This window comes from Mauremys reevesii, linkage group 11 (assembly GCF_016161935.1).
Source record: "Mauremys reevesii isolate NIE-2019 linkage group 11, ASM1616193v1, whole genome shotgun sequence".
Taxonomy (NCBI): domain Eukaryota; kingdom Metazoa; phylum Chordata; order Testudines; family Geoemydidae; genus Mauremys; species Mauremys reevesii.
Window position 1 is genome coordinate 48097236 of NC_052633.1, and position 71530 is coordinate 48168765.

The window sequence follows — 71530 nt, forward strand, 5'->3', positions numbered from 1 at the left end:
GCCTGTGTTTTCCTCCTGGTCATCAACTGCTCTGCCCAGCCTCCAACACTTTCGCCGATGAGGTGACACAGCCCTGCATGCTAGGCCACATAACAGCTCCACTCCTTCCATAAGTCCAAAATATACATGGAGTCTACCCAAAAAAGTCCAGTACAAAAATTCCACCCGCTGAAATCCACAATATACATGAAAAAATAAAAATGCATCCCTTACCTGGACGGAGTCCTGTTAAGAGCAGGCTTCCCAGTTCTTAGCCCCAGCCAACCTTCTCTGCTCATAGTAAGAGCTCAAAGTCTGCTCTCCCTCCCATTAAGGCAGCAGCTGAGCTGGGCTCTCCCTTTTTAACTCCTCCCTCAAAGAATGACACCAGCTTCAGATGTCACTGCCTGGGGCTGATTTGGCCTCTATTAGCCTAATATGACATTTGTACACACCATCATCACATGTTGTCATACAAATGAATATGTAGCACTGTGGGTACTGTACCTACTGTTTTAGGATTTATCTAGAATTGGGAAATGTATCTAGTTATACCAAATCATGTAGATAAATTCCATGAGTGCAAGCCCCATCTTACACTGGTGCTGTGTAGCTACATTGGTGCAAAAAAAAAAAAAAAAAAAAAATCCCTGCATAGAAAGAGCCTGTGATGGAGTGTTCACCCACGCCAGTCTTGAAGGGGTTAAGGAAGGCTAGATGGGCCAATTAACCGCATAGGTTGCCCCTGGAGGGGAGCCAAGGATCAATAATGCTTAATTAAGGATGAAGCTTACCTGGGCAGGAACAGGCAGGGATTGAATAAAGCTAAGAAGCAGAGAACAGAAGGGGTTTGCAGGGGGAAATAATCAGCAGGAGGGATGTTGGTTAGAGATTACAGGGTTGGAGAAGTAGCCACAGAGCAGAGGAATCTCGGACAGGTAGTAAACCCAGAGGTGCTAGAGGACAGGGAGAGGAAGTAGAACAGAGCTCAGAGAAGTAGCAGCTAAGTCTAGAAGTAGATCATAGTTGCAGAGCATAGGGTCTCTGGGCTAGAACCTGGAACAGAGGGAAGGTCTGAGGCCTGGTCTACATGGGGGAAAATCAATCTAAGTTATGCAACTTCAGCTATGTGAATAACGTAGCTAAAGTCGACGTACTTAGACCTACTCACCTCGGTGTCTTCACTGCAGTGAGTTGACTGCTGCCACTCCCCCATCGACTCTGCCTGCGCCTTTCGCGGTGGTGGAGTACAGGAGAGTGCTCGGGGGTGGATTTATTGTGTCTAGTCTAGACTTTAGCTTTCCCCTTGGTCATCTTCCATCCATGATCCCTGCAAGAGTCATCCTACCAATATAACTCCCGGCTCTCCACTATATGTGCCCATACCAACATAGCCTCACCTCTCTCAATTTGTCTTCAGTTGAGACAACCCACATTAGGTCCCCCACAACCTCATTTTGTTTCGTATCACAGAGTGTACAACCATTTGACCATCTCAATATTTCCATTTCCATGTTGGAGAGCATACTAATTTCTCTTCTTGTGGCTGGCCAAGTCTCTGTTCTATACATATAGGATGGGTCAAGTTACAGTTTTATACACTCTACCTTTTAACTTTATTGGCATCTTTTTATCACAGAGACATTTCCTGCCATTTGTACGAACCAGACTGGTACAACTCGGAAGGGTACCATATTCCGCAACCATTGATCCTAGGTATTTAAATTCACTTATCTGATAAGTGCTATCTATAATACTACCAATCAGTACTCAGAAGATGGGCCTAACTAGCTAAGATGACAAACCATACAGCCCGAGTAACAATCAGCTAAGTGGAATCTATACATATTCACACACAGGATCATGAAATGAAAGACTTAGCGAAATGCACAGAGCCCATGAAAGTAAGTTACAATTCCAGTGGAAAGTCAAAGTCTGAATTTCCTGACCTCAGACAATTTAAATCTCAAATCTGTTGCATTCATTATTTTTACATATACAAAATTAATATATAGCATCAATGATACCTCTTACATGTTCTCAAGAATTTTCCTAGGATGGATCATATCTAAATAGAGAGCCTATCTCATGGACAAACTCTCCTGCCATTTGCAATCAAACACCTCCCCTTTCATTCATAATCAAGTAACTGTCTTGTAGCAACTACAGTGATCATTACATGGGAAAGTAATATTAGGAAAGTATTTAATATATTTTAGCTTTTTTTTTTTTAAAGTGACATAGCAGCTGGAAGGAAATAAGGAAAGCTAGCACAATATGGCCGGCCAGCTTTCTGCAGACTGCCAGCAAATATTCTCAAACTTTGATCCAGAGAGTGTGTGTATGGGTATATATGTGTTGAGGGGAGAGAGAGAGGGGGAGAATATAAGAATAGCATCTGTGATAAGTATGGGTAAGAATCACAAAGTAGAATTATTTGAGACCAGTGTCACTCCTGCAATAATACCTGTACAAGTGATATCCAGGGCTTGACAATTTCAGCCACCGGAGACAAGGAAACTCTCCCTCATAAATTAGGAACCATAAGAATTAAGATTTTATATAAAAATAATCTGCCCCTTACGGTCATGAAGACGAATTTCCAAATGTGAACAGTGTTGTCTGAGTCTACAAACAGAACTCCAGTGCCCTGCTACTTATTCAGTGCTTTTTCAAACAGCAGTAGTGTGAAATTGGTATGAGGCTATTGAGTAGAAGCAGTTCAAGTGCCTAGTCTTGTCAATTTCATTCTGTTGCTGCTTGAGAAAGCTCTAAGCAGCAGGAGTAGGCACTGGGGTTGAGAGGAAAGCAAGTTCCCCTACAACAAAAAACAAGACAGAGAATGGAGAAAATGCAGCTGCTAGGGAAAAAGAGAGAACTATTTTGCCCCAACAGTGGAGAAAAGTGAGAGTTCCAAGACAGAGAAAGCTCCTACTTTCTTACCAGCAGCCGGGGTACAGGGCTAGCTTCAAGTTTATCTTTGGTATCAGCCTCTATATAGGTTTAGTCCTATGGAAGGTAGATATGATAAAATTTTCAAGCCTTGGGAAATAACTCATATAATTGAGAGTGTATACTAATGGCCTTCACACCAGACACTTCCCTAGCAGTTAGTGGCTGGCTAGAAGAGAGAAAAGCTCACGGAAATCCACATGGTCATTAACTATACAGCAATACCCAACTCAAAATATTTTATTCCATGAAAATCTTTTTTAAAATTCAAATTAAAAATAATTCCCTTTATTTTCAAAAGTTCAGCAATGTTACCATGGAAATGGTATTCTGTGGCCAGTATCCATCTTCCTAGCAGTTAGATTTGTATGGTATCCAATAGGAAAGCAAGACTCAATCAATGTTCCACTCTGTTTACTAGTTTGTTATAGAACATTTACTTTTTTGGTCAATTAGAATTTTCAAAAAAAAGGTGCAATATATAACAGACATTTTTTAGTAGAGACAACACCTTAACTATAGTGGAATGCTTCATTAGCAGAAAAGTTAACCAGATTCCACAATGTTAGGGAATTGTCTGATATGCCACTATATAAAACAAGAGCTTCAGAATACTAAGAAATACTAAGTGTACTTAACTACTGAAAAGGATAAAGCAAAAAGAGGTAGCTACAAGGGACCTTATACAAGTTTGTTATATATCATCAATTTTAAAAACTCTTAAGAAGTAACAACTGAAGTTTTTGTTACAGAACACATTCCACTGTGAAATTCCTGTTTAATCGTTTGATCTGAATGGATGAGTATCCCCAAGGAATTTATAATAATCGATTAGGGTTGTAAAAATGAGAACTTTTGCAAGTATGGGTTAATGCGTAAGGATGATAAATCACACTTAATTTCATAACAAGTATATTATCCTGTTCTTGGTTTGTTTTTAAAGCCACTGAGCAACACTTTGCAGTGCTTTTTTTTTTTTTTTTTTGCCATCACTGTATCCATGACTGCAAATAAAAACTTACATCAGAATTAAATGCTGAAGCAAAAAAAGTCACTTGCCGCCTACAAAAGTGTTGACAAGTCCATTACAGTTTTATCTAGGAAGTAAGAGGCAATGCAATCCATCTGAGTTATGACACCACAAAATTTAGTATCTGAGTCCTGAAGAAGTGGCCTGGCCGTAGTTTGCACAAGTTATACCCTTCCTGCCCCTCATGCATAAAAATGCCTTTTGATGATAACTCAGAGAAGAAATGTTTTCACCCCACCTGTGCTCTTATTTGATTCTGCCAAATTACAAGATGGTGATGTGGAGTAATTCTTGCAGCCCAAGAATTACTAGCAGCTGCTTGGCAATATACACTGTGCTGCCAAGCCTTGTTTTATTATTTTACATGTACACATAATATTAAATTATCTATCAGATTACTTACTAGTGTTCCCATGAGTGCCCTCTCAAAAAAGCTCTGCCGGGCCACTGAATTTAAAAGGAGTTGGGTGGTATGCTTCGATTTTTCTCCCCCAGTAACCTTCTTTATTTTATTACTAACAATGCAGGAAACTTAAAGCAAAGCAGCTTTAAAAGCAAATAGCACAGACACTTACAAAGCAGGAATTTCCTGGCAAAGAGCCTAGTCAGGCTGTTGCTCCCTGAAACACTAGGAACTGCTCAGTAATACTAGCCGATGCTTCCAGCAAGGTCTTTACCGCCTAGGATGGAAGAGAAGGTGGATGCAGCAGCAGTGGGACTAACGCAGCTTCCAGCCAGCAGCCTCGGTACCTGCGCCCTCAGCAACACTCAGCAGCGGCTCGTGGGCTTCCTAGGTACCAGGAAACGCGGAAGTCCACTAGGGTTGGGCCGGGGCCGCCGGATTAACTGGCGTCTCCTTCGCCCAATGGAAGGGCAAAGCGCGAGCAGGAGCAGGAGGAGGAGGCGAGCTTTGGCGCTGGGCCCAGGCTCGCAAGGAGCACGGCCCAGGCCGTGCTAACAGGCTGCTGCTGCCCTGCACCGTGCCCGGGAGCAGCTAACGCCACTGAGTGCAGATTCGAGCGCCAGCAGGCTCTAGCCGTTACACCTTGCACCGGGGCCTGGGCACTAGTGAAGCCCCCTGAACAGCCCCCACTAGGCCCAGATGCAACCTGATTCTGTGACTATTTATACCTCCCCCCTCGGCCTGTCTTTGTCCGCGCACTGCTTGGAGCTGTTGCCTAAAGGAAGCGACTCTTCCCCGAGAGCAGGGAGGGTAGGCTCCCCACTAGGCCCTGTGCAGCTCTGTCCCCCGCTGCGCCGGGAGGCAGGAATCCGTGCATCTCCCTTACCGTGCTTCTTGCTGCTTTTCCTGCTGTACTTGCCCCTCCAGCAGCACCTAGTTCAACACGCTTCCAGGCAGCACGAGGCGTGTCTTCTTGTAACCAGACACTGAAAAGTAACCTCCTCCTGCTGCTGCTGCTGCTGCTGCTGCTGGAAGGAGCGGTGAGGGGAACAGTAAAGAGCTGTCCCTGCTCTGGCACTGGCGGCAGCGCTCTGATTCCCCCCGACCTCCTACCCCGGACCCGGGTCTCTGGCCACAGTGGCCAGTCCTGCTCCTCCACCCCGCACCCGGCCCTGTTTTGTTGGCTTGTTGCTGGTTTTGTCCCCTTGCTGCAATTTGGATTTGCTGCCTCTCCTCTTGTGAGGGAGGGCGCATGCCTTGGCGCCCCATCTCTCCCCTCTCTCTGCTCCCATATGCCCAAGAATACCCGCCCCCCTTCTTGGGAACACAGGGCCTCCTCTCGCCCTTTGCTCCCCCTCTGCCCACCCGTGTCTGTCCCTTCCTGAACCCCTCCCCCCCGTGTTTGCCCTTCCCCCCTAGCCATCCCCACGCAGCCAGGAGGGGCAAGTCACTAATACTCCTCTGGTTCTTTTGTTTGTCCCCTCCCCCCTCGCTCTGCTCTGTCTAGGAAGGAGGGAGTGCTATCGTTTTGGTTAACTGCCCCCATTTTTCTTCCACCACCGTGGTAAGCCCCCACCCTCCCCTATAGGGTGACCAGATGTCCCGATTTTATAGGGACAGTACCGATATTCAGGGCTTTTTCATATATAGGCACCTATTACGCCCCACCTCCTGTCCTGATTTTTCACACTAGCTATTTGGTCACCCTACTCCCCTATAAAGCTTCTGCCTCAGTGGCCCAGATGAGTCAGAGGCTGAGGGGGGAAGGGGATTCCTGGTCAACATTGTTGTCCTCACTCCATGACATCAACCTTCCCTTCGAAGGCAGTGTACGACAAAGTGGCTTTTGAAGGGCAATTGCAGTGTAATTCACTTGCATCCCCATCAAGCCTTTGGAGGGAATGGGAATGAGGGTGCTGCTGTCCTCAGTGCCACCCTTCCTCTTTAATGTGGCCCTCCTATCCCCCCTCTCTGCCCTGGGGAAATCAAGCTCCTCTATTATCACTCTCCTGATGGAATTCAAGGACCCAAGCCTCTGCCATTCACAGTCTTACTGCCATCAGGGGAGGTGCAATGCCTCCTGGGCAAGGCACTGGGCACATCTAAAGGGACTCCCCTATGGGCCAGCAATGGGGGAGCATGACCCTCCAGGTCAAGAGAGGGCACTGACACCAGTGCCACCATTGCCCCATGCTTGCAGCCAGTCCCTCACCCACCTTCACCTCAGGCACAGGGTGAACCCCTGCCTGACTCTACTCTGATGCTGGAGATGGTACCTTGTTGAACTCAGTTGAGCAGGCAGCCAGCACTAGGCACCCTACAGGTTCTTAGCAGGGTACACAATAGTGGGAGAGGCAGACTAACCCCAAAAGGAGAATATCCATGTCCCTGCCAGCCCCTGTTCTGTCTCCCTTACTTGTAAGCTATCTGTGCTGATTCTAATACCACCGCCTGGAAGATTACTACAGGGAGTAGGTGGAAGGCAAAGCCCAAGCATGAGTCTCCGACAAGTGACTCCCTACAGTTTGCAGCAACGCTCCCACTCACCATTCAGAGACGACGTTGTAGCTGCCTCTGAAATGCTGCCCCCTAGGACAGTCCAGCAGGTGGAGATGGCTGAGGAAGAAGAAGGGGACAGAGTTGCCATCCTCCTTTCTTTGGAGTCCTTGGTGGAAGAGGCCTTGGGTGAGATCCCCACCTTTAACACCACTCTTACCAGTTGGTGCCAAGGTCAAATTCTCCTCAGTGATTTATAGGGGGAACTCTGTGGACTTAGAGGCCATTTTTAAGGATATTGAAGACCTGAGCTGACCCTAGTCATTCCATTGTAGTGCTTCCTCCTCTCACAGTCCTTGACCCTGATTCTGCCCCTGGCCTAGACTCTGGCCCAGTGCTTGACTGTAGTAGCCTCTTGGCTGTCGTGCCCAGTTTGGTGGGTAACAGAGCTTGGTGGCCATATCTTGGGCCTCCTGGGATGCCATTGGATGGAGCAACCTGTCCCTGAGCTCCTTTGAAACTGCTCAGGGACTCTGAGCCTGCCAAGGGAAATGTCAACACCAAGTCAGTGGGTGCTGAGTCCATTGTGTCCTTGGTGTTAAACTCACAGACTCCAGCCAAAAAGATAGGGTGGAGTTTCTTGTTGATACCTTTACCAAGATTGCTGTGGTATAGTTGATCCCACTGTTGAACAGTCTAGGGGTGTTGACTAACCTCCCATATTCAACAGCTCTGAGGTAGCCCCCTCATTCTGTCAGGGGACAGTCACCAGGAGGCTGTATTTGTTTTTCCCCTTCTCCCAATCCCACTGGGGCTGCTTTGCTCTCTCTGCCTCTAACACCTATGTTGAGGGACAGGTTGGCCTATGTGGTATAGGTAGTGCCAGGCCAACCTTTTGTCACTGTGGAGAGGGGAGTTGTTCCCATAGGCAGAGCAAATGTGATGAAAGACTGACAGAGGATGACTGTGAGTCAGTGAGCTTAATTGAGCCCACAGACTTCTTTGCCTGTGCCATTCCACAGGAGGAATTGTACCCCACTTCCTGTAGCAGGTAAAAAGCTCCAGGAAGAGGGTGAAGCTTGCTTTCCAGGAATTTTGGAGTTTCCACAGATTCCTCAGTTCTGTGAGGGCCTTATTGTAGGAAGCAAGGGAATGGGAGTGGTACTCAACATAGTACCAGCTGACCCATTGCTTCCATGATTCCATGTTCACCTATGAAGCAGAGCACAGTGCAGCGCCCCCTTCCCCCTCACCCCTATTGCAGGAGGTGCTAGATACTCTCCTACTTTTGGAGGGGGGAATTTTCTATGATAATCATGCAGAAGACTCGCAGCACTCTGCCTGCCCAGGCCACTTGGCAGTTGGAATGTGGGGAGGAGGGAGAATAGTGTGCACTTCAGTCACCTCACCAGGTTATCTGGTGGGGTGGCTACCCTGTTTCTCTTGGACCTACGGTCCAAAGAGCTGAGGGTCACCAGGATTGTGCTGAGTCATCTGCTGCACTTCCAGGAGCACATAGGCTGGATTTGAGGACATCTATGCCCCCATAGGCCAAAATTGGTGTATTTGTATCAGCAAGCATCTATTGTGTTTAGCTGTCTTTGATCCTTTTGAGCGTCTAGTCCTAGACAAGAATTTTAACACTAACTTTGAATTGTGGGGCTATATGAAGAGTGAGAGGTACTAGGTCACCACTGACATTTTCATTTTGGCCCATGCAGGAGCATTTACAAAGACCACAGTGTGATGAGCCAGCTCTAGGATACTCTCATTCTGTCATAGTGGGCTTTGTAGAACCCTTCCAGGAGTTCTGGCTGGTCTGGTAAGGACAGAAGGGTGCTTTCACCATGGTGAGGAGGAGATGGTGGGATGCATGCACAGTTCTCTTGCTGCCACTACAGTAAGGGGACCAGTTGGTGGAGGGATGCAGCACTAGGGTAGGAAGTGTTAGAGTTGGAGAGGTGCCTGGTCACCAACACCAATGATCCATCCCTCTGCAGACTGGAGAAACGCAGGAAGTTTATGGCCCTTGGTGACCTCCATGCCTGTGATTCATTCATTCATATGGTCATGTTTCAAAGTGCTTCAGAGAATAGATCATGTGGCTCTTCTATGCCTTACAGAAGAGGAGGGTTTCCAAAAACTTTCTCTGCCTCCTGGCAGAGGATGGCACTCCCTTTTATGGATCCAGAGATGACTGGGAAAGAGAAAGGGCTTTCTACACTGACCTGTTCTCTCTGGATCTGACAAATTATGAAACTTGCGAAGTCCTTTGGGATGAACTCCCAAGCGTCAGCACAGGTGACTAGGTCCAACTGGAGCTTCCTCTCACTCAATCTGAGCTGTTGAAAGCTCTCCATCTGATACTCTCTAATAAATGTCCAAGTATTGATGGACTGATCCATTAGTCTTCTGAGATGTCCTCATTCCAGACCTTCTCCATGTCTTGCCCCAAATCCATAGGGAGTGGAGCACTCCCCTTTCATGCAGATGGGCACTGTTAGCTCTTCTGCCAAAGAAAGAGGATCTCAGTGACGTGAGGAATTGGTGCCCAGTATCACTGTGCTGCACCACCTGAGCAGGCTACATACCATACAGGCTGATGCAGCTGGTCTGTCTCTGAGCTTTGTCCAGAGAATATCTGCACACATTCCTGCTCCACAAGGTCATAATTAAGACCATCTTACTGTGGCTGAAGTCTGTGCTGGCAGTATTGATCCACCCCAACCAGACCAATGGCATCTCAGTTCAGAGTGTTTTTGACAACTCATCTCTGGTCTGGGCTGTGCTACATCTAGTGTGTGTGGAGTGGTCTTCTGGCCAGGAAAAGGGTATCCCATGGAGACTCTGCTGGTGTTCAGATTTGGTCTCTGCACTTAGGGGTTCTTTCAGGTGCTGCACAGCTCTGTGGAGTCTTGGATCAATCTCAACAGGGACCTGACCAAACTTGTCATCAGTCAGGGAGTGTCAGGGCTCTCCTCTCTCCATACAGCTTTACTCCCTTGCCACTGAACCCCTCCTGTCTCTTCCTTTGCAGATGATCAGGTTGATGCTTCAGGAGCCAGACATGATAGTGGTAATGTTGGCTTATGCCAACAACATGCTCCTTGTGTCTCAGTACACAGGAAATCTGATGAGAGTGTAGGCCTGCAAGTTCATCTGCTGAGCGAATTCCTCCACCAGTGTCATCTGGGTCAAGAGTTTTCCCCTGATGGTTGGGAATGGGTTCCCTCCCACCTATGCTTTGTACTATTCAGTGGGGCACATGTCCACTACTTTATCTCAGCATCCATATTTCTGCCACTAATCCCTTCCCACTTGTCAATTGGACTGAACTGGAGTCCAGAATATCTGACAGGTTGCAGGCAGGGCCTGGACTTTTCCAGTCTTCCTCTTAGTGGTAGGACACTGGTGATTAAATAACTGATCCCATCCATACTTTGTCACCAGCACAAGATCCTGAGCTCACTCCTGAATAATGTGGCTAATACCCAGAGGAAAGCCTTGGATTTCTTCTGGCCAGAGAAGCACTGGATCTCCTCGGGTGTTCTCAGCCTCTCTCTGGGAGAGCATGGAAAGGGCCTGGTATGTGTACAAAGCTAGAGCCACACTTCCCACTTTCAAGCTCTCCTTAACATTGCTTCTTGTCTGGTATGAAGCATTTGAGTGTGTCTTCCTCCACTGCCTCTGAGTTCTCTGATATGACTGGCAGCTCTCTTACATCAACTGACAGGTCTCCCTTGATACCTCTCTGAACTGCTGGTCTTTTACCAGGACTTGGAAGCTGGTCTCTATAACCAGGTCTATTCAGGCTGTCAGGGGCAAGGGCTTCCTGGCTGAACCCCTGATATCCAACCCCTATCTTTATGTGCAGGTGATAGAGTTCCCCTTAGTGTTCCAAAGTTTAGTCCTGGCTGGCATCACCAGAATAGGGTTGTTTCTACACTGCAGCTGAGAGTGAGCCTCCCAGCCCAGGTAGACAGACTTTCACTAGTGGAGCTCGAGTTTGCATACTAAGAATAGTAGTGTGGATTTTGTGGCTCGGGCTGGAGCTTGGGCTTTCAAGCAGAGTAGGTTGGGGGACTTGAGAGCCCAAGATCCAGCCTGAGCCACAGTGTCCAAACTGATATTATTGCACACTAGCTTAAGCCCCAGTAGTGCAAGTCTGTCTACGTGAGCTGGAAGGCTTGCTCCCAGCTGCTGTGTAGACAGATCTATGGAGTGCAGTTGGTGGAACTGGGTTGACTGAACTGTGCTTGTCCAGGACATGGGACTGCTCATTCCTTTATCTCCCATTGTGTACTCCTGAAAATGAAGCTTCCCTGTCCCGCACCTCTTGCTTATGTTGAGCGAGTCTTGTGAGAGAGTGCTCCCCACCAATCTGTATCCCCTGGCCCTCTGGAGCTTGATGTTAGGCCACTGTCAGGCCTTCAGCACTCTACCCAAGTAACCTGCATAACATCCAGAAAGTCTGTCTCTGTGCTACACTTTGGGAATATCTATACATACTTATGCTCCTCTGTATTTGCAGCCCTCTAATCCTACCATGATCCTAAGTGTCAGGATCTGCCACTTCTATATAAGAGCTAAGGTCTCTGGTGGACCAGCCTGTATTCCACTTTGGTCCCACAGTGTGCCAGGGACATCAGTTGGTGGCTCCTGTGTGGAGTGGGGTTGTGAGCATGGCCATGGATTTGATGAGGTTTACAGATTTCCCCCACTCCCTGAATCTTACAGTGGGAAGGAAACCCTGGCACACACTTATCTACAGTGCAACAAGTTGCAGCCTCTCTTCTGCTGACACCTCCTCCAAAATTTGTTACTAAAATTTGGCTGCACTTTTCCGTACTACATCCATGATGTCCCTACAAATATTCAGGGTCTCCTCCTCAGCCTCTTCCTGGCACTGGCCCAAATGACCATTTTGCAGGTCCAGGAGGAAGATGGATGGAGTGGCTCTCCTTGTCACTGTGGGGCCTTTCTTTGAGCACTCATTCTAGCATGTGTCTGGGCAAAGTTCCTTGGAGCGGGATCTACTCAATGCCTCGATTCCTTCTTAGAACAGTGGGGTTTGTCTGATGTTCCTTTCTGCATCCCTTGTTGTGACCCTTTGACCTCTCTTCTTTTCCTGTATTCATTTCTCTTGCTATTTAGCTGAAGATTGTGTGTCCCCCCTTCTCTTCTGTTAATGGGGAAACCTTGTTGTTTCTCTGCCCCCTAGACTGGAGGAGGAGGTGGTGGTGGATGCACTGGAGCCAATGCAGCATCCAGCCAGCACCCCCAGTACCTGTGATCTCACCAGTACACAGCAGCAGCATATGGGCTAAGAAATGCACAAGTCCAAGGGGGCCCGGTCACTGTTGCCTGATTAACAGGCATCTCGTTCACCCAATACAATGGGAAAGCCCCAGTAAGAGGAGGAGAGGCGCTTGGCTCCAGTTTGCGGGGAGTGGTGCCCGACCCTTGCAAACTGGCTGCTGCTGCCCTGCACTGTGCCTGGGAGGAACTGAAGCCACTCAGTGCAGAATGCCAACCAGCTCTGATGCTAACCTTTAGATCTTGCAGTGGGGTCTTTTCACTAGGTGAAGCCTGCGTAAAATCCCATGCTAGACTCAGAGGCAACCTGATTCTGTGGCTATTTATATACAGCCAAGCTCCCCGTCAGCCTGTCTTTGTCCATGCACTGCCTAGATCTGTTGCTTAAGGGAGCTGGGATCTGAGAGGGCAGGATCCCCCAAAAGACCATGCATTTTACTGATCCCTGCTTTCTTGGGAGGAAGGGAGCAGCGATTGCCCTTTACCACACTTCTTGGCTGCTTCCCAAGAGCTACTTTCCTTGCTGTACATCCCTGTTCAATGCCTAGTCAACATGCTTTCTGTTCAGGACAAGGCATGTCATCCACCAGCCATAGAAAAAAAAGCTGCGGCTGCAAATCAATGATAGGGCCCATCTCCTGCCCACACATACTGTCCTTGGGGCATGCTCCAGTCTCCTGGCAGCCAGCAAAATGTCAGCAGCAGGTCCCATCTGAATCCATAGGAATCCAATCCTACTCCAGTTGCACATAAACATTAGCACAGGTATAACCAGATGAACTAAATTGAAAGCTGAACTAATAATATGTGGCTGTCACATCTCTAGATATCACTGAAGTTTTGCAAAGTAAGTAATAGTCTTTTCTTCCAATTTTGGCAGCCTGAATATCTCAAATAAAATATAGAGATGGCAATACTTTTTAAAAGGGGCGGGAGGGAGTCATTGGCGTGAGATTTGGAATCTTTCAGTTCCCTAGAACATCAAGTTTGAATTCCCCTAGAGCCAGCTCAGCCCTTTGTCCTTCTGTGGTAAATAAACTAGGCACCATACAGTTTGCTTTGGGGGTCAAGATCCTTCAGATGAGAACTTAAGAACCACGAGCTTGTCTTCTCTGAATGTACAGAGTTAGGTCCAAACCAAAAGCCCAGAACTTTACATGGAGGTGAAGGAAGTAAGGCAAACAGTAGGGTTCAAAATCCAAACCTTGGTGCATAATTTACAAATACCCCATGACATTATAATAGGTAAAAACAAAACTCCAAACTTAGCATACACATCAAAACTTGCAGAGGTTGTAAACTGGATCTGAAGTTTGTAGCTTGGTCCATCTCTTGTGGACACTAAAACCATTAATGTATTTCATGTAAGAGTTGGACTTTGCCTCAGTATCTTTGACTAAAATTCTATCCTCTCACTGTGGTGGAAGGTTGCTGCATTTCAGTGGTGGTGTATGCATGCATACAGTTTGTGAAGTGCTTCTGGATCTTTCAAAATAAAAGGCATTATCTAAATCTAAAAGATAATTACATACATTTTCCCCAAGTGAGTACATTTTGAACTCTAAACCTTCTGTGTTTCATGAATCCTCCAAGACCAAAAAAATCATGACTGAGTAGAAAAAAGTAGGGAAAGGGGCTGAGTTGCTCTTCTGAAAAATAGCCAATCCAACAGTTAGTGAAATCTGTTTAAATTATCACCTTTATTAGGCAATCTCCTCTCTAAACAACCCAAATAGCTAGAGCCCTGCAAATCTGCAGATATCCTCTCTATATCCGTGGATATCTAGATGCAGATATCCATGGACCATGCTTGCTGATCAGTTGCAGTTACAAATTTTGTGTTCGCACAGGGCTCTACAACTAAGCCCAATGTACAAGGTATAATCCTGCCCCACCTTAATTAGAAGACTTCTGTTGAGCATCCAGTTTTTGTCAAATCGTTTAGGCGGTGCTAAGGACAGGCTCATAAGTTAAAACAGTGCAGGACCTAAACAGTATTAAAGTAGATTCTTTTCAGAGTTGAACAGAAAATTAGGTGCCTTAAAATATTTTTTTTAAATCTCTTTGAGTATATTGTTTTATTTAATGTCTAGGTTACATTATTATCTCCTGATTCCTCATGTAGCTTGCTGCCTGGGATGTACACCAGGACCAGAATTTCAAATGGCCCAGAATCAAGTGCTCAGCAGGTATTGGGTTAAGGAAGAGTTCACCTTTTGTCCTTAATCCTTGAGGCAGTTTCTTCTTGTTAGCAAGGGAATACTGAGAAAAATATTATCAATTTTTGACTATATGCCAAAGTTATATATCATAAGTAGGGCTCAACTGAAATCGCGGAGAAATCACACAATTTTCATGGGTTGGTCATGGCATAAATAGCAAAATTTTGCAGATGTGTTACACATCAACAAAATTTGCTATTTATGCTATGACCAACCCATAACAAATATGGGATTTCTCCACAGCATTTCTCAAACTAGGGGCCTGGACCCAAGAGGGAGTTGCAAGCCTATTAGGGGGTCATGGTATTGCCACCCTTACTTCATTGCTGCTGGAGGGTGGCATTGCCTTCAGAGCTGGCTCCCGGGGCAGCAGCCGCCACTCTCTGCTCTGCCTTCAGAGCTGGGCGGTTGGAGAGCAAATTTCATGGGAGAGACCAGATTTCACGGTCCAAGATGTGAATTTCACAGCCGGAAATTTAGTGGACCCCTAATCCTAAGCGTTCCACTCTTGAAGAAAATCTGTCCATACTGCTACTGTTTTCTTCAACTAAATTTCTCTATTTTTCATTCCATTTTTGAATAATAACAGCAGAGAAGTAGAAATATATAGTGAAGAAAATAGCAGCAGAGTCTGAACTCTGCAATTTCTTCAAGAGGGCTCTATTATAATTACTACCTTCAGAGAACAAAAGTACTTAGTCACAGCTATGATTAAACATTTAGAAATGTGTTTTCCCCCTCTCTGGCTGCTGGTATGAAGTATCACTTGATTATTCAGAAATCCAGTTGAACAGCTTTACACTAAGTACAGGTTGCCAATATATTATCAGGGAGATCCTGCAAAGATGTTCCTCATTAGAGTGGGATAAACCTTAAATTCTAGGGATGCATGTGCTTGAGGAGAAGTAGGGAATCCATTCATTTTCCCATTAAAAGAAAAAATTATTGTAATCATAACTAAGGCTTGTTGTTGTCATGTTAAAAAACATGGCTTAGTCAGCAAAAAATGCAAAAGTCATGATTTAGATTTAAAAAGTGTATAGTCACCGGTCCCATTATTTGATGCAGAATGCACAATATAACATAATCGTCAAGCCCAGGCTCCTAGAATGGGTGCACTTCACCATCTGCAGGAGGTGGGCAATGGGAATAAGTGGTGTCTGACCGAGCAGTTAGCGCTTGAGCAGTATTTTTATGCAGTCTATAGATAAGATGCTTCTGGCAGGGATTATTAATCAATATCTAGAAAAGAGGCACCTCTGCTAGAAGCAGGGGAACTCACCTCAACTTTCCCTTTATTTTGATGTGGAATGTTAACAATGGGGTCATGAGGGCCTCTCCTAGCTTCCTCTCTAGCACAACACTGAATGGCAGAATTTGCCATGGTCAGATTTGCTAACATGGGTGGTCACATGCAAAAGTGTTGTAGTCAAAGCATTACTAGGTGCTCTAATATCCATTCCTTACTCCAGGGGTAGGCAACCTATGGCACGCGTGCCGAAGGCGGCACACGCGCTGATTTTCAGTGGCACTCACATTGCCTGGGTCCTGGCCACCGGTCCGGGAAGTTCTGCATTTTAATTTAATTTTAAATGAAGCTTCTTAAACATTTAAAAACCTTATTTACTTTACATACAACAATAGTTTAGTTATATATTATAGACTTATAGAAAGAGACCTTCTAAAAATGTTAAAATGTATTACTGGAACGCGAAACCTTTAATCAGAGGGAATAAATGAAGACTCGGCACACCACTTCTGAAAGGTTGCCTACCCCCCCCTTACTCTGTTACACAAGGCAGTCTCTCTATGCATTGTGTAAATGCAAATGCCAGAAGCTAAAGGGCCCAACAAACTCCCCAGTGCACGCTCTCTCGTGAAACCAAGGCACGTGCATGAGCTGTGATCCAATGCAGTCCCTGACAGAAATACGCCCACCCTTCCAATAATTTCAGTGGACATATTGCAAATTTACACTGATGCAACTGATATCAGAATCTGGTTCTGAATGTCCAGTGAATGCCCACTCAGCCCTTCCTGCCAGCTTAAGTGAGTTTTCTGCTTCTCACGTGATGATAATGATAGAGGATCACAGAGTTGTTTTCATCTAATACTTAATAAGGAAATGTATAAGAATAAGAACAGGAGCGATTGTGGCACCTTAGAGACTAACAAATTTATTTGAGCATAAGCTTTCGTGGGCTACAGCCCACTTCATCGGATGCATAGAATGGAACATATAAAGAGGAGCTATATATACACATACAGAGAACAAGAAAAGGTGGGAGTTGTCCTACCAACTCTAAGAGGCTAATTAATTAAGAGAAAAAACTTTTGTAGTGATAATCAAGATAGCCCATTACAGACAGTTTGACAAGAGGTGTGAGGATACTTAACATGGGGAAATAGATTCAATGTGTGTAATGGCTCAGCCATTCCCAGTCTCTATTCAAGCCTAAGTTGATAGTGTCTAATGTGCATATTAATTCAAGTTCAACAGTTTCTCATTGGAATCTGTTTTTGAAGCTTTTCTGTTGCAAAATTGCCACCTTTAGGTCTGTTACTGAGTGGCCAGAGGGGTTGAAGTGTTCTCCTACTGTTTTTTTAATATTATGATTCCAGATGTCAGATTTGTGTCCATTTATTCTTTTGTGTAGAGACTGTCCGGTTTGGCCAATGTACATGGCAGAGGGACATTGCTGGCACATGATGGCATATATCACATTGGTAGACTTGTGGGTGAACGAGCCCCTGATGGCATGGCTGATGTGATTAGGTCCTATGATGATGTCACTTGAATAGATATGTGGACAGAGTTGGCATCGGGCTTTGTTGCAAGGATAGGTTCCTGGGTTAGTGTTTTTGTTCAGTGGTGTGTGGTTGCTGGTGAGTATTTGCTTCAGGTTAGCCTCTTAGAGTTGGTAGGACAACTCCCACCTTTTCATATTCGCTGTATGTGTATATATATCTCCTCACTATATGTTCTATTCTATGCATCCAATTAAGTGGACTGTAGCCCATGAAAGCTTATGCTCAAATAAATGTGTTAGTCTCTAAGGTGCCACAAGTACTCCTGTTCTTTTTGCAGATACAGACTAACATGGCTGCTACGCTGAAACCTAAAAGCATAAGGGAGACATTACTGTCCCTAAAGCTACTCTGTCTCTCTTCCCCCACTTCCTCCTGAAAGAGCTTCTCCTTAGAACACCATCGTGAAAAGCAGTTGCCTGGGGTCCTGTTGAGTCATGCACAGTCAGATACTGAGCTACAGTGTTTGAAAGGGCACTAGGACCCAGCAGAAACCAGGGACAAATTAGGGAAGGAGCTGTTTGTTCCTATCACCTTCCTCCTTCTCACTGTGGTTGCTTCCCCGGCCCTGTCTGCAAGGCAGAGAAAGTAGTTCCTCCCTGCCCTGGACATGGCTCAGCTCCTGTATAAACTGAGCAGCTTCAAGGAGCTGGAGAACCAACCTCCGCTTCCTAGAGCAGTGCTGTCCAATCTCCAGTGCCAAGTATTGTGCAGGCAGGGAGAGGGAAGGGAAAAGCCCACCTCAGCAGCAGCACCATCACCACCTCCTCACTCAGGACTAGCAATCCACCTGCACCCCACTCCACCTCCCTTCCCCTCCACCCCCTCTGCCCCCCCCCCACACACACACTGCAGGAGCACCACTCTGTGCCCCTAGGGCTCACCCACAGCACCCCTTGACTCCATCAGCTGTTCCCACACCCTCCACCTTGTAAAATCTGCATGTAACAAAATGGCCAAATAGTTGTTCCATGTTTTAAATCCCTCAATCCTTTGCACTCAAAAAGGACTGTGGGAGATGATGGGGCCCAAGATTCTTTTGGTACATTTATGGGTTGTGGACCTAAAAGGCACTATCTTAACAACTTCCTGAGTCCCCTGCTGCATGGTTTCTCGCTACAGTTTTAAATAAACAGTACACACAACCTCACTGCCAGAAATTGGGTGATGCTGATGTGTAGGGTGCAATGAAATTGTGGATTTTCCTGCTTCTTCATCCTTGTTATTTTTCATAACATTGCTTCCTTATATCACCACCTTGGAGTAACTGAAACACATTATCTCACATATAATCAAGATAATGAGCATATTCTCTCATTTAATGGCTTCTGTGCCGGGGAGGGGGAGAGAAAGGAATGAAGGGACAGATCAGAAGTTGGACAAAACCTATGCAGTAGTCTTGGAGGCTCAGCGGATACAATAAATAAGGTATAATACAGGAACATTTTTGCTGTCTCTAGGTGGCTAGCAGCAGCCCAAAAGTCTGTGGGAACGATAGAAAGTGGCTTGCAGCTCCTTATTAAAACAAAAACAAAACCAAACCTAAGATTGGCTTCTAAAAATCTCCCCAAATAAATGGAAAACTTATTACAGTTTCTGGAAATTATTATAAATGGTGGTGGCAAATCTTTTTAAAAGTTATGTATGATCAGTAGGGCTGGTCAAAATTTTTCCATCAACATTGTTTTTTCACAGAAATTTGGGTTTTCAACTAATTAATTTTTCAAAAAAGCATCTGTTTTCCATGGAAAATTTCATCAAATTTTGAAAGTTTCTTGAAAAAAAGAATGCTTGAAAACTGATATAGTTTGACAAAAACTCAAAATATTTAGGATTTTGGACAATATTTTTGGTATGCAAATTTCTGCAAAAAAATTGAAAATTTCCATTGAAATTATCAACAAAAGCTTTTTTTATTTACATTTTGCTACACTGTTTCACAATTGTTTGAATGATTTAAGGGTGTTTCTTTCCCACTATTTCATAATTGTAGTTGTGCCAGAAAGTTACAATACCTAATGAATTTTCTTTTCTTTTTGCCAGAGGGAGAAAGGAAGGACTGGTCAATGGACTTTTAGGAATCTGTAGCTCTCAATCCACACCAGTGAGAGATTGTCACTGCCTGCCCTGTAACCCTGGGTTCTTTAAATTGCTCTGCTGCTGTAGTTGCCTTGTCTGTGTAATAAGCAGCCCTGGATCAGCAATTCTGATCCCAGAAACCTGCTTGTTACATCCAGCTATACTCTGGTATCCACCAGCTTTTTGGTTACCTGGCAAGATGATCCCAATACCCCCAGTCCTGAATTTTCTAAAACCATGTACTCTGCAACATCCTGTCCTTTCCTGGACCATTCAGAGGAATAATGAGGTTCATTTGCTCCTCTAAAGAGACAAAATGCACGGTTTATCTCTTTAACTGGAGTTCACAATTACTCAGTTCAGACCCAGCATTGAGTTAGTTTAGATTAAAAGTAAAACAAGTTTATTAACAAAAAGAAATAGGATTTTAAATGAGTTCAAGTACAAAGGATAGAGTTATAAATGTTTACAAGCAAATAAAAGTGAAAAATGCTTTCTAGAGACTAAGCCTTGACAAAACTACAGTCCTGGTTCAAAGTAAGATACTTACCATGCTATCTTCCAACAAGATGGCTGACCACCCCTCTTGTCAGGATCTCCCACAAGTCCAAAGTGCTCAGGTCCTTTATCTTGCTAGGTGAAAGATAACTTGAGGTTCTTTGCCCTCTCTTTTATAGTACAGTGAACCTTTGAAATCGATTCTTCTGAAGGTTACTCCCCAAAGTAAAGCTAATTCAAGCTGTGAAGAAGGATACATGGAGTCTGCTGGTGAAGGAAATTCCATGCTGGTTTCCTCCCGCACTGGTGTTTACTAAAATGCAAATGAATGGCCACTTGAAAAGATTTCTAGTCAACTCTCATGCACCTAGCTGGAGACATTGGCCTGTTCTTTGTCTCTTTACCCACTGCCCAGACTCGTCTGGTAAACACATTTTAGTTTCATATTTCCTTCATATTTGTATAGTCCCTTGGATATTTACCTCACATATATGCAAGAATATTAATGTTCAAAGTGTTACTAGTTTTCCAATTAAACCTTACATGATACATCAGTGAACTGGGGCACACTGAGCTGCTCAGGTCAACTGAAACTCACTACCAGATACCAGTGAGTCCCTTTTCCTCTTGCATTGGAAGTGTGTTGGGGTCACCTCTTCAAGTTGTAGCCAAAGAGTGGTGAGCACCAGGTGGGGCTGTTATGCTATAGGAAGGCTGCTGGGATTAGGGCACTGAAGCAGGGCTCCAGAGCACACACAGACTCAGGATACTGCATGTTGGTTTGCTGGCTGTTGTTGTCCAGGTTGCGAGCCACAGCAGCCAAGCAGTTAAGGCTCCCTGGATTACAGGGCAGAATCCCTTAGTAGTTATGGGTTGCACCCCATAACATGACAGAAGCCTACTTGTTTTCTCTGTATGGGAGACAATAACAGACTAGATTCAACTCCAGCGAACATGCATGTTTGCTACTTTGTCCCTAAACTTTCTCCAGAAACAGTTCAAGTCATTAGTAAAAAATCTTAGAAAACTTGTCCAAAGACACATCAGTGCACATTCCAGTACATTTAACAAGTAAACACAAGATTTGAATGCCATGTTGTCCAAGTTATCTTCTTCATATTATATATCAGTTTTCTCTTCAACTAATTAATTAATTAATTTAGGCATTTGGATAATATTTAGATACAAATGCTTTCACGGGATCCTATAAATTCACAAAGAGCTTATGCAGGTTGCTAGCTATGTAATCAATAGCTGTATACTGAAATAAAATTAGTTCAAATGATCTTATGTTTCTTGTCAACTTTTGTTTAGTAACCTTTTGCATTGCAGAACTATGCAGCTGAAAATAAAGGGAAATGAGGAAATCTGGGAGTTTCCATTTAGCTAATACTGTACATGTGTTTCTGAGGAGACAAAATACCAGCTATAAATGGCTGATAGCATATTAAACTTGCTGATTGTATTTCGTGTCCTCAGCTCTTTTTCAGCAATATTTTTGGCAATGCCAGCCATCCTCTAGCCTCCTCAGAACATTTCATTAGACTTTTTTTCTACATAAATATTTTCTTCGTATATTTAAATAATTAATTGGGACAGGCCTACTGGGGGTTGAGGTGAACTTCAAGGAGGTAGATATGTGTGACCAAGTGACCTTTTCCTGTCCTACAAGTCCCTATGCTCTCACTGTGCTTAAAGGGACGCTGTCAAAATTGGTAGGCCTTAAAACTTTAACCAACATTGACAAGTTCGATATTGTAAGTCTTACCTTAAAGATTTCAGCAATTGTTTTGTTTGTTTAGTTTAAACAATCTTTGCTGAAGGCTCTATAATATATATTTATTCTGTCTGTCTATGTAGATAGCTATCTTAAAGGCCCAATGTACTCTATAACCCATTAAACACAAATTGATGTGCACTTGTTCTCCTGGGAAAGAAGTTAGGTTTTCAAGTTTTCTTCAGTTTCTAGAGAGCGTGAATCCATAATACAACTAAGTAATCACTTTACAGGTTTATGATTAGTGTTCACTGTTTATGACACAGACACTTCTATTTGAGTTGGTGATATTCAGATCTGATGCATTACTTAAATAAAAGGAACAGAGTACGAACCAAGTTAGTCCTACAAAAGGGCATGGTTTTACATTTGTTATATTGTTTCTAAGAATAATAATTAGGCTTATTCTTAATGCAATATCATACTATTGAGCAAATGCTCAAGAAGGAGTGTGAGTCTAAGCAAACAATATAAATATATTTGTAGTCAGAGACGACCGCTGCCTGCTGATAGTCGGAGGGCAGAGTGAGGGCAGCTGGCTTCAGCAGCGTTACTGAGTCTGCTCGGTCCGTATGGCCATGTTCAGACAAGCCAAACAGCAAATCTGGGGAGGCACATCACCCTGCATGCCCCTCGACTACATGCATCACCTCTGTTTTTAGTTTCAGAGTAGCAGCCATGTTAGTCTGTATCCGCAAAAAGAACAAGGAGTACTTGTGGCACCTTAGAGACTAACACATTTGAGCATAAGCTTTCGTGGGCTATAGCTCACTTCTTCGGATGCATATCTCCTTACTATATGTTCCATTCTATGCATCCTATTGCAACCTTTCTACCTACTTGAAAAGAATTCAGGGGCTCTCAGGCCCTCATGTTATCTTCCCCCAATCACATTCTGATGATACAACATTCCAAATCTCAATGAGTCAGAACAACATTTGGAAATCGCCAGACTCCACTGTACAGTAGCACATGTAGAATTCCTCAGGGAAGCCCAGCCACAGGACTCAGCAGAGGTCTGCAGTTCTTTTAAAGGTGTCCTGGAATGAGGGAGGAAATGGGTTTATCCCCTTTTGAGGTATAAAAAGGTCTGAAAGATTTGTTCTGCTTTTTTTCCCCTTGTCCTCTCTATTTTTGCTTAAGGTCTTCTTAAAGGACTTAAGAAGTGGAATGAATTGGGAATTTTCTTGGATCTCAGCCAAGAAAATTTACACTTTAAGAAACCCATTGTTCTTCTCAACTGCATTAAATAACAATTAACCCAGAAAAAAAAATTAAACAATCTGACTAAAACTCCCTTCCCCTCTCAGTTACTCAAGTTTCACTGCTGTGGTACCTGTAATGTCATAAACCTACTTATCCAATTGTCCACAGAGTCTTTCAGAAAAATAGGGTAGATAAGATCTGAATATCTCATGTAAATTAAAAAACCTTTGAGGGCCTTCCTGACACATCAATAAGAAGTAAAAATAATATAAACGTAGTCTTTGTTTTCCTTTGCAGGTCATTTAAAAATCATGAAGAAAGAAAGCTAAAACAAAGGAAAGGATATATAAGAAGTGTATTGTTGTGAACAGACTAAGCCTGTTCTATAGATAGACAACTCCATGGTTGTCCATCTTGGATGTTTCATGAACGCATAATTCATTTTTTAAAAATTCTGTTTGTTACAAAACAATGAGTTTTACATTTTCCAACTGAATTATCCTTTTTTCTGAATGATTTCTTAAATAGTTGAGGAGCATACATCAATCCCTTTCAGTCATAGCCTTTTCAAACTAAGCATGCAGAATGTATAAAGATATAAAATCTTAATTTAAATAGCATTATAATAAAATCCATTTTAAAATAAATGCTTATGAAAATAACCATTAACATGGAATATAAAAACATAGATTTTTCAATTTACATGCCCATAGAAAATTCTTATGATAGACATGTATTTATTTTGCTTATATAGCCAAATATCTTCATAGTATCTCAGTAATTATATGATTTTTTGTACTTTTCCTCTAAGAAAAAAAGAATGCAAATAAAATGGCCACAAAAATACAGACTATTTAGTTTATCTTTTTGAAAATAAATTATTTTTAAAATTGAAATGAACTCCATATCCTGTTCTTTAAGTACTGTTGGAGTCTATTAGTAAGAAATGTCCTTTATCTCTTATTATACAAATTAAAAATTAGGAATGTGGCATGCAGTCATAATTCACAAGCATGAAGAAAAATGAAATTTGCCTCTGTATCCCACAGCAAATTCCTCTATAACTAACCGATTTATGGATTTGTATCCACTTTGTTTTAATGTGGCAAATGACATGAGAGACAATTGAGACTGGATTTTTTTGAAGGAAAGTGCTTGTACTTCAACTTTGTGTAAGATAGCTATTTGGCGGGTAGCGATCGATCTATCAGGGATCAGTTTATCGCATGTAGTGTAGATGCGATCGCTCTCCCATCAACTGCTGAACTCCAGCAGTGCGAGAGACAAAAGCAAAGTCGACGGGGGAGCCGCTGCCGTTAATCCAGCGCCGCGAGGACATGAAGTAAGTAATTTCAATTCGATATAAGATACGAGAATAGCGTAGCTGAAGTTGTTTATCTTAGATCAATTCCCCCCCCCCCCCTCAGTGTAGACCAGTTGCTTCTGGAATTGTGTTACACATCACTCTCCATCGGCTCATTCTTCACTTCAGTTCTTCAGATGGCTTTCCTCAACCACCATGCAGAGTAGAGCAGGGTGTCTCATTTCTTTGGTGTAGACGACATAAATCAATCTCCAGAGTACTCTGAGGGTTTGACCCATCATGTCACTCTTGGCCACCATTGTCTAGTACCATAGATCTGAATTCATTCTCTTGTTTCATGAACCTTTTATTTACCACTATTTTTAAAGAGGGGAACAGGAGTACAGTATGAGCCTATGATAAAATGTTTTTAAAGGTGCTAATACAGGCATGTTCTAATCTAGACCCATATTTGAGCCGCAGTAAGAATTAGGAGTGTCTGCAAATTGCACTTGATTTATACAGGTCACAGGTCACTGTACTACTTCAACCAACTCTGCCGGATGTCCTAAAGTTAAACAGATTCACAAAGCAGTTTAGCTGATTAGGGAAATAGTTTTCAAACCTCGGTTAATTTAGCACTCATGAGTGCGAATGGGCTTCATTTGTGCTCTGAGCAGGGGCGGCTCTAGGCACCAGCAAAACAAGCTGGTGCCTAGGGCGGCAAAATCTAGGGGGCGGCAAAAGGCTGGGGCCCCAGCTCATCCTGCCGCTGCGAGCCGAGGAACGGCCCGTTCCCTGCCGCCGGGGGGGGCGTCAGGCTGGGCCGGCGGACCTGCCGCAGTCATGCCTGCGGGAGGTCCACCGGAGCCCCAGGACGACTGGACCTGCCGCAGGCATGACTGCGGAGGGGGCGCTCGTCCCGCGGCTCGGCTGGACCTCTCGCAGGCATGACTGCGGCAGCTCAAGCGGAGCCGCCGGACCTGCGAACCGTCCGCAGCCACGGGAGGTCCAGCCGAGCCACGCGGGACCAGCGGTCCCTCTGCAGTCATGCCCGCGGGAGGTCCGCTGCTCCCGCGGCTCCGGGGCGCCTCCCGCGCATGACTGCTTGGGGCGGCCAAAAAGGTAGAGCCGCCCCTGGCTCTGAGAACGACCAGGGGGGTTGGTTGCTGATGGCACAAGGCTTGCTAACCTGTAAGGCATTCCAGTGGCAAGTTCCCCTGTATAAAATCACTCAAAACGTTTTCTTGACGACTGCAATTCAACATAAATAAAACCTGTCCCATTAATCACCTAAAGCCTAATCCCAAAGAGCACCACCCCGGGAATGCTCATTCCTATTCAGATCTCCGCTGGTTTCAGCAGGGCATTGTTTGACTACAGCTATCTCTGCCCCCACGTTTCTCTTTGCAGGTTCTGGGCCTTAGAGGTGTATTTTACCTTTTGATGCTCAAATGGAACTCCTACTATTACATTAATTCCTACAATTAATGAGAGCTGAGTAATTAATATTTAGCAATTTTTTTTAACAAATGTTGCTATATTTCGAAATAATGTATTTGCCTTGGTATGTAGATCTGAGTGAATAATTTTCAAATATATTAGAATAATTTATCTGGAACATTTCATTATTATTTTCCAAATAAAACATTATTTTTTTTTCATTATTTACCTGACTCTTGGCGAAGTTAATGCCTATACCTGTTCTGTGGATAAAGTCTCCAATAATCTGGGGGTGGGGGGCAGATTTCATGCAGCCTCTCTTTTTACAAACACAGAAAACTTGCACATTCACCCATTTGCACATGCTAAGCATGCACTTATGAGTGTGCATAGGGTAGTCAGATGCACAGTTACAAGACTTATGTGCACAAATGGCCCTTTGCATAGGCAAATTCATATTTCGACATAAGTATTTTATGAACTAACAAAGCAGGGGAGAGCTGAAAATGTCCCTTAGTGTTAAAATAATTCTGTTTTTCTTTTAATCTAACAGATATCTGTTTTTAAATGTTCCATTAATAATGTTTGTCATTATAAGCTCATTCTGTTTCAAACATTCCTGTGTGCCTTCTAGGCTATATAATTGCAGACACTGTTCTTACTTTAAGGTCTTATTTTCTCTTGATATGACTCACATAATGTTGTTGTTGTTTTCCCTTGAAAGTATTGCTTGCTATGCATGACCAGTCTTGAGAGTCTGTCCAACAAGACTAACTTAGGTGTCAAGACTCTCTATCATTTGTCACAACATGACATTGCTGCATTACAGTGCAAATGATGACATTACACTGATACCTCATGAGTTCATAATGCTTACTTTTCAATTAAAATATCACTATACATCATATTGTATCAAAATGCCAAAATATTAAGACAGAATGTTGCAAATGCAGTCATGGCCTTGTTGGAGGATAATGTGATCCCTGGAAGGCTAAAGTCGTGGTCCCCTACAACAAAATCAGGCAAACTCAGGATAAATAAAATGAAAAAAGATAACTCTATTGCACACAGTATCAGGCAATTTCCAGGACATTACACAAATCTTCATATTTATTTATTTTTGCATCTCAGAGACTATTTTATATACATCTAATGTTATTTAGCAGAAAGTGGATTTTAAAAGTCTGCTTTTTTAAAAATATTGGATTTTTTTCATCATAAGAAATATAAATTCTTATCCTAAGTACAAAGATACACATTTGACACACTATAAGAGAACAGGTTTCATAAGCTGCTCATAGCAGTGCATTGGTGGTTCAGTGGTAGAATTCTCGCCTGCCACGCGGGAGGCCCGGGTTCGATTCCCGGCCAATGCAGCTTGTATTTTGCTCAGGACTAAATTCAATTTTAAAACTGTAATTTTAAAATTAAAATCTGTTTTCACTGCTGTCTCCTTACAAGCTGCACCTCACCGCCAAAGACCAACGCTCACCAGACACTTTTACTGTTATATTTTCAATATCCCCATTATTTGGCCTGTGGAGGGAAGGACATGCACCAGCTGGGGCCGGCTCGGGCGGCTGCGGGAGCCCGGAGGCGGCTGGGGGGCACTGCATCAGCCCGGTGTTGGAAACAATTATTTTAAAAGTGCAAAACAAAAAAAAAAAAGGCTGGAGATGCCGGGGATTGAACCCGGGACCTCACACATGCGAAGCGCGCGCTCTACCACTGAGCTACATCCCCCAGCTGTCCTCGTCAGCCCCGCCAGGCCTATGCATCGTTCCAACGGCCTCGCCCGCCCTGCGCTGCACCGGCCCCTCCGCCCCTGCCCGCCCCCCTCAGCGCTAACGGCAACGGCCCAGGCCAGGCGCGGAACCGCCCGGGCGCCTCTGTCCGCGGCTGCGCGTTTGGCCCGGGGACCCCGCTGCTCCGGGGCGGCTCAGCTCTGCGGGCCCGGCGCTGGCAGCAGCTTGCCTAGGAGCAGGGCGGTGGCGCGAGTGGCCCCAGCGGGCCCTGGGGCAAGAACAGGTTGGCGGGGGGGCCCTTCCTGACTCTGAAATCCGTCCCCACCAGTCCTGTCCCCCGCAGCCTGGAGCCGGCTCCCCACACCCCCTCGCCGCCGCCTTCTTCAGTCCGGACCCCCAACCCCTGGCCACCTGCCCCAGCTAGGAAAGGGCTGGACAAGAGCAGACAGTGCCACTGTGTAACTCCCTGGTGGGCCCAGCCCTGGGCTGCTGCCTGCAGCTCTGGTTGCCCATCTCGAATTAGCTAGATGAGAAGGGGGGGGGGGTACAGACCCGGGCAACAAATTGATTAGGGGGCTAGAAACCCTTCTGTATAAGGAGAGCGGGAAGAGGCTGGGAGCTCTGACAGAGGCTTATAAACTCACCAGGGGTGTGGGGAAAGTGAATGAGGGAGTGTTATTATTTACCCCGTTCACATAACACAAGAATCAGGGGTCACCCAATGAAATGAATAGGCAGCAGGTTTAAAGCAAACGTAAGGCAGTGCTTCCTCACGCAGCGCAGTCAACTTGTGGAACGCTTTGCCAGGGCTGTTGTGAAGGCCAAAAGTATAAAAAAGAATTAGATAAGTTCATGGAGGATAAGTCTATCAGTGGCTATTAGACAAAATGATTGGGGCTGCAACCCCATACTCTGGGTGTCCCAAAACCTCTGACTGCCAGATGTTGGGATTGGCCCACAAGGATGGATCACTTGATAATTGCCTTGTTCTGCTCTTTCCCCCTGAAGCATCTTGCACTGGCTACTGTGGGAAGACAGGATATTGGGCTAGATGGACCATTGGTCTGAGTCAGTATGGCCATTCCTATGTTCAGTCCAGCCCCTCCTGGTTTCCTACAGTGCTATTCTAGCCCCCATCTTTCCTAGCTCCTGCCCAGTCCCTTAGCTTCTACCTAGCTCCTCTCCAAACCCCCTGACCCCCCAGACCCTCAGCTCCTGCCTAACTTCACTTCAGGTTAGGGTTACCAACTCTGACTGAAGCTATTCTGGGAGATTTTTTTTCCCAACATACCGTAATGTCATTTTCTTAAAATACCCTATTAAAATCTCCCGGATTGCTTTCAACGGTCACCAGGAGATGGATGCCAGTTCCAGGAGACGCCAGTTCCAGGAGACTCCAGCCCCAGGCCAATCCTGGAGGCTTGGCAACCCTACTTCTGGTCCCTCACAGCTCTTCTCATTCCCTTCCAGTTCTGATCCAGCTCCTACACACACACCCTCTCCCTCAACCCCCTCCAGCTTCCTTCAGTCCCCAGCCCTCAACTTCCCCAGCTTTGATTCAATCACCACTCCAGGCCTTTTTAGATCCTCTCCTGTTTCCCACTTCCCTGATCCACGCCCCTGCTCAATTTCAGGCCCCCACAACCCTCCCTGCCAGCTTCGCACCTTAGAGCTTTTCTCTAATCCTCACATGCTCTCCCCATTCTCCCAGCTCTGATCCAGACCCCCTGAGCACCACTCCAACCCCATTTCCCCACCCTCCAGCTCCAATCCAGCATCCCTCCTCTATCCAGTTCTGCTCCAACTCCTCTCACCCCAGCTCCATCTTTCTCCTCATTTCCCAGTTCCTTCCCCACCCCATGCAAAGTGGCTGATAGTTTTACCTTGTGCTTTGTCTTGGGGGGGGGGGTGTTGTGCATCTTCTGTCTCCACTTCGCCACATACACCCTGTGCATCCCCCAGTACTGCAATCCCCTCAAGCCTTCTCCACTTGTCCTTGCCAGTTGCTCATGCCCAGGGCCTGGGGTTGTCCCAGCCAGAGGGACTCCCCATCCCAGCCACTCCTGCCTCAGTAGGCCAGTAACTCTCCCCAGCAACTTCTCTCCACTGTCGTGCAGCTCATCTTCTTCCAAACTGGCAATGGCATGAACAGGGATGCATGTATGCAGCTAGACCCAAACACCCTCCACTGTTAGCAGCCCCCTGCAGCATCAGCACAGACAGCGCACTCACACCCCAATTGCCGGATGCCTGGTTTTATCCACTGAGGTAATCCACACATACAATCTGGTTACATCTCCAGGCAGTGGGTGCACAAGCTCCCTAATGCCTGTGTCCCATCCACTGTACTAGTTAGGGGTGCAATCCGCTATATCTCCAGACATGAGACAGTACCCTCTACCCTTGTCTTTCTGGACTCCTGGGTTCTAAACAAAAATCATAACCTTGTGGGCCCTGGTGCAACTCCACCACTTGCACCATTGTAGCAACTGAACATGGGCTTCAGCCTCTAAAGACCAGGTGTGCCTAAAGCTCTCTGGTTAAGTACCAAATGGCCTGTGTTTCCCTTTGAGAAACTAGCTCCTGAAAAATCCCTGGCAATATCAAAGAGCATGTTGCACTAGAGGAGGCAGCCCAGACCAGCTCACCCTTGGTGAAGATTTGTTTCTTGTGGCATCCACAATAGCAAGAACTTGTTACTTCCTTTTACCCACACAGCCTTCAAAGTCATCCCAAGAATAAGGCACAGCACTGGGAGAGATGACCAGGGAAGAATCCTGCAGTTCTTGAAGAGTTTCCCCCTTCTCTGGTCCAGAGCCTTGACCAGTGAGTGACCAGTGAGAGCTTGACTGAAGCTCTGGGGCCGGAGCTAGGGGTCAGCACCTGCTGCCCTGGAGTTGGAGCTTGCTTCCGTGCAGCTGGGGGTCGTCAGTGCCTGGGGCCAGCGCTTGCCACTGCACAGCCAGAGCTCGGGACTGGAGGCGGGAGCCAGCGCCTGCTGCCACACAGCTGGAACCAGGGGCCCAAGGCTGAAGCCCGGCAGCTGGAGGCAAAGGCTGTAGGGCTGGAGCGGGGCGGGGTCAGTGCCCACTGCTCCATGGTCAGAGTCTGGGGCTGCACAGCCAGGCTCCTGAAGTCCCACTGCTAGAGCCTGCCACCCAAACTGCCTTCCCACAAGGTGGATCAAGAACTCACCTTGCTCCTGCAGCGTTGTGCCCCATGTGGCGGTGCATCCAGGAGTAACAAGGAGGGCGTGGGAGGGGCCAATGCTTTGCCCCCCCCTCACCCCCCACCATCACCGCCCAACAGGCTTTCGTGGCTGCATGAAAAGCCTGATGGCTATGCATGCAGCCATGATAGCCATATTTGAGAAACATTGGCCAGTAGCTGGCTACCAAACTTTGAAATTTGAAGAGTGAAAAAAATACAGTCATTTTTAAATGCTCAGGGAAGCATAAATTAATTGATTATATAAAATAAGAGTTTGTCCTCAAAGACTAATTGTAAAATGAACTATTTGCATCCACCATTGGAAGCAGAAGAACCACGTCTCCGTCCTGAGAAAATCCTCTTGTCGAGGTAACTGAGTTAGCTTACAATTTGACAGCATCCCTTTGACTTTATTAGCTATTTCCAAAGAATTCATTCCAAACATTATAATACAAATATTCTACTATTTCACTTAAGATGTTAGCCAACTTCTCTCTCTTCCTAGCTTCAGTAATATGTTATGATCCCTTCACTTATATTCTCCCTTTAGACATTTTTTCTCCTTCTCTCTCACCTTTTTCCAGTGAATCTGCGACTCCCATTACTGGCTGCTCAGGGCAGTTTTCCTTCTTGCCCATCATGCATCTGGAATAATTTTCATTATTTTACTGAAGGAAGGTCTGCCTGGCCTTGTTTAAACAACCAGCAAACCATCTTTGTTGTCAAAGAAAATTAATACATCTCCAGCAAGAAGAAACTGAGCTGGGAGAAACATACTGACACCTCATTGTCATGTAGGCATGATCTGGCACTGGACTATAATGTCTTATCTTACAAAGCATATCTATTCAGTATGTCACTTAGAAATAACATACAAATCAGCTTGAGTAAATTTATGTCTTTTAGAGTAGTGTATTTTCTTATGGGATAAGCTTTCTTGCCATTAAACTCCAAATATAAATGAAGAAACAGCAAACCCTTGTGTGAGCACTCCCATTGAAGTCAACAGCAAAACTTTGATTAGCTTCAGTGGGAACAAGGACTAGTTTCTCAGTTTCTACTCAGGTGTATTTCTTGAATTTAAACTATATCTATCTCATCATAATGTAAGCTATACTGCCTTCAGTGTGTATGCATTTATAACAGATGTTAACATAAGGTGGTGTATGTACACATTGGTGCCAGCACAAACCCCATAGTTGATGAGGATTCTTTGCCTCTTAATAAAATTGTTACATTCCTCTAGTATTTGGGGATTCGAAATTCATATTCTTGGTGAAGGTGCTCTTTTCAGACACTCTTATCATATCATTTCCCCATCCTATAAGAAAATAGTGTACAAATAATTTGACATTGTCTTCCACACTGCAGATACTAACCACCAGCCTTCTAGAAATTACTGAATTTGCTTTTGACAATTAATACAAAACACAAAATAATTAATTTGATTGTTAACAGAATACAAAATAATAAATGTGTTTAGCACCAAGAGCATCAGATCTAGTCAAGGGAGGTGAGAAGCCACATTCTCCCCTCATTCACCTTCCTGTAGGGGGCAGGGTCTGAATAATGCATGATAAATGCATAGTATCACTGTATCTTTAAGGAATGCCTGTTTTGATGGACTGTCGGTCAAATTGTGAAACTTCCTGTTTTGGAGGCGGATCAAGACACAGTACATCCATATCACTGAGGAGAACAGATGCAGATCTCTAGAGTACCAGCAAGTATTCAATTAACGTTCCTTTTGGCTTACAACATAAGAGGCTGTTTGCAGCTTATAATAAAGTGAAATCATGCTTCTGACACAGCCCAGTTTAAATACCTCCCAGAGCATCCCTTAATAAAAGTAGACTGAACTGAATCACTGAAACAAAACACTACCCTTAGGCCATACTCAGAGAAATAGAAAGATTTAGATTGATCCATATAATATATTTTGCTTTCCTTACATAACTATCAGTCTGTTCAGTACAAAACTCAGATATTCCCATCTACTGAATGCTTTTAAAACTTCAGAAAGCAGAGATCTAACCTTGTTGTTGTTCCCATAACATTATGCAAAGCTCCAAATGTTGCCACATACATATCTCATCATTGTTCCAGATATCCCCCACGTCAGACTTGTCCAGATGTCTGGAAGCAACCCATGGTTCCAGGAAATACCGTGCAGAACAATTTTTTAATTTTGCTGGATTCCGCAATGCAAACTTAACATTCAGCTTACTCAACAGCTCTCTCACAGGATTTTCTAGGTGACTAAAAAGTTAGGCGCTGTGACAGTGTTGCAACACCAAAATCCCTTTGTAGATCCCACCCTAAATTCTTTGGGATGAAGAGCTTTTCTTCCTTTATGTTTTTATAATGTTAACACTGCCAAGAACAAATAATAAATAATAATATCTCATGATGCTAGAGCCAGTTGAATAATGACATCACAGATTTATAAATAAACAAACAGCTCAAATTCATTTGTTTCCATTTATAAGAATATAATGTACATTTTATTTGTAAATATTCAAGTGGGTCATCACAAAATGTTCATGAATCTTTCACATTTCACCAGTTTGTACCAAAGTATATTATTTGATATTTCCATTCTCCTTGTAAAAAGTTTCCATGAGGGATCAGAAACAAATTCATATGACCTAGGTGACTAATTTAGAATAATCCATAGAATGCCAATTACATGCTTGTGTTATTTGTCAAATATTTTAAAATACAGAATGTATTTACAAAATTCGGAGAAAGTTTTATGAACAGTTTGCAAAACCAGCTCTGTTTATCAGGGGGGAACACAGTTGTCAGAGTAAATATTACCAGGGAAGATTTTCAAAAGTGCGTAAGTCCCATTGATTTTCAAAAGAGCATAAATCTCATTGACTTTCAATGGGACTTATGCTCCTAAATCCTTTAAGTGCTTTTGAAAATCTGCCCCATTGTGCTTTTATATGACTGATGTTTAATTACTTTCTCTCATTTATTTGGTTTGGATTACTCATCTGAGGGAGGTGGTGAAGCATGCAAAAATGTCTTCATGTAACTAACATTCAGACACTGCATGCCATAAAGACTGACAGAGAGTCTAGATATTTAATGTCCCTAATAGGAATAGTCTAGTACACCACCTAAGATTCAGTTATATACAAATATGGTATTTACCATCCTATGATATGGAACAATGAAAGTTAGTGACAAAAATGGAGATCGAAAAACAGAAAAACAGTATTAACTCTCTGAACTGAAAATTTTGTCATGGTTGGAGACTGATGAGTAAGTAATAGCCCTGTAGAAATTATTTGACTGACAAATTAATTACACAGAACAATAATGGCTCCTTGAGCCAATTTCAGCCCTGAGGAAGCAGGTACAAATCCTAATGATTTATTAAAACAAATCCTGACTCTACTTCATCTGAGTAAAAGTAGAATATTAACATTACTGGATTTGATGTTAAATAGAAATTTTGTTGTAAAACTTAAAAACAAAGAGTCTCACGTAGTTATACAGATTTACACAGCTTATAAAGCAGAAGTTTCTAGACAGTTAAATGACACTGCTTTTTACAGGCCTTTATATTATAATCCCACTTGTGAAGCCGTGACAGAAGTTGATTTGGAAACAAACACAGCATTCCAATTAGGATAGATCGTTAAACAGGACACTTCATATATGATCGGCGAATACCTGATTAGGGTTTAGTTTTGAAAATGATTCATTTTGAAAAGCATCAGCTTATTTTATGAACCTTAGTCCAAGCATGAAATTCTCCCCCTCCTTCCTCCCACTACCCCGTGAAGGCCTTTAGAAAACACACATCATGAGAGAGAGAGAAAAATTACTTTATTTGCTTTTTAAGTAGTAGGATATTTTTAAGGAAGAGGTGCTGTGGACTCAGTTATTGAAACACATATCCTCCATACTTTGGTCACCTATTGAAAAAGTTTTGGTGCACTGAAATATACATCTTTTGGTGCGCTGAAACAAATCATCCTTTTGGCCCATGTAACTGATGATAATGTACGTGTGTTCATTAGCTCATTCTGAACCAACATATTATTGCAAATACTAGTGAAGACTGAGTCCGACTGCATGAAACTGCTACATGAAAAGTAAAGGCTCATGCTTATAATAGTGACACAAGAGAATGGCCACATCATAAACAGCAAGTAGGGGTCTAATTCCAAATACTTCCAGAGAAATTCCATCTGTGCTGTTCCTCATTCTCAAACAGAATCTTATGCTTCAATGTGCTCTGCATTCTTAAAATCAGAGTTACAGATAGAGTCCAAAATGGTAAGTCTTTTCAGACCCCCACCCTCCCCAAAAAAGGCAAAAGCCCCATATGAAATGCTTTGGAAATAAATAATTTTGAAAAAGTTGAAGAACTAAAACCAAATTCTTCCAAGGTTACATTGCCTGATCCACTCAGTTGACCTAGTGATGTTAAAAAAAAAAAAGTAAAATGAAAACAATATGAAGCAAAAATCTTCTAAAAAGAAATACACTCCAAAGGACACACCAGGATATGTGTACAAAAATATTCTGAGCACAACTAAAGTTTCAGTGAAAATGTGGGATAAACTGACATTAATAACTGAGAAACTCTTGGGACAACAGTTTTCTGCTATGAACTTCAACTTCAGTTAATATATTCCTATAAGGTCAAGAAAGGGAGAGTTATGAAGTCAGTTTAAAGTTTACTTCCTAGAAGACACTACTACTATGTGCCTTGGTGACAATGTCAATGGGCCTTGAAGGTAGACTTTCTGTGCCTCTTTACATGCCAACATCCACACATGCTGTCAGGACTGTGCAACAAGTTCACAAAAAAAAAAGATGAAAGAAAATAGGTCATCTGGGAAAAGAAAGCAGAAATAAAGGAGAGAAACATTAATTTACTCTTTAAAATCACTGGATGGTGTAGTAATAGATGTCTTTAAAAGAGGCTTACTCCTAACCTTTGTCTTCCCACCCCAGCACTGCTGAAAATCAGGTGCAAGATGTCTCAAATTAAGCACACAAAATTAGAACAGTTCTTCAAATGTTGGTCATAATATTTACAACTTGAATGCTATGCCTATTTATTAAGAATGGTTAATTGGATTTTACTAATTATAGAATATTACAGCAAATACTCTACTTCATCATATTTTCCTGACTTACATGATATGGATTTCACCCATAATTACAAACACTAATTATAGCACTAAAATCAGGCCTCACAACTAAAGGTATTTTGGGAGTCTTTCTCTGAATCTGTAGGATTCTTTTGTTTGTTGATACAAGTGAAAGTGAATGTGTCAGTAGTTGGTAGATGTGTCTCTATGAATTATTTTGTGTGTACTTTCAGAGTCTACATGCCTACCTCATTCTAGTCCCTCTATCTACAAAATTATCAACATTTATACATATAGGCATGTGCATTTGTTTCTCTTTGATATTCAGTTAAACACTCATTCACTCGCCCCATTATTGTACCCAATCCTGCAAACGGTTATTCCCACAAATAATCTGAATTCCTGCTAGTAGTCTCATTTATATCAATGGGATTGTGTGACTAAGGATTTGGAAGACAAGGCTGTTTTTTTCAATATAATGCATGTAAGTATAGGTATATAATTACCTCTGAAAAGCACACAAGATGAGTTTCCAGATGTTAATAGTTATCTGCTACAAGTTTTAGTATATGGGCTATTACAGCAAGTATGCAGAGTTATTATTCTAATAGATGCTTATTTGTCACTTTGATCAAAGAGTTTTGCATGGTCTAGAACATTTTTAAAGTGCTCCAGGTTTGTTTGCTGTGAGCATGTATTGTCAAATGTGTAAAGAAACAATTAGATATATTACTCACTGTTAATTAAGAGTGTGTTAAGCAGTGTCTTCACACAAACTATAATTATTTAAAGTAAATTCTTAGCAATCCATAATGTGACCACAAAATGTTTTAGTTAAATGGGGAAGGGTAAATGGTTTCCTTTTAGAAACTTAAACATAATGATTTGGAATTCCAATGGCACAATGGGATTTATTTAGCACATTTTCAAGTCAGTGATAAAACTACCCTGGATTACATGGAAGTAGGATTGGATTTTATATCCACAAAAGTCTGTGGGCCAAATTCTGCTTTCGGTTACTCTACTGTAAATCCAAAGTGACTCCATTGACTTCATTGAAGATACTCCAGATTTTCACTAGTGTCAGAGAGCAGAATTTGACCCAATGTGAAGTGGGAAGTGGGCAGAGTGTCACAGCTAAATAAAGCAGAACTGCCCATTTCACCTTGAATCGTCTCTTACAATCTTATCTGTGCCACCCTTGTACTTAGCTGTGACACTCTGAGTACCTTTCCCAGACCTGAGGAAGAGCTCTCTGTTGTAAACTTGAAAGCTTGTCTCTTTCACCAGTAGATGTTGGTCCAGTCAAAGATATTACCTCACCTATCTTGTCTCTGTAATATCCTGGGACCAACACAGCTACAACAATGTATCAAACACCTTGAAACTAAATTTTGATTTTTAAAATGTTAAGCTTTTTCACTCCAAAGTGGGCTTATTTTCCTTCATAAATTATCCTTCTTTTCATATAAAGACCTAGAAAATGTTGCTGTGCACCATAGAAATACAGTCCCTGCCCCACAGGGTTTCCAGTCTATTGGAAAACCTTTAACCACTGGATGCACACATGCAGCTTGCACTGACAGCAATGTAAGAAACACTCCCACATTTGTAAGGAGCTTTGAAATACAGTGCTTTTCATCTGTAGACTTTCACGTCAATAATAGTAACCTGGCCCTTAACTGGTTTTTCAATGGTACAACTCACGTAAGTAAGGGCTGCAGTATTAAACCCCTCCCATTAGCACTACAGAATCTATGTATCCATGGGAGAACAAGATGGATTCTATTCTGATTTGCATCTCATGAATGCAATCGTTAACTAAGGCCCAGATCCACAAAGGTACTCACACACCTAAATCCCATTTTGTGGATCTGTGATCCACAAAACCCCTACTCAGCTGCCATCTACCGTGTAGGCACCTAAACTCAATCAGCTCCTATGTTTTTATAGTAAGAACTCTCCAGGTACCTACATTCCTGTCTCTGGGCATGTGCACAACTGCCATACTCTAACCTGTCACCGGTCACCTGCCTAAGCCCCAGAGCAATCCATGAATCAGGGAAAAGAAACACTCGTTCTCCTAATTGGCATGCAGGGCCCAATCCAGTAGGCATAGCCAGAGGCAACCTAACTCAACACAATGCAAGTAGGAGGGGTAGGCCATGCTTCCCTTATGACTTTTTGCCCAGGGGTCAGAACACTCTCCAAGCATGTGGGAGAGCTCAGGTACAAGTTCCCCCTCTGCCTGATGAGAAGGGATTTGAATAGGGATCTGTTATGTCTCAGATGATTGCCCTAACCACTGAGCTAGAGAGTTACTCACTCTTTCTCTGCCCCAATTAATAATTATTCAACTATTGAATTAAAGTGGCACAATTTCAATAGGAGAGACTGATGAGAGGCTCACCACACTATTCCAATGCCTAGTGGTTAGAGCACTCAGCTGAAAGGTCCCTTCAAGTTCCTTCTCCTCACCAGGTAGAGTGGTGACATGAACCCAGGGTCTCCTACAGCCTTGGCGTCCTGACCCACTGGGCTACAAAATATAAGGGAAGTCTTTCTTCCTCTCCCTAGATGTTTTTGTGGAGTTAGGTGGCCTCTGATCACGCCTATTGGATTGGGCCCTCCACATGAGTCAGGCAGAGGTGCTCACTAGCAAAGATATGCACCTCACTGCAGTCTGGATTTAAGTGCCTATCTCCATGAGAGAGGCAGGGTTTAGGACACACCCATTTTAGGGGTACTCCACCTAGCATGTTGGCTTTGGAGATAGCACTCTAAGGGTATTTTCTAAACAGCAATTTATGCCTGGATCTGAGTCTGGGCTCAAGCCAACTCCCCTTTGCATCCACATTGCAACTGTGCTAAGCCAGGGCTTGGATTCAGGGTCCCAGGACCCTGCAGGGCTGGAGGGTCTGAGACCATGTTGTTAACCTGGAACCTATGGTCTGAGCCCTATGAGTTTCCTGTGTACACATGGTCGTGGCTTGACTTGGGTCCCAGGAGCCCTCTGTATGTATCCCACAGTACAGCTCCTGGAGGCAGAGTAGCAACACTGCAGGCAGCCAGCACAGCAGACCAGAAGCACCACTACTGCCTGGCTGAGCCCTCTTCCTGTTCCTGCTCCTCCCTCAGCAGTGACTCTGGCTCCTCCTCGCTGCTGCACTGAGCTTGCCCAGAGCAGGGAGCAAAGTTGCAAGGTGAAAGATGGCTCTTGGCTGCTGGGATGTTGGGGTTCATTATTCCCTAGGACAGCTGAGCCAGGAGCTCTGCTACTCCCCCCTCCCTGCAAGGCAGCCCTTGCTCCAGGCTCCCACTGCCCTTTCTGGGGCTGTGTGGGAAGGGGAACCCGTGCTGTGTGCACTCGGGGCAGTGAGTGGAAGCCTGCTCCAAAACTTCCCTGCAGCCTCCTGGGGTGTGGCAGGAGCAAGGATAAGGGATCAATGGGTGGTGCTAGAGCACACTGCACCCCAAGCCCTGGGGATGCACTTCACCGCACCACAGACAGCAGCAATCAGGCTGGGGTGTGTGTGGTTTTTTCCTTTGATACCTTCATTTTGTGTCAAATTTTAAAACAGACAAAAATAAACAAACAAAAACACCCCATTTTAAAAATTAAAGAATTTCCAAGTTTCATTTTAATAGTTTGACAGCCCTGGAGACTGCTGTCCTAAGTATCCTCAGAACAGGTGCACATGGGCATTTTCCTGCCAGTGTGACTCAGCCTAGAGGTAGGGAACCAGTTTTCAAATTACATGGTAGTTCACTATAAAGCCTTCTCAATCTGCAGTCATTATTGAGACAGCCACCAAAGGGGCTAATTATGTGGTTTATGTAGTCATGTGCTCCTTATGGGCACATGAGTCCCATCAATAACACTGTCATAGTTAGGAAGCAGGGTGGAAACAGAGTTTTCTCACAGTGCAACACATTCCTAGGGCTAGAGCATCAACATGGGGGGCACTAGGCACTTTGGGATGTGGTTACTTTGACTCAGGTCTGTGCACTAAATTGTGGGCACCAGAGCCCTGGTTCAAGCCCAGGTTAGAAAACTATTAACCAAGAGTTAAAATTCAGTGTAGATGCTCAAGCCCAGGGTTCCCTGACACAGGTCAGCTGACTCAAGTCCCACTAACCCTAGGCTTACTTTGCTGTGTAGACATAGCCTAAGGCACCTATCTCCTCTCCATTCATTGTATAGGAACCTAGGTGCCTAGCTAGCACACTAACCTCTCCTGAGAGCTGGAGACCGCTGTTCAAATCCTTTCTCCCCCTATGCCAGGGAGAGGGAATTGAATTTGGACTGACCACATCCCAGGTAAGTGCACTAACCACTGGAATAGAAGTTATAAGGTAGATACTACAACATTTTGTGTGGAGTGAGGCAGGCACCTAACTCATTCCCACAAGAAACTACATAGGCTCCTAAACCAGGAGAGGGGTTCCTGTTTGTGGATTGCTAGTAGAGCTTGGTGCCTCCTTGCAGCCTGGATTTAGATGCCTATCTGTGAGTAAGGGGCAGCATTTAGCACAGGGGTTCTCAGACTTTTGTACTGGTGACTCCATTCACACAGCAAGCCTCTGAGTGTGACCCCCCCTTATAAATTAAAAACACATTTTTATATATTTAACACCATTATAAATGCTGGAGGCAAAGCGGGGTTTGGGGTGGAGGCTGACAGCTCGTGACCCCCCATGTAATAATCTTGTGACCCCCTGAGGGGTCCCAACCCCAAGTTTGAGAACCACTGATTTAGCACATCATTGTCTCCCATTGGCTAGTTCAGGCGAAGAGTCACCTGGCTTTTGTGCATTGCATTCTAAGGTGTCCATCTCTCCCTACTGATTGTCTGGGGAGCCCAGGTGCCTAACTTGGCTTCATGGATCATAGTGTTCCTGTGATTTTCTGGGCACCTAAAAGTTCAGACCATGACACTCAGCATCACAACAGCTAAGTCTCTTTTGTAGATCCAGGTCTAAGACCCATATTCTGTTCTAATTTACCAAGGTAAATACAAAGTAACTCCATTAACATTGGTGCAGTTACTCAAGATTTGCAGCAATGTTACAGAATAGATTTTTACCTACAGAATTTTATTGTGGTGATGATGCATGAGCCAGAAAGGACTTGTAACTGATCCCAGGCAAGGATTACAGGGCTGACCATCTTTTTACTTGTTAAATGAGCAAGTGCTGAATGACTCTAATGAGGATCAGATACTTATTTGATTTCACTGGAATTTGAATGAAATCATTTTTAGTTAGCTTTGCTTTTGGTTTGAATCCCTATCATGTGGAAAGCAATATATTTGCATTTATTTACCAATATGTCAATAAGAGCCTATTTCTGTAGGCTTTCTTGTTAAATAATATGGACTAATTTAATAGGAATTTGATTGATATAAAATGCTGTTTTGAGGTCATTTTCTAATGATTTTTGTATTGAAATGTTGTGATCCGGGAATTAATATATTTGTGCTTATTTATCTTATCAATAGGGGCTAATTTTGTTGGCTTTGCTGTTGAATAATCTGATAAATATAAAAATCAGTTTTGATTTGAGTCCTTATACATTTTTCTTTTATTATTAAAGCTCTCGTATCTGAAGAGTAGTATGTTTGTTTTCACTAATAATATTAATGGGGATCATTTTTCATCTCAGTATTAATCTAATATTTCATATTGAAGAATCGGGTCCCATCTAGCTAAAATACAACAGACAAACAGTGCAGTTTTCCCCTAGTTGTATACATGTGTTAAATTTCTTTAGCCCAAAATGTCATTGTTCAGTATTAGTATTCTTTCTCAAATCAATATTTCTTACTTAAGGTATTCTTAGAAGTAGCCAATGTGCTTCTATTATTTTATTGTGTATTGTTGCCTTAACATTGTAAGGAATATGTTAGTCCATTTTTAAATAATTATGTTATTGATCTAATACACTGAAATTATTTTTAAAAATATAAAGCAGATTAAGACCCCAGTCATGCCAAGGGATCCATAAATTCAAACTTCCCTACACCTGAACAGAGTCCTGTTGAAGTCAATGGACTTTGCATTGGCAGAAGGAACTGCATTGTGTGATTGGAGCCTGGATTTGTAGCCCACTGAGAGACAAGATGTGTGGAACCCCACTATGTCATTTTAAAAGTGCCACTTGTCAGACTCGAATTACATCTTAAGACTGCTATGAAGCTGTAATTTGAGAGCATTTAGGGTGGAAATGTTCACTTAGCCATCTTGAAAGCTCTTCGTTGTCGTGGAGACATTCTGTCAGAGAGCAGAAACAATATCATGTGATGCCGGTGACCAATCACACAGTACAAATAGTGAAACAGAACTAGTGAATGCTTAATGCAACAGTCACAACATATAATATGCAAGCAGCTTGTAGGCTGATCTAGGTGCACATGAACTATTCATTGAATGTAAAAAAAATAATGTGTAAAAATCGAGGTCTCTGAGGAAATTTGTAGATCTTGTCATAAAAGCTAACTTTGTCAAAATGTTTGCTGTATGTAGTTTGCCCAGCTCTAGTCTGTATTTACTTCCCACATAACAGTACAAAAATTTGCCTCAATATAAGTAAACTACATTCACTAATGAAAATGCGAATATACATTTCAACTGGTATTCAGTAACACCTATTTTCAGCTTTTTGAAATTGATAATTTTAAAAAATATAAAATTATTTTATTATCACTAAATCATTTTCAGTTTAATCTTCCCTTTTTCTAAGAGTTGGAAATAATTAACTGTTTTAAATGTAATTCCTTCATATTCTGTATTCAAGTCAGGCATTTAAAAAAAGCAAAATGATATTTTAATCACTATTTTCATAATTACAGATCCCATTCTCCATTCAAGTCCCTTTTTCAATTAACATCCCAGATTAATGGGCTTATTCTCTCTACCATTTTCAAGTGTAACTTTCATTATCTCTAATGATAGTTACATTTACATGTATATGTAAAAGAAAGAATGTCTCAAATTTGTAACTAACAGAAGTTTTTTAATTTCCCAATCTTCCAAACTGTTATTTTCAAACTTTAGAAAGTGATGGCTAAAGATGACTGGAGCTATTCAAAATTCTCATGTATTCACTCTGAATTTCTTGTCTGATACTTACCAATTGCTCTGCAACTTTGACTGAGTTCTGTCGAAATTAGTTGCTCATGAGTTACACTGTATAAATGTGTAGCAGCTGTAACTCTCAGTTTATGATTAGTATAATACAATGCAAATCCAATTCATTTATGCACCGTTCCTAGTCTTCCTCAATTGATTACTCCAATTATTTTATCACTAAAAATTAATTTAAAATAAGTCTCTGGTCATAAAAGTGACTCTCAAAATAGGTTAATGTTTCATATTTATTCCATATTAATGACTTCCAAATGAAACTTGCTCAATTTACAAATCAAAAATAGATTTGTCTAGCCACCACCTCATCAAGCACAACCTGGTATTGGAAAAATCAATAACGGCTTGTACATTATCAACCATAAACATTTTTAGATATCAACTAAGGCCTGGATCAGGGCGTAATTTCAACCAGAGCTGTCCGGAGCGCCAGTAAATATTTTCAAACCCATGGGAGCCCCGGTGCCTCCTGCAAGGCAGAAGCCCCGAGCCCTGGCATGTCCCATGGGGCTGAAGCCCCGAGTCCCAGCACCTCCCGCAGGGCTGAAGCCCCAAGCTTGAAGCTCCAGGAAATACTCGAGAATTTAAGCCTGGCCTTGATCCTGTAAGATGTTCCACATGGGCAGACCCCTATATCCTGCAAAGCTCCAGTGGAGTCTGTGTGGAGATAAGGATCCAGTTGTACAGAACAGCTTGCAGCACCAGGGCTTAAGGGCCCAAACCTGCACTCCCTACACAGGCAAAATTTTCATTAGTTTCAGTGGGAGTTTTGTCTGAACCAGGAATGCAAAGTCAGGTTCTTAGCTGACAGGTTGAAAGAAAATTGCCTACAGCTCTGGCTTTTCTGTAACTATTCTGATTTTGTGGTGCTGACTCTAGTAAAAACCTGTTTGTCAGCCTTCCACTGACTCTAGGTAGCTATAACTAAAAAGAAACCTAGCAAACAGTGTTTGGGTGATCATAATTACACTTTGGGTCCACTCTTGCAAGCCCTCCATATACAAAACTCCCATTGAAGTAAATAGGAATTCCATGCATTTAGGGCTAGTGGAACCTAACCCCTAAATTTAACAATTAACAAAAATATGGGATAAAATACTCAATACATCTCCTGTGGGGGCCCTTAACAATTATAACCACCTCTACTACACTTTCAACTCTTCTCTTGAAGCCTTAATGATTGAAAAGACTTATTTCTAGCCAATACATGTCAATGAAAGAGAAATCATTCAGGACATATAAATAATGCTGTGTTGAACTGAATAAAATAATCCATGGGTTTTGGTATGTAATGGCATTTCACAGATACAGAATCAACATCCTTTATTTTCTACCCCAAGGTAAAATATAGATAAATTGTATAAAAGAGGAGTCACATTGTCATATTTACTATGGATGTTCACTGTAATTAGGCCCTGGCATATGTTCACCTGTGGACAAACAACTCATCATTCTAGTAATTTATCTATTCAAAGGGAAAATGCTTGAGAGAGGGAGTCTAATGAGTTATTTTTAAATTAAGGAACAAAACAGAGTGTGGGGTCCGATTTTCACTCGTCGTTTCTAATCCCAACTCCATCACTGGTTTGCCATTCTACCTTGAAAAAAATCACAATCTCTCTACCTCAGTTTACCTAAATGTAAAATACCATAAATACAATAATATCAATCTTACAGGATTATTATAAGTCTTAGTTAATGTAAACACACTAAGAACCTTGGATGAAATACACTAAACAAATGAAAAATATTTTTATTTTCATCATGCTCCTCTGGGTCCCTTGAAAATTTTGTAATAGAGTCTTAAATGCCAAAAAATTGAGAGAAAAAATGAGGGTCAAATTCTGCGCTAAATTAGTTTATCTGGAGTAATTCCATCATTCTTTTATTAGTACTGTAATTCCATTGTTAACAGTTACATCAATGATAATCTAGAGTAATTCTGTTATTATTCCAGTGTTCCCAAATATTTCAATGGGTCATTCTAAAGTGTGCAGAACTTCCTGAAATAAATTGTTCAGTCTGTAAATACACAATTCAGCACTTTTCAGGAGCACTAAATTATCTTTTTAAATGAACCAGAAAAAAATATTTCAAACTCAAGTAATTATAAATCCTTTCATTACCCACTGTCTGGAGGCAGCAAGGAAGGATGGTCCACTGGTGAGGGTTGCAGTCTGTGATTCAAGAGGCCCACGTACAATGTCTTGTTCTCCACAGATTTCTGGTGACTTTAGACAAGTCAGTTGGCCAAGATTCTTGAAATCAATGGGATTTAGATGCCACCTAATCCTGTAGGTGCCTCAACTCACTTGGTGTCTAAAGTTTTGCTTTAAAACATCCCTCCATGCCTAAGTTTCTGCCTCTGGCCATAGGGTGGCCAGTCACACATTTCTGGAATAGCAGACATTCTGGTACTTCTTGGAATGGGGTGCCCCTTGCCCCCCCCTTCCCTCCCGTGGGATCCTGCCTCCACCACATGACCTCACAGGCACAGTGTGTGTGAGGCCACACCCCACAGGAGTGCCTGTTTTGCCCCATACAAAATCCAGCTAGAGAAGAAGAAGCCTCCTGTGGGTCAGTGCACTGTTCAGTGATGTGTTGAAAATATTCCTTGAGTCAGAGACGGTGAAAGTAGGCTTCCAGATCACTGCAGAACTGTATCATGTACATGGGAGTGGTGAGGCAGAAAGAGAGTCCCTGAGATAGGACAGACTCTTCTGCCAGGCTAAGTGTGAGGTTGGATAGATTAACAATATTGTTGGGTGAGTTAACAGTACCACTGTTGTAGCCCCCTGTGGCATGTAGTTTAGATCATTTACTGTCCTTTTTCCTCTGTAGAGAAGTAAAGTATGCGTTGTAAATGTCTTGTCTTGTTATTTTGTAAAGTGGAAGTTTGTGTGGAAGGTTGATTTTGTATGAGAATCTCCGGTTTTGAGAATTCATTCTTGATCTTCTCCTGTTTGCTGTACAGGATGCTGATCAGGCGGTTCCTCATTTTATTTGAGAATGTGTGGCACACATAATCTCTCACCATAGTCATTGTACTATGTCAATTGCAATGGATTTTTTACCTTCAGTCCATTTGGTATGATGTTCATCTGTTTGCACTTAGAGAAGAAGATGTCTGTCTGTATCTGTGTGAGTTTTTTCATTAATTTGATGGATCTCCACTTCATACGGCTAAATTCAGTTCCTTGCATGGTGTCAAGTATCAGAGGGATAGCCATATTAGTCTGTATCCACAAAAACAACAAGGAGTCGGGTGGCTTTTTTACCCATGAAAGCTTATGCCCAAACAAATCTGTTAGTCTTTGAGGTGCCACCAGACTCCTCATTGTTTTTTGGAGGGATCAGATTTTGTTATTTATTACATTAATGTATCTCCTAAAGAACATGTTAAGCAAGTTCAATAATTTCATTTTGGCGTTCTGATGAAATAAACAAATCACTTGTGTTATTTTTCTGATGTTACAAGAACCTCTTAACAGGAGTTGGTGGGACAGTATTCCTGAAACGTATAGCCACTGAGAGAATTTACAAAAACAAGCAGTTTACTAGGTAGGTATCATACACTGAGTTTTCATCTTTTTTATAGAGTGGTTTAAGCCTCAAGAAATATTTTATTTTATTTTGTTTAACATGATGACTTTTTTGTAACCAGCTACTGGGGGAATCATGATAAAAGAAACAGACAGAGGCAAACAGAAAATGTTCACTTTCAGATAAACTACATTCAGCTTTCTGACCATCTGCAGAAATTTGAATCAGATGTCTGCTGTTCAAGTTATTTACTAATACTTAAAGCTTCTGGCAATGTTATCAACAGGAAAATGAGAAATGAGGTGGGAAACAGTAAGAGAACTTGAAAACAAAAGCTTAGGGTAGTGGATCCTTTAAATGTAAATAGCTTCCTTTATCTCCAGGCTAACCTACTCAGTTAGCCACTTGGCACATTGTACACAAACTAGGCATACAGCCCCCTAATCACCAGCTTCTTGGTGATTGTGTTGTGTTGGCCTTGATAGTCAGATATTACCGTTTCAGCATTAGCTTAAATTTAGTTCTTAGTATATAGTCTGAGATCTAACTGGTTGGAAACTTCTGCTTTTCTACACGCAAGCCCATGGCCTTCACACATAAATTCATAAAACTTTCAGATTCATTCAGAAGTTCAACAGGAAGCAAGCTCATTTCAAAATCCTGGAAAATCCCAGTTCTAATCATTTACTGCCATTTTCCCTGTAAATTACCTATGTGGAGATAAGTAATTGTTTTATTTGTAACCTTGAATGCTAATTTCCAGTATAAAATTTAAATGATCAAAAGTACTGTATAGTGCATGGCAAATACTTGTGGTTACTCGTCTATAGAGCCAATCCTGTTGGCTTCATTGTCTGATGACAGAAAGACAAAAATGAATAAAAGAAGCTGTGATGCTTGTTCTAGTAATTCCTACAATATAGTTACTGTATTGTGGTCTTTTCAAAGCATCAAGGAACTACTATCAGGTTATAAATCATATATATATATTTTAAGGAACACCTTACTTGTGTTACTAATTCCACCACGTATAATTAAAAATGAAAGATTTTGAAAATCTATTCTCCTGATTCTGCTGTTGGAGCTTCCCATAGAGAGCTCCACTGACATCAGTCAAGTGGGAGCAGAGCCTAATTTAGGCCCAATCTTGTTCTGCACCATGCAAGAAGTCTGTCCACAGAGAGCAGCTTGGAGGACCAGGGCCTTAGTGTTCACCAGAAATTGATTGTTTACTTTTGTATTTCATGACACTTAGATAATAAAAGCAGACTAATTTGTTTCACTTTTGTTTATATATAGTCATTTTCAGTCTGGGGCTTTGGAACACTAGGTCAAGGTTGCAGCATATGTATAGTAAAAACAGCAGGGAGAGATTTGGCTCTAGGAAAAAGCTATTTTTATTTGAATTTTTAGATAATTCTGAAAATAGTCTGATCTGAATTGTGAACCAAATTTGACCTGATACAGTCCTTTAAATATTAATGACTAGAAAATACTTACATATTCCAAGATATGAAAATGTGTCATCTCAGGAATGAAACAAAGGGAAAGCTAAGAAAAAGCATAACTGCAGTACTAGCTAGGGGTATGTCTACATGATGGAGCCTATGCTGGCCTAGCTATTCTCATATAGCCCCCTAGCATAGACAGAGGCTACACTAAGGCCTTGTCTACACTGCAGGGTTAGGTCAATGTAAGCTCTATAAGCTGATTAAGTAACACCGTCTCCCCGAGCAGCATAGAGTCAAGGTCAATATAATTAGGTTGATTCAGTGTGACAGTCAGTGTAGACACTGTGTTGCTTACATCGACTGTTACTGGCTTTCAGGGGCCATCCCACAATGCCCCACACTGAATACAATCAGTACAAGCGCTCCTGGTGAGGATGCGCACTGCCAACACAAGGAACTGTGTGCACACACACAAGCAATTTAATAACTGTCATGGCTATATGCCGACATAAGTTAGGTTGACATAATTTTGTAGTGTAGACATGGCTCAAGAGAAGAGTTTTGAAGTGGGTTTTTTTTGGTTAGTGTAGAAACACCACCTCCCCAAACATCATTAGCTATGTCAACAGAAGCACTCTTCTCTTGCATAGGTGTGACTACACTAGGGGTTTTGTTGACAGAGCTATTTTGATCAGGGGTGTGGTTTTTTCACACCTCTGATATAATGTTGAAGTGTAGACCAAGCTTAAAAGGCACAGGGCAGTAACCTTTAGCAGCAGTAAAACTGCAAAATGACTCCCTCAAGGCTACAGCTAGTTAGCTTTCTCAGATTTAAAGGGCCAGTTGCCAGTAGAGACCATACTGGGAAAGGCCCTCCTATAAAAGGGAGCTCCAAGTACAGTGCTTATGGATATGGTATCAGCTTTTTGTAGATTTGGACCTTTTGATGAAAAGTATGGCAAAGTTTTCATAACTAAAGTTAGGTGTGTGATCTGTAATTTAAATTTATAAAATGTGTTAAGTAGAACACGAACACAAGGAGCCAGGTCTTGATGGTGTTTTCCAATCCTGTTAGGTCAATACAGTTGAAAAGCCCCCTCAAGATGCAAGCTAAAGTGTTTAAAACTGTATTAGTTAGATGGGCTTCAGGCTTGTTAGCCTGCATATTGACTGGCCTTTTCAATTTGTGTTAAACTAACTTGATGAGCTAACAATTGAATAACAATCCTTTTTTGCCTGTCAAGACAGGGCCCAGGGAGAAGGGGGAGAGAAAGAGAGGCCCTCATTTAGCAAGTTACTTAAGCACTCCTGAAAATGTAAACCTTAATCTCTCTGAACCTCAGTTTCCCCCTGTTAAAACAATGATGATGCCTATGCCCCAGGTTTATGAGGCTTCTTCATCAATGTTTATAAAGCATTCTGAGTGCCACAGAATTGGAAAGTGCTCTACAAAGCATGAACTATTACTGAATATGCACTAACTTCTGTTTTCAAACAATCATTTATGCCATTTCTACTTGATCATGAATCATTATAAACTTTACAAAGGAAAGAAACCCCAGGAAGAAGAGGCCAGTGAATTTTCATGTGAAGGACTCATCTTGTGTGGTTATTAAAGGAACTTTGCTGGGGGAGCTGAGACCCAACATCTCGGCCTCGTGAAAAGATTTTACAAAACCCGGGATTCCTAGAAATGGTTTTCGCTTAATAACCAGTTTGGGTTTGGACGTTCCCCTTGCGGTGTTTTCACCGAAGCAGCGCGGCACAGGGCCGCCGCTGGGAACAGCAGCGCGCCTGGCCTCCCCGGCCGCGCTCAGGGAGGCAGCGGGGGCTCAGCAGCAGCGAGCACAGGCGGCAGCAGGGGGGAGAAGTTCCGCGGCAACTTTGCTCGTCTCCTATTGGAAACGGGAGGCGAGCAGCCGTGGGGGCGGAGCGGGATTTCCGTCGCACGGGGGTAATGCCGGGTTCTCCAGGGAGGCCTCCGGGGTCACAGGCAGGGCAGAGCCCGAGCTGTGCAGGCTGGGGGTGGAGCTCTGTGCCAGCCCGAGGCCGCCGGGGGAAGCCCTGCGCCGGGCTGGCCAGGAGCCAGGCCGCAGCGGCTCCCCCGTGCCCCACTGTGCGTGCGGGGAGCGCGCCTGACCCAGCCATTGTTTCCTATCTCCGCTCCGGCGTCAGTGGAAAATCTCCCACCTGCCGCGCCTGGGTCGGGCTATTGATCCGGCGGCGCTGCCGTCACGGAGAGCGGCGCTGCTGACGGGGGAGCTGACGCTCTTGGCCGCTACCGCTGGGCTTGCGGCGGCTACAATGGGGCTCTGTGTGGCGCTGGGAACGGGGCGCGGAGGCCCCGCCGCAGCCTCCGCTTTCTCCTCCTCCCGGCCCCGGCTGCGGCAAGTGGGGGCCGGGCGCTGCTTCTAGCGCCGCCCCCGGGCCGCGCCTGGCCTGGTCCTGCCTCCCCTCCTCTGGCGGCGCCCGGGCTGAGCTTGGGGAGCGCGGCCCGCGCAGCTGGGGCACGGCGCGGCGCGGCTCTGATGGGAGGGACGCGCGGCGGACAGCGCAGGCAGGAGAGGAGCCAGGTAATGTCACAGGCAGGTGCGAGGGGAGGGGGCGTGTGCGCGCCGCTTTATGGGGGACCAGTCCCGCGAGCAACACAAAGAAACTTCGGCTCATAGCACCCCCCCCCCCCGCCGTAGGCGCTGGCTGGGGCTGTGGACGTGTAAAGATGCTCCTTCAGCTGCCTAACTGTTGCCCCCACACGCCCACTCCACCAGTGCGGGGCTTCCGGGAGAGTCCAGCTGCAGTCCCATAAAGTAGCAATCGCGGGGATGGGGTGGGTGACTGCCCTGCCTGCTGCTTCCCCAGTAAAGGAGCGAAGAGTAACTGCTTTTTTTCAAAACAGCCCAGCGAATTGAAAGTTGAAAATTAAACTCCCATAAAGCTTTTGCCTAATTTAACTCAACCGAGGTTTCTGTCGCCCTGGCAGGCTGCCTGCCTGTCTCGATTTAATGGCGTTAAGCTAGGCTTTTTTTTGCACAAGTACAATTCCAGCAATAGTTTTCTGCACAGCTGGATTTCCGCTGGGTGCAGATGTTGCTAATGGCAGCTTAAGCACGGATGGGCAGATAACATATGGAATGCAACATGTTGCCATATGGTCCGTTTAGCCTTTCACCTCCAAGAATATCAATCAAATATGTTCTGGGAGAAATTTAATGACTCTCTGAACAGGAAGATGAATGGCTTGGTACGATTTATATTCCTTGACCTGATGCTATATAACAATAGGACAGTAAATGGAACTCTCAGTTTTATAAGAATGTGGCCAAATGGGGCTAGATTTCAAATATTATAAACATTTGCATGTTAGGATCTTGACAGCTGTCAAATTATTCAGACAGTGAAGCGTGCCCCAATAAAAATGGACAACCACAGCTTCCACAGTCTTCAGTTAAATTGCCTACATGTATCTCTCAAAACATTTGAAAGTATAAAACATTATTTATAAACACTCCAATATCTAAAACTATCCACACTTGTACAGCATGCTAGTATGGGAAAGAAAGGAGAAGTGCTATGGAACTAAATATTAGGATTCTCCAAAAAAATAGGAAAATAGATCCTGATAAATTTGTTGCATCTCAGTAATTTCAAACAAGTTTACATCAGGGACTACAGTTGTTTCTTTTTATGACCTAAAGTTTTTTACTTCAGTATGATTGATTAAAATCTTTTGGCAGAAATTGCACTTGCAGAAAAATTAAGTAGCTAACTATTCTAACTGAAACAGGTATGTATCACCCTTTCTTCTGTTGATCTTATACTTTGAGTGTTATATATCTTGGATGTTAAATACTTAGGTCCCAATCCAATGCCCAAAGAAATCAATGGAAAGCCTCCCATTGCCTCCAGTGGCTGTTGGATTGGTCCCTTAGAGAATTTACAAAGCCTCTAGTATTCTATTTTAGTGTCATAGTTACCGTGTTTTGAAGTGTGAGCAGACTCTAACAGACCTGCCTACCTGAACCTCTAGAGTGTTTTGGTTTTTTTTTAAATATTTGTGCTCACTCTGAGTTATTTTTTCAAAGGCACTTTTACTTTTAATAACTAATGTATTCTTTCCCTCTGATACGTCATTCAAGATGGAAAAAAATTAATACAATAAAAGAAGGAAAGAGATTTATAATCTGTCATATAAACCATTTTGAGTCTGTCTCTGATCTTTTTTAATCTTAAATTAACTTACTCTACTTATACACAGGTAACCAATATAGATTGCAAGCTCCTCGGGGCAGGGTCTGTCTCTTTGCTATATGTTTGTACAATGCTTAGAACAATGGGGTTCTGGCCTCTAGGTGGTATTGTAAGACTAATAAATATTACTGTATATCCCTCTATTATGGGATAAACCTGATAAATTATTAAGAACGGTTGGTCAACTAATAGAAAATGAGATTTCATGCTCCCAAAAATAGTTATACCATAAACAGGATATGTGAGCATATTTTAATTAATATACCATATGTTTGGGGGTATGTATGTATGTATCATGTGAAAAAAATTATGTTGTTACAAGAAGTTATTTCCTTTTCTCAACAGAAAACCAGACACTCTCTCTCAGTATACTGGCACCATTCTTTTTCCATTGGATGCAAAGAGTAGAATTGAGCCCCTGTTCCTAGAACATAATTACAGAAGCCTTTCAATCTAAATATGTGAAGGCAAAGTTTGAGTTGCCCACATATGAAATAACTTACCATGTTAGGGACAATGAGTTATTGCCATTTTGCCAACAAGGATAAAAAATGCTGTAGAGCCAAGACTATCAAACTGCATAAAATAATTTGTTTGACTTTAAAAAAAATTGTTTTTGATCAGAACATGTTTAGAAAAAATGGTATTCTGTTAATGCTTCTTGTATTTAACAGGATTTCCAATGGATGAATATTGTGGCAAGTACATAGGGGGCAAGTGTCACTGTGTTGTGATTTAATCAGTTAGTGTGTTCCTTATACAACTACAGTCTTCCTTATACAACTACTGCCTGATTGAGAGCTTTAAAAACAAACAAAACTGCACAGAATTATAAAGGTCCCTTCAAGGAGACCTACATTTCAATGAGTCTCTATGATTTTTATTTTGTACTCATTTTCACTTTTAAAAAATGCAAACCTCTTCTACAGGCATTAGTGCTGTTTTTGTTGTTGTTTTGGTTTTTTTTGTTCTCTATGAACTGATTCTGTTCATGCATGTCTCACTCCTACATATGACTTGTGTAGAATTACTGTCTTAAAGTCCTAGATAACATCCATTATAATTTTAACTTAATCCTGTTATCCTAAACTCAGATAAAGGTCCTCATTAAAGTCAGTGGGGAGCTTTGGCTGAGTAAGGACTGGAGTCAAGGTCTAAGTGGCTGATTGCCAAAATTATCCCTATAGAAGGATTGAACTGCATTTGAACCTGTCACCATTATTCTAATGACCTGGGGAGGGATCACATTGTTAGTGACTGGTAAAACATTGGATTTTAAAGTATTTGTTTAGATATGGGCCTTCTAAAATTTGGACTTCAATGCCAAAAAGGGTTCATTATTCACATTCTTATCTCTTAAATTGCCAACTGACTGAACATTGATTACATAATGGTGCACATACTTCAGCTGGGGAAGGAAAGGAGAGGGAATTTGAAAAAATTAAAACATCATATATTATGGATCCTAAATGCATTCGTTTCCTTACAGCATAATTCTGATTGCATTACAACCACAGCTGTTTATCGTTCACTCTGATGTATTAAAATATTTTGCACTTTTGCTTCTCATTTTGATGTATGAGCTATTGCAATATCTGACAAACTGTAGAGAAAATCAACATTATGCTGCTCCCCACATGTGAAAGTGTGCCTCTGATTTGTATAGTAGTACTATAGTACTTCTTTGTGTATAATGGTGGAGAGATTGTCTCCTATCTTTCATTTTTAAAAGTCACTTTAGTTAAAAAAAAAAAAGTGACCAGTACACCTCTTCTAAAATGGTTCAATCTATTAAGTTATAAGCATGTAGACAATATCACATTGATATGCAGTTTTTTAGTTTATCCCTTTTTAGTGGGACTATCATGTAAATATATAATGTAAAAGTGCACTTCCTATTATAATACTTTATCAGATTGACAGTTGTATTAATTAAATGTGTTCTGTGTTCGTGTATTTAGATACCAAAATACAGCATTTCACTACATTTTATAAAATTGTGTTTGCATTTATTTAATGTAAGGTTCCTTTTTAAAGAATGTAGTCTTGAATGTTTGTTCTCCCTTTTTTTTCACATCATTACTCTGATACTGCTTGATTAGCTCCCTCCCCAGTCATGATTGGTAATTAAAATAGGCATTAAAATTAGTCACTTAGCAATTTTGCTGTTCAATTGGCAATTAAATTACTTAATTGCAATTAAAGTCCTAATTTTAATTGGCAAAATGATAGATGTAGATTTAAGATAATATGTATAAATACTTTAATAAGTGTCTATATAAGGATTACTTAATTACTCAACTTCAAGTTTATGCTGTTAACTTTAGAACTTTTAAGTGAGCAATGAAATTTATATTGCATCTATTCTAAGGATATGGTAATTAGATGTATTACTTACCATGATAAGGGTCTTTTCTATACATTATTTCTTTTAATGGTGTGGGCTAACCATTGAAATATACACTTCATCATATTACAAACTAGTCATACTTTTAGTTTTGTGATTCAATGTGACTTTCATTCAAATGGTAGATTAGACTACTTCAGTAGGCCAAAGGTTATTCTGTTGAACATAAATGAGATTGAACTACAGTAAACCGGTCATAATTTCAGGTGAGAATAACTAAACCCTATATTTTATTTCAAGTTGGAATTTTCAACTACTTAATGGATATCTGTTGAAACAAAGGATGATTAGAAAAAGCAAACATGTTTTAGAAAGATTCTGAAGATGAAACTTAAAATATTGTACATGTGAATTTTCATTAACTTTACTTGTGGTCACTTCAGCACAACACAAGGTTTCAGTGAGATTTACTCAACAAATCTATAGTTAAGAACTTAAATCATATGCTATGAAACTTATTTGCATTATTTCCCTTTATTTCAGTGGGACTAGATATCTGAGGTAAGCAAGCAGTTTGGGCCTCATGTTCATATGTCAGGTGCCATATTTACAACATAAAAATATTTTTTTAACTCTTAAATTGAAAGCATTCTCAGTTTAGACACCGTATAATGGAATAATTACTGACTGATAGAGGTTGCATGTTTTTATGAGTAATTTTGGACTTGTATGTAATTGTTATCTTAATATTTTGGATGTGCTAGAATGTCTACTGTCTGCATTAAAAGACAACTTTTAGGGGGGTCGTTTTAAGATATTTCTCTGTAAAGTTCTTTTTGTTCATTCTAAACTGATTATATTTGCATATAATCCTAAAGATATGTCTTTTTTTCTGTCATTTTTTGTTAGTTTTAGTCTATTTACATTCATAATAGAATATAATAGTTTTCGACAAGTCAAAAACAAGGCAGAAAAGAAAATTGCATGCGAATTGCCAAAGATCTGGATCATACATATTACAGAAATACCAACTTGCCTTATTCTTAAACTGTATCAGTGGAAAACGATGAAATAAACTGATGTGTGGGTTTTTTTTTATCTTTAAATATACAGACTTGATTGCAGCAGAATACTCAATTTGAAGACACACAGCAATTCTCAGAAGTCACATATAACTACTGGTCTCTCAAGAATCCAATATATGGGACAAATGTTTGGCAGTAGTTTCATAATAATGTCAAGCAACCTCTCTTTGCTCCAAACTCCAAGGAAATGTAGTGCATCACTACAGTGTTTAAAGTGGTTGTCATGTTGCCTTTTAAAACAGATTCCTAAAGTGGTCTTAATGAAAAGGTAGTGCTCGTACTTTCACTCTGTGTAACTTTACTCTGTGAGTTAAGTTTTTGCTTTTTTTCAGAATTCTGTTCTGGTCACTGATCCCACTGAAGTCACTGGGAGTTTTACTGTTGACATAAATAGGGTGATGCATATACAGTGTTTCATATGTTTTTGAGATGAGGAAAATACTATTTCATGCAAGTCTTTATTAAGCATTTAATTAAAAGTTCCCTGGTTAAGGTTTAATTTCTAAATTGTGATGTATTTTAAATGTATATACAGATTATGTGTAATATATACAATAAAATATAATTGAGTTCTCTAGAGTGGTGGGTTTTTGTTTTTGTTTGTTTTGCTTTTTTTTAGATTTTAACACAGTGGTATGTAATGATTATAAAAATGCACATATAACTACTGGTCTTTTGCTTATTTTCATGGTCATATTTTCAAAGTTATCAGAGCAATAAGACTACTGACCTATTATTCTAAAAATGTTACTTTCTTTAATTTTTTTAAAAGATGGCATAAATTGTGGATTTAGAGGAGGCAGGGAACAGTACCAACAAAAAACAACCCTCACTGTTGAAATGTTATTGGTCTGAGGAGAAAAGACCGTGAAAACTTCACTGCCATCAGTCTATTCTTCTTAAAAACATATTTACTATTTTTGAAAATCAAAGCTCTTTTAATTTTGCTTAGGCTCTGTAGAACTTTTCATTTATTTTAAAAGGACGTAGGCCAATCATTTTCATATTTTTATTCCCCTTTGTATTTTTTTTTTCAAGAAGATGGTAGCAATGGAATGACATTTAGAAATACAGATACCATGTCTTTTAAGAACTCTATGAAGTCTTCCCATTTGACTAAAAATCTTTATAAAGTTAGTCATTAGGCTTTGGGCCTAAAAAAGACTGCACTTCCTGTCAAACTGCCACATCATGGTTCCTCTGTATACACAACTTTAAACAGCTGGAGTCATTTTTAGCATGGGAAATCACTTACATTTAGCCCATTGTTTTACTGTTTACAGATATTGCTCAATTCGGTGTGGGTACACACACACATTTTCTACAGTCAGGAATCCTCTCATTAAGTTAATTTATTGAATGTTTTTAAAAAATGTGCCTTTGGTTTTTCAAACCTGATTTGAATTTTGTTAGGAGATTAAAAAGCCACTACTTCACATGGCATTTATGTGGACATAAAAACTCTTCCTTCTGAGGAGTTAGATTCCTAGAATCTGTCCCAAAATAGAGAGAACACCATGCCAATTTATTTAGACATTATTTAAAGGCTTGAAGTAATACACAAGTTGTTACAGTGATGGTTTCTATGCTGCTGTTTCAGATCCATATGCCATTCTGTACTAGGGAGACAAGGTGGGTGAGGTAATATCGTTTTTTGGACCAACTTCTGCTGGTGAGAGGGACAAGGATTTGAGCATAGACAAACATCTGAGAAGCCCTGTGTATCTCACCAGCAGAAATTGATCCAGTAAATTATATTCCATTACCCACCTTGTATCTTTAATATCCTGGGCCCAACACAACTACCACACCACTGCACAGGCTGTCTAAGTGCTGTTTTATATTGATTGTGAAGTCTAGCCTCCTACTGGTGGGATCCCTGAACTGCAGTGGCTGATGGTTCTGATTGGACTGCTGCTGTACTTCCACCACTTTGATGGTGGTTTAAACCTCTTCACACCCTGTGTGCATGTGTTAACACAGCTGGCTGTCGGACATCAGGATTCCTACATACCATAGGAGTAGCTGAAGCCCATTTTGTCACAACTATGTCAAGTATAAGTGAAATTTTGGTACAGAGGGGTGAGTGAGGAGAACTTTCAGTACTTTTTTGCATGGGTTAAAACTATAGTTGTGGAGGAGGGTGCGGTACACTTGTGAGCTCCTTTGAAGTACAGTGTGGCTCAGGGGAGCTTTTAATAAATACGAGTTTTGACAATGGGAGATACCTTGCTTAAAAAACTACCTCTCCTTCTTTTATAGTTATTTGCAGTGCTGTTCTAGCTCTGTCTGTCGCAGGGTATCCGAGAGACAAGGCAGGTGAGTGAGGCAATATCATGTATCTGACCAACTTCTGCTGGTGAAAGGGAGGAGCTAGTATCCTAATGCGAGTAGCACAGCCCGGCTAGGATTGCTAAGGAACTTTTGAACGAGGGTCCTTCCCGTTTTTAACAAGTGCCTCCCACTGTCAACCCGGGAGCCCGCGGGCACCGAGCCCTGGCGGCTCGCGAGCTTCCGCCCGGGGAGACTTGAAATAGCCCCGCCCACTCTCGGGCTATAAGCGGCTCCCCCCACTGCAATGGAGCAGGGAGCCGGCCAAGCAGCTGCTATTTTTGGCGCAGCCGGCTGGTTGCGTCAATAGCGGCGTCCCCTTGCGTCACGCGCCGCCCCGCCCCACTCTCACTTTTTCCCTTTCGTTCGCTTCAGCCCACGGGCGGCGGCTGACGCTGCTGCGCTCATGCTAATGAGCCCCCTCCCTCCCCCGTCTGCCGCTCGCGCCAGCCTGCAGCCGCCGCGGAGCTTAAGGTGGCCGCCTCAGGTTCCCCGCGCCCGGGGCTATTTATAGCCCCGCCAAGCATAGCTCCCGTGTGACGGCCGAGGGGAGCGGGTGGGCGGCCGGGCTGCACCGGGCCCCCAGCGCGGACACGCGTCCTGGCTGCAAGGAGGGCCGGGGGGGGGGGGGGTTGTAGCGGGGCAAGCCCCTTCCCGCTGACGGGAGGCGGATAAAGCCATCCAAAGGGAGCTGCTTCCTTGCACCGTGGCTGACAGGTTAATGGAGCTTTGAACCCCCGTGCAGGGAGGTCAGACACTGTAGCCGTCCGGGCAACCAGGCTAGATGAGGCGCTTCTCTGGAGCTTGAGTAAAACCGCCCTGGAGAGCGCCGGGCAGGGGCTGGGCGGGGACACCCGGGCGGTCTCCGAAGGGGTCCTGCCCTGCAGGGAAAGGGGATGAAACAGAGCACAGGTCATACCCTGGAGTGGAGAGCCAGCTTTCCTCCGGCAGAAGGGGAGATGGGCGCAGGCGGGGCTCTGGCTGGGTCCCTGTCATTGTTCCTGTTACCTACGGGCAAGTACTTCTCTCCTTAGCAGGCATTTTCTGCGCGCCTTCCCTTCCTTTCTGCGAGCTGGAGCGCCCGCTCCGAGCCGAGTTCAGTGGATTAACATGCAAAGCAGGGACAAGGCTCTGTGACAGCTGCTACTATTACCCTGGTCTGAGTAAAGCGCACCCCCACCCGCACCCTGGCTCTGCACTTTTTCTCTCAGTGGAGCACAGAGGTATTGACAGCCAGGCTTTTACATTGCGTAAGTTAAAGTATAATGCGTATAACTCCGTACAAGCGGCTTCTTTATTCCCCGCGTACAGAAAGAGACGGTGTCCGCGGCGGGACAGGAACTTTCCTCCCAAAACAAACGTGTATTTCCAACGCCTTTAATTGGCACTTTTCAGTGGTGATGTGGGATGTAAACCAACCGCTCACCCCCCCCCCACACACACACCTTCCTGACAACTGGACAACTTGTTGCGTGAAGCTGTATGGTTTTGAGAGAAGGATGATTTCAAGGCACCAGCGGACTCCGATTTTATACAGTGACGATTGCTCTGCGCCGCGTAATAAAACATTCTCTCAAATATGCCTGGAGACAGTGAATCCGGTGCTAACAGGCGCTGCTGTTTGTTTTTTGGGGAAAGAGGGGGTCCTCATTTTTAGCCTGTAGAAAATGCCTCCAGGGTTCACAAAGAAGGGAAAAACTGTATCTAGCAAATGCACGAAAGTAGCGATGTCCGTATATATGTGCGTATGCAAGAAAAATCCCCGTACCATATTGTGGTGTAGACACACAACTTAGCAGACCCCACGCAGACAGAGCAACACACGTTATTATACCGTGTGTCTGCGTACGGAGAGCCGAAGAGAGATCCTCTTAGGTTTATGACACGGCGTGGGGGGGTGGGGGGGATCTAGTTCTTTGTTTACAGTCTTGCACATCTAGGGGGTGTACGTGCGGGGGGGTTGCACCTATTTTGGAAAATCTGTAACAAGGTGAACCGAGGGAGCTTGTTCCCACCTTAAAATCTGCACTCTTGGTGATGTCACGTCGGAAATTTACCAAAGCAAGAACTGGCCAACTGTGCAGAGAGATCCAGCCCCTCGGATGGCTGATTGGGCGGGCAGCACTGACGTGCACTGACGCTTGGAGACTTTAGGTGCATGTTGGCTGTGGAATACGGAGCCCACATAAACAAAGGCACATTGGAGGGAAGGGCCAGTCTGTCCGGCTTGCTCGCACTGTGCTTTACTAGTCCTGTACTTCCCAACAGAGAATAACTAGCAAGTGCTCCGTCATCGGTTGTTTTGTCCGACGATCTGCCCCTGGGAAACTGTTGTTCAGACGGTTGAATGAATGAAAAAGACATTGCTAACAAGTGAGTACTGATTTTTGTAAAATCCCCCTATTTAATCTTGTCGTTGATTTACAGCTGTCTGCAGGATGCCCTCAATCTTCACGATGGACTCCAGTGGAAGGGCTGGGAGGGTAGCTGGAAGTAGGAGGCGTTAAAATATTTTGTGTGTGGTTTTCAAATGCAACCTTTTTCCATACTGTATTTCCAAAATGTCATTCAGTTAATTCCTCACTGAGTGAGCCTCTGATCTGGTTCCGTAAAAGATGCTAACGTGAAATCAACTTTGGTGCAAGAATATGCCCCTGACTTTCTGCTATAACTTGCACCTGTTTGGGGGACATAGGATGTCGAAGTTGGGCTGTTGAGGTAAAGGTGTGTAGCTGGGGCCTGAACTTCCACGGTTACATAGCAGGAGAAAAGTTCTTCAGCGTATGTGTTGCTTGGGAACATTTTTCTCTCTCCATCTCCAAGGTTAGCAAGCGGTGCTGGTGTTATAGGGTAGCTCTGTAGAGTTCTGCAGTGTCCTATCACTTAGTTGCCTTTGATATTTATTGCTGCCGTGCGCGTGTTAGAAGCTTGTGGGGGGTTGCTTGCAAGGCTACCTGCTAGTTTAATCTAGCGTAGTTATTCTTTTCGGTGGTGACCCTCCCCCACCCCGCCCGCCACCTTCTATTTACTTAGTGTACACTGACCATCAACAAAGCAAGCCGTCATGCCAGGCGTTAATTAGCAGAACACGGAAGAGAAAGGAGTGAATATTTGGATCAATCGGAGTTAGATTGAGGATACGTAGTCGCTGTCTGTGGTATCAATGCAGTCTGGAGATTTTAGGGATGTTAGCGTGGTTTATTTCACCCGGTAGGGTAAATATTAAGTCTGTGGTTGTACAACTGGTAATGTGTTACATGTGTAAGGAGTCACACTATGATGCAAATAGTATTGGTGGGGGTTTAAAGTCACTCCTGCTTAAAGGAGCTGCGGATTCTGTTTATTTCACATGTCCCCCTTTAACTTTAGTTGTGCATATTTACAAAACAAAGGGAAAATATATTAGGTGGCGTTCATTTATTGTTAATTAAGATTTCCCTGGGTAAGTGCATCCACTAGAAGCATTTTCCACCTCTGTTTACCAGGTTTCTTTCATCGGAAACTCCTTTGGCTTCTTTGATTGTCTAGTTACCTTATTTAACGTGGTTTGTTGTCATTTATGCCCCTTTTTAGAGCTGTCGTTAAAAAGTCACATTTGGATTTTAGGGACTTTCAAGGGAAGGTGCAAAAATGTGCCTTCCCCCTTTTATTCTTCAATAAATGGACTCAGATGTTATTTGGGGAGGGGGTAGGTGTTAAAATCAAATAAATTCCTCCCTCCGTAGAAATAATAGAATAAAAACATTAAAATTAATAATGTAAATAACAACCTGCTTTCAGTAAGTTTTCTTCCCGATAATAACTGATTGGGGGAACTAGTTTTTATGCCAAAATGCCATAAGGACAACATTTCATATTAGCTCTGACTAGCTCTTTTCTTAAACTATTTTAAATCTGATTTCTTTATTAAAAGGCCGCACAATGTTTCTTACTAAAACAGGCAAACTTTGTGCTAGAGAAGCTCATGGTTTTCTGATACATTTGTTTCAAATCAATCCTTAGCAAATCTGAACATAAAGTCTATTGTGTCTGTTTCAGAGAGCGTACTGGGCAGTCTGGAGTCCTCACTGATTTTCTAAAATCTTGGAAACTTTGTCTCCATTGAATTCCGACACTGTTCACCTTTAATTCCCTCGAAAACGCCTGTAACCCGGCTGAAGGTTTGTGAGCTTAATTTCTTTAATATTCAAAAGAAACAACTTCACACTGAAAGCCAAGTAACATAAGTAAGACACGTGCGTAGATGTGTTCCAAACAACTTCACATTGTGCAACTCACTTCATCGTGTTTCTTTACAAATGAACTAGCTGAAAATATCATTGTACACAGAAATAAAGCGACTGGTGCTCATTCGGTCTGTTTGTGGGGGACTGAAAGACATTTTGGGGGTACACTATGCACTTTAAACATTCACAAACATCAGAGCTCTATGTACTTTAGTGTAATCTCTTTTTTCCCCTGTGAACACGTTTTCTTTGCGCAATAAGAAGTGTGTGCGGCTTCCTAATGTGGCCCGCAGTGTTGTAGAAAGCAGGTGTACAAAGCAGGGGAGAAAGTATGCAGTTGACCAGGCTGAGTATATATTACACTGTTTCATTTCCAGCCATGCCCTGTGTTCAGGCTCAGTATGGGTCATCGCCTCAAGGAGCCAGCCCAGCTTCCCAGAGCTACAGTTACCACTCTTCAGGAGAATACAGCTCCGATTTCTTAACTCCAGAGTTTGTCAAGTTTAGCATGGACCTCACCAACACTGAAATCACTGCCACCACTTCTCTCCCCAGCTTCAGTACCTTTATGGACAACTACAGCACAAGCTACGACGTGAAGCCACCTTGCTTGTACCAAATGCCCCTGTCCGGACAGCAGTCCTCTATTAAAGTGGAAGACATTCAGATGCACAGCTACCAGCAACACAACCACCTCCCCCCTCAGTCGGAGGAGATGATGCCTCATTCAGGCTCCGTTTACTACAAGCCTTCGTCGCCCCCGACTCCCACCACCCCCGGCTTCCAGGTGCAGCACAGCCCCATGTGGGACGACCCTGGCTCCCTCCACAACTTCCACCAGAATTACGTGGCCACCACCCACATGATCGAGCAGAGGAAAACGCCTGTGTCCAGGCTCTCCTTATTCTCATTTAAGCAATCACCGCCTGGAACCCCAGTGTCCAGCTGCCAGATGCGATTTGACGGGCCCCTCCACGTGCCCATGAACCCCGAGCCATCCGGGGCCCACCATGTAGTCGATGGCCAGACATTTGCAGTGCCCAATCCCATCCGCAAACAGGCATCCATGGGCTTCCCAGGGCTACAGATTGGCCATGCTTCCCAGCTGCTGGACACCCAGGTGCCATCCCCTCCCTCCCGGGGGTCTCCATCCAACGAGGGCCTCTGTGCAGTGTGCGGGGACAACGCGGCCTGCCAGCACTACGGAGTGCGCACTTGTGAGGGCTGCAAGGGGTTCTTCAAGGTGAGCTGGAGGTGCTGAGAGCGCGTGGGGAGGGCTGGGGAAAGGGTTAACTCACAAACACCAAAGGGATCCCCTTCCTGCGCTCACCCACACAAATGCAAAGCAACAGCCTGGCCAAAGAGCTCAGGCGCAGATCCCACTGGGAGGGAGGGTAGAACGGCAACCACAGAAGGAGCAAGCAGGAGGGCAAATGTTTGCAAATAACAGCGCCTCGTGCTCCTCTAAGCCCGTAGTTTTGCAAAACTCCCCGCTGCAATGGGCCAAGGCACACTGAGGTCCTTGGTGCCGGCCCCAAATGGCTGCAGGTCCTTGGCGAGAAGTTGCGTGCAGCAGTTGAACAGGAGGCATTTGCATGTGCTAGAAGCTGCCTTCCCCTTCAGATTGAAATTGGTTAGGACAGAGAACCGTGTCTAAGCTAACCAAGTGGAACAGAATTCCCTATGGTAAAATTAAGTGATCTCTTTATTTCACCATCCTGATTGAATAATCTTATCATTTTAAATAGAGAAGGTCTCCAAGGAATGTAAATAATATGAATGCCCACGGATTTGTATTTACTGAGCGTCTCCTTCTCCTTCTCTTGGCATATAAAACACTGCTAGGAGCTGCAAGGTTAGCTCAAATGTTAACGCTATCAATTTTCTTCTGTTAAATGCCCTGGAAAAAAAAAAGGGAGGGGAGGGGGGAATCCCAGCCATTCAGACACTTTAACTTGATCAGTTTGGGGCTGCAGAATTTAATGGAAAGTAACAAATAATTTGTCATTTCCTTCTCTCTGTGTAGCGCACTGTGCAGAAAAACGCAAAATACGTGTGTTTAGCAAATAAAAACTGCCCAGTTGACAAACGCCGCAGAAATCGCTGCCAGTATTGTCGGTTTCAAAAGTGCCTTGCAGTTGGCATGGTCAAAGAAGGTAGGTCTTCAGCGACCCCCGGGTACACCCTCTCCTTTCCTCTCAGATACACCCTCCCCCACACGTACTTTCTGTTCCCTCTCCGCCCATCCCCACCCCAGAATTTCTTTGTGTCAGGCCTCAGCTGGGAGAATGATCTCTGATTCCCTGAGAGCCAGACAGATTTGTATTTAAATAGGATTCCCTTGGAATAAGAAATAAAATAAAGCAGCATTTTTTTTACCCTTCTCGGATGTAGCTCTTTGCATCCTTGGCGATGTATACACATGAGGCCTAGGCACCTTTAGCGAGGGGGCAGGGGGCTGTGTGTTTCACGCTCGTGTGTTGTATGTGGGGGGAAGGAACGCTGAACACCCTTTTCTTTCGCAGTGGTTCGCACAGACAGTTTAAAAGGCCGAAGGGGTCGCTTACCATCCAAACCGAAGAGCCCCCAGGAGCCCTCTCCCCCCTCTCCCCCGGTGAGTCTGATCAGTGCCCTGGTGAGAGCCCATGTCGACTCCAACCCGGCTATGAGCAGCCTGGACTATTCCAGGGTAAGCTGGAGACAATATTAACATACAGACATAGCTGCACACACGTGCCCATATGCAGAGAGAGAGAGAGAGAGAGACTAGTAACCAACCCCCCTTCACACACTACACACTGCAGATGTCGGTCCTATTTGTTCCGCAGAGTTTCGGGACTCTCGTGACATTGTCACGCACTCCTGTATACTCTGAGCACATGCTTTTCAGCTTCTGCACACCCTGAATGCTGGCAGCCTGTAATCCAGGCACTGAATAGTGAACCTGTGGCAAACTGCACTGGGAGTGAGGCAGAAGGTAGCATAGCAAGAATATTCTGTGTTATTCCAGCTGCGCGGAAATATAGGATCTAATGAGAGGGGGGTTATTAAAATACATAAAGTGCTATAATTTGTATTAAGAGGTTAGCAGGCTTTCCAGGAGACTAACACCGGGACTGGCATGAATACTAACTTGCTAATTGTGTTGTGTAGATAAGAGTGAACGCTTCTCAATGCCGGGTGACCCTCTGTTTAGTCTGTATAGAAATGGCAATTTACATATTCAAAGCAACGACCTCATAGCACCATCCCTAATTGAATTAATTGCCCTGGAACATCTAATTTCCTTACTGGTCAGAGAGAGGTTTAATTGTTATAAAAACCTGGCTCCCCTACTAGAAATGGGGTTAGCAATTTCACGGGTTATATATTTTAGAGAACCTCATTAAGTGCTTTTTAAAATGAAATTCCAGTTCCAGGCTAACCCTGACTACCAGATGAGTGGAGATGACACTCAGCATATCCAGCAGTTTTATGATCTCTTGACCGGCTCCATGGAGATCATCCGAGGATGGGCAGAAAAAATCCCTGGTTTCACTGACCTCTCTAAACCAGACCAGGACCTCCTCTTCGAATCCGCTTTCTTGGAACTGTTTGTGCTCCGGCTAGCATACAGGTAAATGGCCAAAATTCAAAAGGCAACTTCTGGATTATTATGAAATCAAATCCTTTCATGGTCCACTGATCTGCGTTTTATTAACTCCTGGGTAATTAGGTGCCTCTTAAATCCTCCATTTATTGCTCTTCGCGTAATTAGTTGTTTAGCTTATCTTTTCTTTTTCCCCCTTTTCTCTTTCTCGCCTCCCCCCTCCCGGTTGTATTAATTGCAGGTCCAGCCCAGTGGAGGGCAAGCTTATCTTTTGCAATGGGGTGGTCCTGCACAGGTTGCAGTGTGTCCGTGGCTTTGGAGAATGGATTGATTCCATTGTTGAATTCTCCTCCAACTTGCAAAATATGAACATCGACATATCTGCCTTCTCATGCATCGCTGCCCTGGCTATGGTAACAGGTCAGTACAGCTCAACCTTCTTGTGTTTGGTGTTTCAACATCACTACACAGCCCATTTGCCCTGTTCTGGTATCCACATTGTCAAACCTGTGATGTCCTGCATCCTTGTCTTTTGCAGAGAGGCACGGGCTAAAGGAACCCAAGAGGGTGGAAGAACTTCAGAACAAGATTGTAAATTGTCTCAAAGACCATGTAACTTTCAATAACGGAGGTTTGAATCGCCCCAATTATTTGTCCAAACTCTTGGGGAAGCTCCCTGAACTTCGCACCCTTTGCACACAGGGACTGCAACGCATTTTCTACCTGAAACTAGAAGATTTGGTGCCACCTCCAGCAATAATCGACAAACTTTTTCTGGACACGTTACCTTTTTAAGACTCTTCCCATGCACTTAAAGTGAACTTTAAAGAAAATAAACTCGACCTGTCTGAAGGGGAATTCACCTGTGCGCAAAGCAGCACCTTTGGGTGCCAGATTCCCATCCCCAAAACTGTTGCTAACCTCCTGAAGGCAAAACGTGAATGGGCATTTTGGCTCTGGGGCATCAAGGATTCAGATGATGGACAACTTAAATACCATGGTATAAGCTTTTTATTATCGGCTCAAAATATTATTAAGAAGGACTTCTGATTAAAAAGACGATCATATTTGGCAACGCTGGGCTAAGACTCATATGATGACAAAGTATTAAGGTGACCCACAAGTCTCACCCTCTTAAAGACTAAAGTTTTCTGATGTAAAAGAAAGCTGTAATATATACTAAAAACTAAATGTTGCGTGGGTGGCATGAAATTAAAGAAGGCAAAGGCTTGTAAATTTATCAGATGCAGTTTGGCTTTTTAAATTATTCTGTGCCTATTTATGAATAAATATTAAAATCAATTCTAAAAGAAAGAACATAGATGTGTTTGCAAAGAAAGAGTGATACTTCAATGAAATGGGAAAGCATGATGATTCTAGGATGACAATGTTATAGGCACTTGCTATTTCAGTAATGTCTATATTCTATAAATAGTATTTCAGACACTATGTAGTCTGTTAGATTTTATAAAGATGGGTAGTTATCTAAGCTTCAAACATTTTCTCAATTGTAAAATAGGTGGGCACAAGTATTACAAAACCGAAATCTTGGACAAAGGGGCACACTGTGTTTGTAAACACCGTCCAACATTCCTTGTTTGTAAGTGTTGTATGTACTGTTGATGTTGATTAAAAAAAGTTTATATCTTGATTATTTTGTTGTCTAAAGCTAAACAAATCTTGCATGCAGCAGCTTTTGACTGTTTCCAGAGTGCTTATAATATATATAACTCCCTGGAAATTACTGAGCACTTTGAATTTTTTGTTTTGTTTTCTATGTCTAAAATTGTCGGTTAATATATTATTTTATGTTTGAGTAATATTTTTAATATTGCCATATTCTGTAGTATTTTTCTTTGTATATTTCCAGTATGGCACATTATACAAGTCACTGCCTTTTTTAATATGGTGTATGACAGTTAGAGACGCTGAATTTTTTTTCCTGATAAACTCTTTCTTTGAGGAAAGACAATTTTAATGTTTACAACAATAAAACCATGTAAACGAATGGAATTTCGTCTTCTTTCTGGCTAAGCGAGAAGTACCAATACCAAAATCCATTGCAGATAAAGAAAATTGACTGTGACGATATAGTAATAAAAAGTGAAAAGGAGAACGGATGCGCTGTGTCACTTATTTAGTAATTTGTGGAGATGAATTTGCAAACTCTGAAGGAGGAGCAAGAAGAACACCTGAGACTAAAAGGTTGGTCCAGATTTTATTCTTAGGAGGTCCCTGTCCTTGTATTGAGTTCACGCACTACTTTTAACGGGATAGAAGTCATTTAAATCTTCGTGTATATTGCTTTTGTAAAAGCAAGGAACTTTTATGGATTCTATTTCCCAAATCCTGTACTGTAGCTCCTGGGGTCTGTTTGGGATGGGGGGAAAGTAAAAGGGAACTAACGCTGGTGACAATCCCACGGACGTTGTTTTCTGAAGTCTGAAGATTTTTTTTTAAATGTGTTTAAATTTTGTTTTACATGAAAATATTTTCGTTTTAGGGATCAGCGGACCCTGGCTTAGAATACTTAGAGTTCTCTTTGAAGAAAGTGTCTGAATGAATAAGACAGGAATTGTCCGCTTTGACTCCGGCTTGCTATAAATAAGTTATGACGCAGTCTCATATTTAGCGACTTTTAAAGTTTAAAGAATATGAAAGCTAGAAAAGCTAATTTAACTGTCTATACTCTTGTATTTCAGTGTGAGACTGAGAAATAGATCTGTTTCATAGCTTTGAACGATGCAGGCTGTAAATTAGTTCAGAAATTGTGAAACAATATAATGTATTTAAAATGTGGCGATTTGAATGATTAGCGCCAACATATTATATTTATGTGGTAAAATTTACAGTGAAATGAAAGCTTTGGTATTATATGCGGGGAATTAAGAAAACTTCAGTCTCTTAGATTAGGGAAGGAATATGTATGTGGAGATGTATCCCGGAGACGATGCTGAGGTCTATTATTTTCAATCTGTATTGAATATATTATTTGCAAATTATAATAAAGAAAATGGATAGACAGATTAGGGAGAAAGATATAAGACCAGTTTTCCGGGTTTCCAGAAAAGGGAATTTAGGAGCGAGAGATTCTCAATCTATTTTCAGAGTCCAGGAGCGTGGGAGGTAAAAGCCCAAGTCACAGCTAACAAACCTTATTAAAATAAGGAAATCTGCTGAGCCCCTGTAGTTAGATAACTGGAGGCAAAGGCATGAGAAAGCGCGAGACAAAGCAGGGGAAGCGAGAGTGTGTATTTAAACCTATTCCATCAATTGTGCGGCTCAAGACTGAGTAGGTATCATCAACTAGTTATTTCACTTCTTACCTATCCAGGCTAACAGTGAATCCAGCTGATACCGCACTAGGATGTGCTGTACGGCGTCCAACTCCGGTATCACTGAACTCTTGTCTCCACCCGGGGTTGTACCGCAGCGTCGCCCCGCGATCTTCATTGTTTTCTCTTCGGATACAGGCTCTCCGCTTCACCCTACAGGCTGCGCTTGGGCTAAGGCGGGCAGCCTGTGGGGAGAAGGGACAGGTCCTGTGTCCAGCTTGTCTGTTGTTTGTCCCTAAAGGGAGCAGGATCGGGGGCTCTCTGCGGTACAATCTGCTCTCCCAGTCTCTGACTCTTTAGCAATACAGAGGATGCAGAGTCTCCCTAATGTCTGATCGCTCGCGTCTCTCGCCAACCCCAGCTGTTTGGGGCCAGGGATCTCAAAGTCTTTGAGCAGGAAGCGTCTGTCGCTGCGGATCAAACTTTTTTAAGTTAGTGCCCTGACCGATTCTTTAAGCAGAGGAAAGGCGAAGGATCAAAAGGCAGGGTCCCTGTGACAGCCTCACGCAGTCCTCGAAATCCAAGCCGGAGTGAGGTTCTCCAAAGATACTTGACACTTTCCAGGGCAGTGTTTACGTTCGGGGTTATTTTACTTCTTATCCCCAAATGCACTGAAACAAACGCTGAAACTTTCCCCATTTGGACCAAATTCTGTTCTCATGATGAAGTTACTTCGGATGTACCCAGGTGTACCTGTGATTATAACGGAGCTACTCTGGCTTTACCAGATGTGCATGATATCAGAATATAGCTCAATGCTTTTAACAGATTAGAATTTATCTAGGTAAATGTACAGATTATTCAGGATACACGTCAACAGCGGGACAATACTATTAATTGATGGAGACATCTATTGTTAATTCAGTTTGGGAAGTAAAGTTATTTTTATTTCCTGATGCTGATCGTCTCTCTTAGCATCTCCAAACTGATTTCCTCCGTTTCGTGCGCTTCTTCTGAATGTCTTTACGCTTCTCATTCTTAGGCACGCCTCTACCGTGACTTTGCTTATTCCAGTTACGTTAAATGTAAAGATGCTGTTATGTCAAGAACCACGGTTATATTTAGTTACGGACTCGCATCGGTCTGAAAGCTAGGGCACAAGGACGGAGCTTGTGTTTTTACAAGGGATGGAAGAAATCACTTGTGCCTGTGTGACTTATTTTCTCAGTTGCTGAACACAAATAGCTCAGCCTTCCCTTTTAGGTGCCTCTTGCACATCATTGAAAGACAATAAGTGAGTCTTGGGAGTTATTTTGTCTCTCTCTGTGTATCTAATACACGTAGCTTTAGAGAAGAGAGATCCATTAACATATGAACACTTCATGTGCACTTTATGTAAATACCTCTAAAAAGAGAGGATTACTTAGCTCCATAATATATAGCTCTGTGCACACAATTAACAATTATGGGAAGAACTTTCTGTGTTTTCTGTGTTGTTATGGATTTCATGTTCCCAGGGAAGTTCTTTGAACTAAAGAAAAATCTCCAGTTAACCCAAATATGCAGCGACTCTTTCACAGTGACCTTTCCTTGGTCACATACTCTCATCCACTCATACCCCTTAATCCAGAGCTCATCTGTTGCCTCTCTGGCATGGAGGCTGCTGAGCCAAAGCCCTTTGCAACAAGGCCTAGCCTCTTCTGGGAGGCTGCAGACCTAATCACTTTTGGAGGTCAATAGGGGCAAAATATTGCCCCAGCAGGGGACAATATTCGGAGACAAAAGCCAGAAGGTGAAGGGACAATATTTTGCAGCTTTTAGTTGATGTAATCTTATCTGTTGTATTGCATGTGTGAATTGCTCTAAAATTATAGATCCTGGCTATATTCAGCACCTGAAATGCTTCCAATTCTTTACACAGCAAACACTCCTATTTTGTCAGAGCAGTTATTTGATCCTGAACTCTGATGGACCATTCCATTGTCACAGTCAATAGAGGGGTGCTGGGCATGTAATGAAAGTATACACAACAAACAGAACATATCTAACAGTTGCTCAGGGCCTAATGTGCTCCCCATCCAACAACCTAACAAATAACACCACGTGCAGTAATGCCAGGGATGTATTTCTTTTTATTATATAATTGACTTTTTTGGTTCTCGGTGTGTGTGAGTTTTGAAGAAATCAGGTCAACACCTTTGCACTTACTGGTGGTTATTGGCACATTGTAAACGTCACTCTTTGGTAGCTACTCGGAGTGCATGATTTGTTCTTAGTTCTATAATCATATTTTGCAAATCATTTAGATAGAAAACAAAAAGCCTAGTGTGATTCCTCATTCCCCCCAAAGCCCATATGACTGATAATAAGTTTAAGATGATGAGGCAATACATCTTAGTGGCAATCTTTTAACATGTCATCAACCATTCGCATGCCTTAGGTCGAAGAGACCCCGACCTTGCTTCCATCGAAGGCAATGGCAGCCATCTCATTTACTTTAAAGAGCGTAGGGTCTGCCCATAAATCGGTGATGCACCAGCGTGCCTGCAAGTGTGGCCGGACTGGTGAGCATGTGCGCTTCATTCTTTTGCCCCGTGGATGTTCCATCGCCTTCTGAACTAATTTTTCAGGCACTATCACAGATCTTAATAGTCAAATGAAGCCTTTCAGGCATTGAGAACGGAGGGAGAACTCAGGCTGTC

At 42.9% G+C, this 71530-nt stretch overlaps 2 protein-coding genes, 1 long non-coding RNA gene and 2 other non-coding genes across 20 annotated transcripts in view; 3 read left to right on the plus strand and 2 right to left on the minus strand.

The window, feature by feature from the left end:
• GPD2 (glycerol-3-phosphate dehydrogenase 2) overlaps window positions 1-5447 on the minus strand; it is a 111002-nt gene extending 105555 nt beyond the window's left edge. For 2 of the 7 annotated variants that reach the window (XM_039494970.1, XM_039494962.1), the window contains exons 1-2: window positions 5251-5447; window positions 4537-4641 (exon numbers count right to left, since the gene is read on the minus strand). The gene's annotated coding sequence lies outside the window, so the exon portion shown is untranslated. Of the gene's footprint in view, window positions 1-213; window positions 328-4536; window positions 5045-5250 lie in introns of those variants that run through there. The other 5 variants (XM_039494969.1, XM_039494961.1, XM_039494963.1 and 2 more) reach the window with 4 other exon arrangements.
• Window positions 5448-26817: 21370 nt separating this feature from the next.
• On the plus strand, window positions 26818-26888 carry TRNAG-GCC. The gene has a single exon. It is a non-coding gene; the product is annotated as a tRNA-Gly (tRNA).
• Window positions 26889-27183: 295 nt separating this feature from the next.
• On the minus strand, window positions 27184-27255 carry TRNAA-CGC. Its single transcript has one exon. It is a non-coding gene; the product is annotated as a tRNA-Ala (tRNA).
• A 111-nt stretch (window positions 27256-27366) lies between these two features.
• Window positions 27367-31951, plus strand: LOC120374952. 2 transcript variants are annotated; one of them, XR_005586365.1, is made up of 4 exons: window positions 27367-27540; window positions 29375-29525; window positions 29976-30083; window positions 31052-31950. It is a non-coding gene; the product is annotated as an uncharacterized LOC120374952 (long non-coding RNA). The 2 variants fall into 2 exon arrangements; XR_005586364.1 differs by having other exon boundaries at window positions 29976-31951.
• A 17724-nt stretch (window positions 31952-49675) lies between these two features.
• On the plus strand, window positions 49676-67561 carry NR4A2 (nuclear receptor subfamily 4 group A member 2). 9 transcript variants are annotated; one of them, XM_039494971.1, is made up of 13 exons: window positions 49676-50300; window positions 54866-54883; window positions 55436-55675; window positions 57670-57726; window positions 58773-58988; window positions 60007-60111; window positions 61777-61898; window positions 62342-63207; window positions 63991-64120; window positions 64490-64653; window positions 65378-65580; window positions 65795-65973; window positions 66092-67561. In XM_039494971.1, exons 8-13 carry the CDS (start codon window positions 62344-62346, stop codon window positions 66346-66348), a joined length of 1797 nt encoding a protein of 598 aa, XP_039350905.1. In that variant the 5' UTR covers window positions 49676-50300; window positions 54866-54883; window positions 55436-55675; window positions 57670-57726; window positions 58773-58988; window positions 60007-60111; window positions 61777-61898; window positions 62342-62343; the 3' UTR covers window positions 66349-67561. The 9 variants fall into 9 exon arrangements, with proteins under 9 accessions (XP_039350905.1, XP_039350910.1, XP_039350909.1 ...); XM_039494975.1 differs by lacking the exon at window positions 49676-50300 and adding an exon at window positions 51462-51511; XM_039494974.1 differs by lacking the exon at window positions 49676-50300 and adding an exon at window positions 51543-54588.
• Window positions 67562-71530: the final 3969 nt, after the last annotated feature.

Bases quoted from the DNA above. Each gene is read 5' to 3' on its own strand.
- NR4A2 (XM_039494971.1), top strand. From the start codon at position 62,344: ATGCCCTGTGTTCAGGCTCAGTATGGGTCATCGCCTCAAGGAGCCAGC. The intron at 63,208-63,990 runs GTGAGCTGGAGG...CTCTCTGTGTAG, and splicing joins GCTGCAAGGGGTTCTTCAAG to CGCACTGTGCAGAAAAACGC. The intron at 65,974-66,091 runs GTCAGTACAGCT...TGTCTTTTGCAG, and splicing joins TGCCCTGGCTATGGTAACAG to AGAGGCACGGGCTAAAGGAA.